General features: G+C 40.0%; 4 protein-coding genes and 3 long non-coding RNA genes across 7 annotated transcripts; 5 read left to right on the plus strand and 2 right to left on the minus strand.

Moving 5' to 3' along the window:
- Positions 1–12,584: 12,584 nt before the first annotated feature.
- On the plus strand, positions 12,585–16,703 carry LOC125777584 (uncharacterized). The gene has a single exon (XM_049452675.1). It carries the CDS (start codon positions 12,585–12,587, stop codon positions 16,701–16,703), a length of 4,119 nt encoding a protein of 1,372 aa, XP_049308632.1.
- Positions 16,704–16,838: 135 nt separating this feature from the next.
- LOC125777590 (uncharacterized) lies at positions 16,839–17,651 on the plus strand. The gene has a single exon (XM_049452681.1). The coding sequence runs from the start codon at positions 16,839–16,841 to the stop codon at positions 17,649–17,651; it is 813 nt and encodes a 270-aa protein (XP_049308638.1).
- A 4,230-nt stretch (positions 17,652–21,881) lies between these two features.
- LOC125777596 (uncharacterized) lies at positions 21,882–23,690 on the plus strand. The gene is made up of 3 exons (XM_049452684.1): positions 21,882–23,088; positions 23,172–23,299; positions 23,359–23,690. The coding sequence occupies exons 1-3, from the start codon at positions 23,030–23,032 to the stop codon at positions 23,688–23,690; spliced, it is 519 nt and encodes a 172-aa protein (XP_049308641.1). The 5' UTR covers positions 21,882–23,029.
- A 4,601-nt stretch (positions 23,691–28,291) lies between these two features.
- Positions 28,292–32,066, minus strand: LOC125775748 (uncharacterized). The gene is made up of 2 exons (XR_007421356.1): positions 30,585–32,066; positions 28,292–30,527 (listed from the first exon to the last, which is right to left on the minus strand). It is a non-coding gene; the product is annotated as an uncharacterized LOC125775748 (long non-coding RNA).
- Positions 32,067–32,287: 221 nt separating this feature from the next.
- LOC125775702 (uncharacterized) lies at positions 32,288–33,342 on the plus strand. The gene is made up of 3 exons (XR_007421308.1): positions 32,288–32,428; positions 32,499–32,649; positions 32,739–33,342. It is a non-coding gene; the product is annotated as an uncharacterized LOC125775702 (long non-coding RNA).
- A 16,196-nt stretch (positions 33,343–49,538) lies between these two features.
- On the plus strand, positions 49,539–52,192 carry LOC125775675 (uncharacterized). Its single transcript, XR_007421276.1, has 2 exons — positions 49,539–51,219; positions 51,279–52,192. It is a non-coding gene; the product is annotated as an uncharacterized LOC125775675 (long non-coding RNA).
- An 8,559-nt stretch (positions 52,193–60,751) lies between these two features.
- On the minus strand, positions 60,752–63,382 carry LOC125775524 (uncharacterized). The gene is made up of 2 exons (XM_049446181.1): positions 61,343–63,382; positions 60,752–61,282 (listed from the first exon to the last, which is right to left on the minus strand). Exons 1-2 carry the CDS (start codon positions 61,695–61,697, stop codon positions 60,972–60,974), a joined length of 666 nt encoding a protein of 221 aa, XP_049302138.1. The 5' UTR covers positions 61,698–63,382; the 3' UTR covers positions 60,752–60,971.
- Positions 63,383–72,089: the final 8,707 nt, after the last annotated feature.

A 72,089-nucleotide genomic window follows, 5' to 3' on the forward strand; every position in this document is an offset into this window, starting at 1 on the left:
TATCCCTCCCTCTCCACATCATCGTCAGAAATCCAGTCGTTCCGCAGCAATGACACACTCAAGCCCCTTCTTAACCTGAATGCAACAGCACGCTGTATGACAATCAGGTCAAGAGGGGGTGCACCTAACAAAACCTGCATCGCATCCGTTGAGACGGTGCGACATACAGGCAAGCAAGCAAGCATCATAAACCGCTGGATTGAGAGGAGTTTTTGAGACCCCAAGACAGTCGTGGCTGCCTCCCCCCATACAGGGGCTCCATATGTGGCACAGGCCACAAACAAGCCACGATATATGGTGCGGACAGCACGACGTCCGAGACCCCAATCGCTCCTCAAAATACGTCATATTTTGCCTACGGTTGCCAGCAGTCGCTCCTTCACATTCGCAAAGTGTGGAGTAAAACACATTCTTTCAATTATGGTCAACCCCAGATACTTGACTTGCGTCACATATCTGATGCTGACCCCGTTCACACGGACAATCGGTGGACGAACCGGTGACAATCTACCTTTTATCAGCATTTCCACCGTTTTGTCCATCGATATGTCAACCCCCACACCTAAACCCCAAGAATTAACGATCTCTAAGAGATCTCCTCCCGCCCGTTCTAATTCCGCCATCGAGCGACCTTCAACCATAAGAAGAAGGTCGTCCGCATACGCACAACATTTACAGAGTGGCTCGAGCTGCCCAAGCAGAGTGTCCATCATAAGGTTCCAAATGTATGGACCACAAATGGAACCCTGCGGGCAGCCTCGGACAACTCCAATCTCCACCCTCCCATTGTTGCCGACAAGAGAGGCCTTTCTGTCCGAAAAATAACTCCGCCAAAGAATAATTTCCGGACAGCCAAGCTCCTCCAGCCGTTGCACCACTCGATCCCAGCTTAGGTAGTCAAATGCCCCCTTGAAGTCAACAAATATGCCAAGGACATACTTGTTGACATTCTCCCTAACGACATTCTGTACAAAAAACCACGCATCCTCTATACTGCGTCCTTTCCTGAACCCAAACTGCCTATCCGACTACATACCCCGCGTTAGCTCCTGAAGCCGTTCCACCATGACTCTTTCCAGCACTTTTCCAAGTACTGGAAGGAGACTGAGGCCCCGATAAGATCGAGGATCGCTCCTGACCTTATCAGGGGACTTCAGGAGAGGAACAACCCTAGCACTTTTCCACTCGCGTGGAAAGTATCCCTCCCAGACGCATTTATTGTAAATGGCCTCCAGGTATTCCGGAATGAACTTCCATAAGCTTTTACACATCTCTCCGTTCAAACCATCAAAACCTGGGGACCGTTTAGGCCTAACCAGGTCAAAGGCGTACCCCAACTCCCCATCATCTAATGGAGGGACAGGCACCTCTTGTGGTTGAGGTACCTGCACCTCCGACCTAGGAAAGAACGCACCTAACAGAACCCCCGCACACTCTCTCCACGACGATTACAGAGTGTCACCGAAGCGAAGAGAGGTGCTATCCTCCCTCCTACGACCCCTGCAGACCTGACCCCAGGGGTCGTTCCTATTTTCCCTAACGAAGCTCCTCCACTCACCATCCTTAACTTTCACTAACATTTCCTTATATTCCCTATCCGCAGAACTAAATTCACGCCTAAGCTGGGACAGCCTATCCGAATTGGAACGTCGGACCGTCCTCTTCAAGGTTAACTCATGCGTCCACCATTTAATTTTACTAACCTTGGGACACTCATACCTACCAAAAACCCTATCATTTACCCCCCAAACAACCTCATAGAGACGAGCAATTTGCTCGTCGACCCCCAACTCCTCAAACTCTCTAAGCGGTATACTAAATACCGCTTCCCTAACCGAGAGTCTATATTGGTTCCAGTCAGTAACAGCGGTACGCCATCGCCGCAATAGACTCTCATAAGGTGAGGGAGGGGATCGAGGGGTAACCACAATTGAAGCAAATTATGGTCACTCAACCCCCACCCTCCCCTAACCTCCCATCTAACACTAAAAGCCCTATTTGTTGCCTCATTCATAAGCGTCACGTCAATGTCGCTATTAGCCACCACCCATTCGCTTAATGCCTCGCCTCGATTGTGGCTTTGGTATCCAGACGAATGCCGGGATACCTTACTAAACCACATCGAGGACGAGGCATTCGCATCCAACCCTAGGATAAATGGGCTACTACTCGCAAGTAGTAGTAGCTTATCCATGTAGCCCATGTAGGGCCCTAGGTGCTCGCTATATTTACAGTATAAACTAGCGACAATCATCCTACCGAACTCCCCTTCTATCGCTACACATATACCCAGTTGTGAAGAATCCACAACTACGCAATCATAGCGTGGATTATTCACAACTATTGCGGCGTTAGCTCTAAGGTCAGTGAAGACCCTAAAACCTCCAGGAAGACCCCGAACCACACCATTGGTGGCGTAGGGCTCCTGGAGTAGAGCAATACCGCACCCACCTTCTACCATACAACCCCCCAACTCACACAATACGGCATAGGAGCCCTGACAGTTAAGCTGGATGATCCCACCCATCAATGTATGGCGAGAGTGCGCTCAACAATGCCACAATATATAGAGCAGACAGCTGACATCATTAGATGCCCAGCTGGCCTACCCTTAAACTCACAGTTGCGACAATGGGGTGGGGGGCTTCATGACCGCACCTCCGACAGATATCTGATCTAGCCCTACACTCAGCCACCCTATGTCAAACCCCATACAACGGAAGCAGCCAGCGACGGGGCTTTCCGGTCGCACCCTGAAGGGATCTTCATCAACGTTCACATCTGATGAGTCAGGCCGGTAAGATGAATATTCAGTAGCTGTTGGAGCCAAATCCAAATCAACAACATCCGCCAGGACCGCTGGAATTGTCAGTTTCCTCGCGATATGCTGATCAGTCAAAAATTCGTGTACATGATCAGGTATCAAACCACATGAGCAACAATTTCTTTGTAAACTGCACTTGCATTTTCCAATATAGAATAAGTTGCTCATAGTCTTGATAAATGCGGTGTATTTTTTAGATGTAGACGTGCGTGCCAACGCAGGATTACTCTTGCCAACAGGTGCTACTTCGGATTGAGTAGGCAATTGAAAAGTAAAGTCCTCTCTCGACGAACAAAAACCAAACTCTATAAGTCGCTCATAATTCCCGTCCTGCTATATGGTGCAGAGGCTTGGACGATGACAACAACCGATGAGTCGACGTTGCGAGTTTTCGAGAGAAAAGTTCTGCGAAAGATTTATGGTCCTTTGCGCGTTGGCCACGGCGAATACCGCATCCGATGGAACGATGAGCTGTACGAGATATACGACGACATCGACATAGTTCAGCGAATTAAAAGACAGCGGCTACGCTGGCTAGGTCATGTTGTCCGGATGGATGAAAACACTCCAGCTCTGAAAGTATTCGACGCAGTACCCGCCGCGGGAAGCAGAGGAAGAGGAAGACCTCCACTCCGGTGGAAGGACCAAGTGGAGAAGGACCTGGCCTCGCTTGGAATATCCAATTGGCGCCACGTAGCGAAGAGAAGAAACGATTGGCGCGCTGTTGTTGACTCGGCTATAATCGCGTAAGCGGTGTCTACGCCAGTGAAGAAGAAGAAGACGTGCCTTTTGTTTCTTTTTAGCTTGTTTATTATGGGGTTCTTCGTCATTATGCCAATATTCAATTTGCTCCAAATTTCAATCAATTTATCCGCCACTTGTGGAGTAAAAGATGCGCACGAAAACATTTAATTTCTATTTTTAGACCGATTACTCAAAAAAAAAATATTTCAAAACATCGCGGCAAGTTGGCAAGTTTAGTTCGTGTAAATCACTTGGCAAACCAAAAGCACTAAAATTTGGATCTGGCATATGCACCAAATTTGATTCCGAGAGATTTGATAATGTAATATCATTATCACAAGAACTAATTAATATAGGAGATGACTCCATAATTAAAATAAGCTTAAGTTTTGCTTTAAAATGTTAGAATCGCGAAAATCAGAGGCACACACTTCTTCCTTGAGTAAAAACTTCTAACTGTAATATTGTATCAAAATAATTTAAAACGATGGTTTCGGAAACAATTGTTTTATTAGTAATTCATCAGCGTTGCTTTGCTTTCTCTGAGAAGTTGATAAAATCATAACAAACAAATAAAATTAAAAAAAAGAAAACAAGTGCAGATCAAACAAGCAATCGACAGTGTAACAGAAATTGGAATGATTTGATTTTTTTTTTAATAAATGAAGAGGAAAACAGTAACAACTACTGGAGTCGAAAACATAAAGCAGTGACCGTACAGAAAAATACCGTTATATGGGAGGTGGCCGTAGTTTTTGCCCAATTTTAATCATTTTCATAATCTCACCTAACTAGGTACAATCTAAAATGTGTACCAAATTTAGACGAAATCGATAAAGTAGTTCCAAGTAGTTGATTTACATATGCACTCAAAAGTGGGCGGTGATATGCCAAAATTTTCATATAGTCGGATTTCTGGCTGCAATACAACACCGAATACCAAACTCAAGATGTTTCCCTTCAACAGTTATTAAAATTTGAACAAAATCGGTGGGGTGGTTCCAGATATTTACATATATATGAACTCATAAGTGGGCAGTGCCACGGCCCCTATAAAAAATTTCTGTACTGTCGAATTTTCTGCTTAAATACAACATCACATACCAAATTTGAGCAAATTAGCTTCGATAGCAACAAAACAAGCAAACAATCGACAGTGGAATAAGAATTGGATTTTTTTTTTCAAAATACAATATACGAAATTTTCTCGCTAAAAACCGGAAGCTCGATTTTCATTTTAGACCCCTGGTTTCTTGGGCAAATTTTCTTAGAATTCATCGTAGTTTACGATTTTGATAACCGCTTTGTCAAGAAAAAAATTGACGCACTCTAATATACATATATACATATGTTCACACATATCAAATATACAATATATTTATTATATTATTGCTTAAATATTAAAAAAAAAACTACGTGAAACGACTTACGCGTATTTCAATAAAATAATCGTTAATTCGGAAATAAAAACTCTTATTTACGTAAAGGAGTTTTCGGGTTTTTACATTCATCTGAATTTATACTGAAAAATATATTTCACCTTTATTAATTTATTGTTACTCAATGAGCACAGACTCTAAAGATTCTAAATCTACTAAATTTTTAAAAATTCCGAAAATGATTTCTGAGGACAAAAGTCCAAGTACACCTGCAGAAGCTACACGCTCGAAAAAAGATGCTACAAAGCAAAAAAGGGGGAAAGATATTTCTTACGCTAATTTCATTTCTGGGAGTGACAGCTAATAAGATACCGCACTCGATTTTCATCTTCACCGATTCAAGAAAACTCTGAATCAAAATATTGACAATTTCTGGACACGTACAGATGTACCCGAAAATTTCAAATCCTCGGCTTAAGGTAAATATCAAAATTGCTTTGACCAATATGAAGAGACAAAAGCCATGATCTCTGATCAAATTAACAAAGTCAAATGCACCTACTTCACAACTGAGAGTAAAGCTGCCACAAACACAAGCCCAACAGACAAGTTCAGGCATTCACCTCAAGGTGCCAGCATGCGACACAGAAATTTTTCATGGAGGTTATGAACAAAGGCCGTCCTTCCGGAACATGTTTACGGCCATATACATAAACCATCCTAAATTATCACAAGCGTAAAAATTGTATCACCTCCTTTGCGTCATTATTGATATCATTGAGTGCGGACAAAATCCAAGTGTGCTCCGCAATTGCGACAATTTGCAGATAAACCAGTCTGTGGTAATTCGTGGGTGTGTGCGCCGTAGGAAGAATTGATGTTGTCAACACGTTTCATATCGATTTCCTTGGATTAAAGGTAGAAATTGGTAAAACTCATTCGAATCAAATTACATTTTCAAAAATGGCTGAACCTCTTCATGAGGTTATACCGAGAAACAGTCTCAGCTCATTTAGAGTAAATAAAATAAGAGAATTAGAAAAAACTAACTCACTTAAAGGGTGATTTTTTAAGAGCTTGATAACTTTTTTAAAAAAAAAAACGCATAAAATTTGCAAAATCTCATCGGTTCTTTATTTGAAACGTTAGATTGGTTCATGACATTTACTTTTTGAAGATAATTTCATTTAAATGTTGACCGCGGCTGCGTCTTAGGTGGTCCATTCGGAAAGTCCAATTTTGGGCAACTTTTTCGAGCATTTCGGCCGGAATAGCCCGAATTTCTTCGGAAATGTTGTCTTCCAAAGCTGGAATAGTTGCTGGCTTATTTCTGTAGACTTTAGACTTGACGTAGCCCCACAAAAAATAGTCTAAAGGCGTTAAATCGCATGATCTTGGTGGCCAACTTACGGGTCCATTTCTTGAGATGAATTGTTGTCCGAAGTTTTCCCTCAAAATGGCCATAGAATCGCGATCTGTGTGGCATGTAGCGCCATCTTGTTGAAACCACATGTCAACCAAGTTCAGTTCTTCCATTTTTGGCAACAAAAAGTTTGTTAGCATCGAACGATAGCGATCGCCATTCACCGTAACGTTGCGTCCAACAGCATCTTTGAAAAAATACGGTCCAATGATTCCACCAGCGTACAAACCACACCAAACAGTGCATTTTTCGGGATGCATGGGCAGTTCTTGAACGGCTTCTGGTTGCTCTTCACCCCAAATGCGGCAATTTTGCTTATTTACGTAGCCATTCAACCAGAAATGAGCCTCATCGCTGAACAAAATTTGTCGATAAACACATTTCGAACCGAACACTGATTTTGGTAATAAAATTCAATGATTTGCAAGCGTTGCTCGTTAGTAAGTCTATTCATGTTGAAATGTCAAAGCATACTGAGCATCTTTCTCTTTGACACCATGTCTGAAATCCCACGTGATCTGTCAAATACTAATGCATGAAAATCCTAACCTCAAAAAAATCACCCGTTATAAATGAGAGGCTAAGAAATTTGGAAGGAAATCAGTTACATAAAGATGACATAGAATTAAAAAGAGAAAACGAAGAACTAAAATCTAGTAAAGGCAAGCATATGAGTGTTGAAGCAAAACCTTCAGTATGAATGTAGATCAAATATACGAAACCAATGAAGATGAGCTAGCTAAAGAAACTGAGTGGATACTCAAAATGAAGCGCTGTTCAAAAAAACGCAAAGCTGATACTTCTCCAACAATTGTCAGCCCTTCGAAAAATAAAAATAAAGAGCAGGCGGCCAACAATGATATTAAAACCCGCCGCCCACCTCCTATTACGTAAAGGATTTTAATAAATTTGTTGTAATATTACAGATCTAATAAAAAACAACTTTTTAATAAAGCTTTTGAGCAACGGCGCCTACAAACTTAATATCTTTGATGCAAACAATTTTCGCACAATAACAAAATACTTATCTAATGAAAATATACCTTGGTTTAGCTACGAGAGTAAACATAATAGGCCAATAAAAGTAATGATAAAAAATACATTACTACTCATTACACTACTCATGCGATACACAATCCATTTTAAATGATCTAAAATCTCAAGGTTTTAAGGCCATAAATGCAATTAATAAGCTTAAATGGAAGACTAAAGAACCGATAGATATGTTTTTAGTAGTATTTGAAACCACCGAAGGCATTAAGAAAATTCACCAGATCAAAACCATTCTTAGTACCGTTGTCAAAGTTGAGCCTATTAAAACGCATTTTAAGAACCAATCATTTTTAAAATTTAAAAATTATGAATTATATCACACACCACGCCCGGCAAACTCAGCACGAGGAGGGAGCGCTATAATTATCAAAAGCAATATTGTATTCTGCGAGGAAGATCCAATTAAGATTCAATTCAAGCTACAACAATTTCAGTTAAATTGCACAATCACCCATTGTATCTTATTGCTCTGTATAGTCCACCTAAACATATTATAAAAATAGAAACGTATATGAATATTTGAAAAATATGACGGAAGGTACATCATTGGTAGCGACTTTAACGCAAAACACACTCATTGGGGATTTCGTTTAATTACAACAAAAGGTCGAGACCTTCTCAAAGCTATACAAGCAGTTGGATGCAATTTTGTTTCTACAGGAAGACCCACTTATTGGCCTACAGATAGACAGAAATTACCAGACCTTCACTTCTTTATAATCAATAAATTACCGAAACTCAATTTATTTATTAAAGATAGCTCAGACCTAAGCTCTGACCATTCACCAGTGCCATTCACCAGTGCTATATGAAAAGTCAATTATTTCGGCCGTCAAGCCAACTTTATGTAATAAACACACTAATAGGTATAAAGTTAAAAGTATAGTTAATGATAATTCGGGTGGTGGAGCACGGTGCTCGCTTGTTCCAAAGATGTGGTTGGCCGTGGGGAAACGGTTGGCGCTATTATTCCACAGAAATATTAAATAAAAAACAAAGGTTTCTTATAATATTTACTTATACGAGTATTTAATTACACTTACCACGTCTTTATTGCAGCGCTGTCGCAAAAAGAAGAGCTTGAGTTACCAGTATCAATGTTCACTCAGTATCAAGGTTCACGAATTACCAGTATCAACGTTCACTCAGTATCAAGGTTTACGCACGAATCAATCCAGAAAAATAGCCGCTTCGCGATTCTCCCTAAAAATGTGTAGCTGCTTCACGATTCTCTCTAAAAATATGTAGCTGCTTCGCGATTCTCTCTTCTCTTCTCTTCTCTTCTCTTAAACTCTCAGCGTCTGTACAAAATAGGGTAGAGAAGGTAACTCCTCCCCCCTAAGTACTGAGTGAGGTCCGGAATGGTGGCACATCTGACGATACGAACGAAGGTGTCTTCCTTAGAACGTGACCCTTCTCTAGTCTAGATTAAGTATGGTTGGTAGTTTATTCGATTAATATAACATGAATAAGTATAGTATGTGGTTATTAATTTGCCTTGTTAGATAAATAAATTTTGTATTGCGTTCATCGCTTTTTCTATAAATACAGTGTTTATAACTATTATATTACTTATTATTCTGAATTTTGAGCTTACACATTGTATATTGCAACATAAATACATTCGATAATAGAGTGTTTTATTATATTCTTATCAGTCTGAATTTTGAGCTTATACATTGTATATTGTAGCATAAATAATTTTTGTTTTTTTTTTTTTTTTGTTAACATTTAAATGGACTGAGCTTCTTGTTTCTTTATTCTTCCTTTAATTTTTGATTCGTGAATCTTCTGATTTTTTGTTGTGATAAAGGTTGGACCTTTATCTTGTAGTACTTGATGCTTATTTCTTCTATTTTCTTTTCTAAAATATTATGTCATTATTTTCTAGCCTTTTTCGGATCTTGCCTGTCGTTATTCAATTTATTGGTTCTAATTTTCATTTTTCTTTCAACTTTGTCTTTAATCTCGGGATATATTACTCTCTGAAAATCATTAAGTTTTTTGTATATAACGGGTGATTTTTTGAGGTTAGGATTTTCATGCATTAGTATTTGACAGATCACGAGAAGATGCTCAGTATGCTTTGACATTTCATCATGAATAGACTTACTAACGAGCAACGCTTGCAAATCATTGAATTTTATTACCAAAATCAGTGTTCGGTTCGAAATGTGTTTCGCGCGCGTGTTTTGTTCAGTGCGATGAGGCTCATTTCTGGTTGAATGGCTACGTAAATAAGCAAAAATTGCCGCATTTGGGGTGAAGAGCAACCAGAAGCCGTTCAAGAACTGCCCATGATGCATCCCGAAAAATGCACTGTTTTGGTGTGGTTTGTACGCTGGTGGAATCATTGGACCGTATTTTTTTCAAAGATGCTGTTGGACGCAACGTTACGGTGAATGGCGATCGCTATCGTTCGATGCTAACAAACTTTTGTTGCCAAAAATGGAAGAACTGAACTTGGTTGACATGTGGTTTCAACAAGATGGCGCTACATGCCACACAGCTCGCGATTCTATGGCCATTTTGAGGGAAAACTTCGGACAACAATTCATCTCAAGAAATGGACCCGTAAGTTGGCACCAGATCATGCGATTTAACGCCTTTAGACTATTTTTTGTGGGGCTACGTCAAGTCTAAAGTCTACAGAAATAAGCCAGCAACTATTCCAGCTTTGGAAGACAACATTTCCGAAGAAATTCGGGCTATTCCGGCCGAAATGCTCGAAAAAGTTGCCCAAAATTGGACTTTCCGAATGGACCACCTAAGACGCAGCCGCGGACAACATTTAAATGAAATTATCTTCAAAAAGTAAATGTCATGAACCAAACTAACGTTACAAATAACCAACCGATGAGATTTTGCAAATTTTATGCGTTTTTTTTTTTTAAAAAAGTTATCAAGCTTTAAAAAAATCACCCTTTAGTAATGTTTGTTGCTGAAGCTCGTCTGTTTGTTAAATAAATGTGGTCTACCGAAATATTTAGTGGTAGAATGGATAGCATTTAGGCTCAGCTGGATGTTCAACTTCAGTATCTAGTCGACGAATGCAGACAGCACTCAACGCAATTACTAAGTGGGCATTAAGTGGCGTATCAAATTAAACGACACCAAATCAATTCATGTCGACTTTTTAAAGCCGACATATTGTCCAATTTATATGAATAACATTCCCATACCACACCATAACAGTGCTAAGTACCTAGGTATTACCTTAGATGCTAAGCTACGCTGGAAAGAGCTCAAAAAAAAGGAGCGAGCTTGATATGAAATTTGGCAAACTTTACCACCTAGTTGGCAGGAAATCCAAGCTATCAATACAAAACAAACAGTTATTATGTAATCAAGTCTTAAAGCCAGTTTGGGCCTACGGAGCCCAACTATGAGGTTGCTCAAGTCAAAGCTGTATTGCCAGCATTCAGCGCTTTCAAAGTAAGGTACTAAGGACTTTAGCTAATGCTCCTTAGTACATTAGATCTGCTGACCTGCACCGTGATCTAGGCGTGAATTCAGTGGTAAACGAAATCTCGAAATTAGCAAAGTCTCACGAACTGAAGCTTAGACAGCACGTTAATGAGGAAGCCTCCACACTCATCGAAACTGCTGGGCGAGAACTCTGGTTGAAACGCAAGAAGCCTTCCGACCTAGTAAGACAACAGTAGCAGTAAATGTATTTCTTAACATTTAGCTTTTAAGTAGCTCTCTTAATTAATTAGACAAGAATTGTTGTTAGTATTTTTTATACTAGGTACAATGTAAAATAATAAAAAAAAAACTCCAATACAAAACAAAAGGTCAAGCAGGCGTCATAGTAAAGCAGTTCGCTCTTAATGACAATCATTTCAATTTGGCTTGGGAAGCTCTAAAAAAACGATGCGTTAATGAAAGAATATTGGTCGACAAACAAGTGACCAAAAAACAAGTGAAGAATTCATAAGACTTCAATCGACTGTTTCAAATTGTTTGTCGGTTCTATCGACACAGAATATTCCCACAGACAATTGGGACCCCATACTGGTAAACAAATGCTCCGCGGCATTACCAGAGACTTCGTTGCTTTTGTGGGAGCAATCGCACTCATCACGAAGAAAATGTCCAACGTGGCAGCATGTGAAAGATTTCTTAACTACCCAATATGGAATTGCGGAAAGGGTAGATAAAAAAAACGGTCAGAACTAAAAATGTTCAACACGACCTAAATCGAAGTTTCATTAGACCCCAAGCTAGTAACAACAATAGTTTAAAGAGAAGTGTTCGGAGCAGCTCCTTTCACAATAGAACTACCAATAATGAGTAGATTTAATCATAAGTTATTATTTATACTTAAGTTAACTAAATTAATACGCACACATATATTCCACCAACTGTGGTGAGAAAACATTGTAAATATTAAATATTTTATATTAATTGTTATCTGGTCACTCTAATATTGCATATCCACCACAGCATTACTCGTTATTCTAATTCCTCATTTCCCTTTATCCTTTAATATGCTTATACATACATACATGTTAGAACAATTAAGCTTAGCTTTGCCTAAGCCTAGCATCTTAGTTATAGTTCGCTTTTACATTCGATACCTGCACACGCATTATTTTCTTGTTCGGTTCTTATATTCGCTACCTGCAGACAGGCAGGCATTTCACCTAATAAACCACCAGCCACGTAACTTTCTACTCGTTGTATTATATATATTTATATTAATAAATATTTTGTAAATATATATCGTCGTTGTTTTATATCGCGATTCGAAGCTATCAAAAAAGCTTGGTAGCTCAACATTTTGGTGACCCCGACGTGATCGCTGTGTGTGTTTATTGGTGATATAGTTAAACTTAACATTAACTATCAAACTATTACGCCACCGTGCTAGTGTAACATTAGTGTGGACATATTTTGCAGTGAACAATTGATAAATCAAACTCGTGGTTTAAAACCTATTTGATTTGTGGCAAAATAGTGGCGTGATTTCTAGAAAGCGCTAGTACGGTAAATTTGGGTATTTAATCGAAAACATTTCTAACGTAACTTAAAACCGTAAGCACCGTTTATCGGGTGCCGCTAATTTCTTCAACGGTTCGGTACGGTTATACCGCTATACGTTACCGCGCTGATCACCTAACCTCGTCAAACTTTTAATTGGTTAAGTTTTTTGGATATGTCGTTAAACCAATCAATCGGTGGTACTCCAGCTGGAGACATTCCTGCAAATGAGAGTCCCATAAGTCAGCATTCACCAATGGGCAGAGTGACATTTTTGAAGTTGAAGACACAGGCCATGTATAAGCGCCTTGAATGCATAAGTGCTGATATGGACTCGGAGCGGTTGCAAAGCATGGACGAATATGCTTTAGCGGCAATAATTGATTCAGTTAACGAACTGAAATCGAATTTCTTGGCTGCACACGCAAGCTTGGAGGAGCATGACTTTGAATCTATTGGAAGTGATTTACTTACACAATTTGATACGAATTTGGTTCAGTTGAAAGCTACCCTACAACGTGAAATTGGAAAGCGTAGCGCTTCTCAACATTGTTCCACATTCAAAATGAACAGCAATGAATTCCAGCCTATTATAGTGAATACTAATCGTTCTCGTTTGCCTCAATTAACGTTGCCGAAATTCAGTGGATGTTATATAGAGTGGACTAATTTCTATTCGATGTTCACATCAGTCATCGCTAAGGACAGCGACCTAAGCGATGTGGACAAATTGCAACATTTGCGTTCCTGCTTGAGTGGTGCTGCTCTTGACACCATACGATCGTTGGAAATAAATGAGGCTAATTATAAAATCGCATTAGATCTTCTCATTAAACGATTTGATAATAAACGTCTTATTTTTCAGGCACATATCAGGGAGATTTTCGGGATGGACAAAGCAGATGGTACTGTCAGCAAGCTGCGAGCGTTGTCGGACAAGGTCAATTCGCATATATGTGCGTTGCAGTCACTTGGCTCCAAAGAGCAAATAGCGGACTGCATAGTGGTACAGTTTTTAACTCAAAAGTTGGACAAAGTAACTCAAGCAAAATGGGAAGAAAGTTGGTCAATAAACGAGTTACCATCGTGGGAATCATTAGCTGCATTTTTAGAACATCGATGTTGTACCCTCGAGAACGTAGAGCATGCATTACAAACACAAGCTGAAACATTTGGTAAAACTGGAAAAACACATCAAAGAAAATCCTTTGTTGCTTCAAATAGCTTACTGGGTGTTTGCGCATTTTGTGGAAATGCTGAACATTTGATTTATAGTTGCCAACGGTTTTTAAATCTTTCGCCTAATATTCGTCAGAAAGAAGTTAAGAAACTTTTACTATGTCTAAACTGTTTAAAGAAAGGCCATCAGATGCGAGACTGCAAATCTAGTAATTGTCGAAAATGTCATTCAAAGCATCACACGCTTTTACATTTTAATCGTTTACCATCAGCTAATAGTAACGATTTACCATTAATATCGAACTCTGTCCAAGCTAATGCCATGACTGCAACGCTGCCAACGCAGCCTGACATCTCTGCTTCCCGATCTCCACCTGATGTTGTGCTTTTAGCTACTGCTATCGTTTTAGTAAAGAATCGTGCCGGAACTTTCGTACCTTGTCGCTCACTTTTGGACTCTGGCTCACAAATTCACTTCGTCACAAGTCGCTTCGCAAACCAACTTCAACTGCCTAAATCTAAATCCTTCGCTTCAGTTTCTGGAATTGGAGATGCCAATTTTCCAACAGACGGATGCTCAGTTAATCTCGTACTAAAGTCGCGGACTTCAGATTACTCAACAAACATTACTGCTCTTGTCGCTCAAACGATTACTGATAATCAACCGGGAACTTCAGTCATGACCGATGGTTGGAATGTTCCTTCGAATATCCAACTAGCCGATCCTGCCTTCAACATACCACAACGCATCGATATGCTCATCGGAGCAGGACTTTTCTTCGAACTCATTTGTGTGGGGCAGATAAAGTTGGCACCTGGATTGCCCATTCTTCAAAAAACTCGACTGGGATGGGTTTTATCTGGTGGTTGGCAGCAAACTCCTCAACTATCTACATTTATTGTAAGCCAGAGATCTTCTAGTGGAATTGATAACGATATGCAGGTAGACAAATTAGTTCGCCATTTTTGGGAAATCGAACATATTCATGAACCAATTACCAAAACTTCTAAAGAAGACCTCGAGTGTGAAAAACATTTCAAAAATAATTATTCACGCTTACCTTCGGGCGAGTATTCGGTTCGCTTACCCATTAAGTGCAGCTTGGACTCACTTGGAGATTCATATTTAGCTGCTAAACGCAGATTCGAGAATATAGAACGCAAACTTAGTAGAAATTCTAATTTGAAGGCGAAATATAGCTCATTCATGAAGAAATATGAGCACCTTGGTCATATGTCATTAGTTTCTGAAGGAATGATTTCCAAGTGCAAGTACTTTCTACCTCATCATTGCGTTATTAAGGACGATAGTACGTCGACGAAGTTGCGAGTTGTTTTTGACGGTTCTGCGGCTACAACTTCAGGGTTATCACTAAATGACATACTCATGACTGGTCCTACTATTCAACCCAAACTTTTCAACATTCTCGTTCGTTTTCGTACCTTTCCAATTGCACTTACTGGGGACATTTGCAAGATGTATCGATGCGTTCGCGTAACACCTCCAGATAATATGCTTCAGTGCATACTATGGCGAGATTCCCCAGAAGAAAAATTACGTATATACAAGTTAGACACGGTCACATACGGCACCAAGCCTGCTGCGTTCTTGGCTATACGGACTATGCATCAGCTAGCATTAGATGAATCCTCATCTTATCCACTTGGTTCAGAAATCGTTCTTCGCGATTTCTATGTAGATGATCTTATCTCTGGAGGAAGTTCAGTAGAGGAAGTACAACAAATCAGGCAACAAACTACAAACCTACTTTCTAAAGGTCGTTTTCAGTTAAGAAAGTGGTGCTCTAACAACTCAGATGTTCTCAGCGAAATTCCTGTTGCTGATAGAGAAAGTTTTCTTAGTTTCGATGAATCCAGCGATATTATCAAAACTCTTGGACTTGTTTGGAATCCATCGAAGAATGTCTTTTTGTTTAAATATAAACCTCAGCAAACATCGGAAAAATGTTCCAAGCGTTCCGTATTGTCTACCATAGCACGTTTCTACGACCCATTAGGTCTGATTGGTCCTACACTTACTAGAGCTAAAATACTGTTGCAAGGGATGTGGAGAGACAAACTCGATTGGGATGAAAGTTTATCACTTTCCATGTGCACAGCATGGTTAGCATTTTGTAACGATTTTATTGATCTTCAACACACTTCATTTCCGCGCTATGTTCTTCAGCCTGGCGCTACTGTTCAAATACATGCATTTTGTGATGCCAGCCTGGAAGCATACGGCGCTTGTGTTTACGTTCGCTCAATTAAGGATAATGACATTAAAGTCCACTTGTTGTGTTCCAAGGCTCGTGTCGCTCCTCTTAAAACGCTGACAGTGCCCAAATTAGAGCTTTGCGCAGCCGCCTTACTGGCGCAATTACTATCTGAATTAAGAAAAATGAATATATTTGATTGTTCTTATTACTGCTGGTCGGATTCATCAGTGGTTCTCTCATGGCTACGAGAAGAACCCTCAAAGTTCAACGTATTTGTTGCCAATCGAATTTGTGCTATACAGCAACTAACTGAAGGCATGCAGTGGCGTTACGTTCCCACCTCCATGAATCCTGCTGACATCCTATCAAAGGGCGCTACACCAAAGGAGCTTCTAAGGTCAAGACTTTGGACGTATGGTCCACAATTTTTGGAAAACGTCGAATCCTCGTGGCCACAACCATGCGCATCTCACATATCTCTACCAGAAACTCGTCAAAAGGTTTTGCACATCTCATCTGATAGACCCGACATAACTTTTTCGTTCAAATATATCAACTCGTTCGGAACAATGCAGCGTATCTTTGGCTATATATACAAATTTATAAAATCGAAAAGATCACAGCTCACAACTACAGATATCCATCGTGGGACTCAATTGCTCATACGCCTAGTCCAAAGAGCGCAATTGTGGTCAGAAATCGTCGCCTTGAAGAAGAACAACTTTGTACACATATCAAGTAAAATCGCTTCGTTATCGCCATTTTTGGATGATTTTGGAATTATTCGAGTTGGAGGTCACATAAAGAACTCATCACTAGACTTTGAGGCACGTCATCCAATGATTCTACCGAAAGATCATCCATTAACGTCGTCAATAATCACTCACTTTCATTGAAAGTATCACCACACAGGTCCTCAGTCTATACTTGCATCCATTCGTATGAAAATTTGGCTTATAGATGGAAGAAAAACTATTGCGAGGGTTCTACGAAAATGTATCAGATCGAAGCTACGCCTCTTTGAGCACATCATGGCTGACTTGCCTAAGGAGCACATCCTCGTATCGCAGCCCTTTATCGTTACGGGCATAGACTACTGTGGACCATTTTATTTCAAACCCGAAACGCGTAAAAAAGCACCTCAAAAATGTTATGTTAGCGTATTCATTTGCTTCGCCACAAAAGCCATGTGGATGGAACTGGTGAAAGATCTTTCAACAGGCTCGTTTCTTGATGCACTTAAGCGCTTTATAGCAACTCGTGGCATACCAAGTTGCATTTGGTCAGACAATGCTACAAATTTTGTTGGCGCCAAGAACGAGCTGAAGGATTTACGCGAGCTATTTCTTAGTGAAAATCATCGCAACCAAGTTCACGCTTACTGCCTTAATAATGGGATAGATTGGCGTTTTATACCCCCTCGATCACCACATTTTGGCGGTCTGTGGGAGGCAGCAGTAAAAATGGCAAAAAAGCACTTCTATCGCTCCGTTGGTTCATCGCTTCTTGGTTTTGAAGAATTACGCACCTTAGTATGTCAAATCTCAGCAGTAATTAATTCAAGACCTCTTGTACCACTTTCAGAAAATCCAGAAGATCTTGATGTACTGACGCCCGGACATTTTCTTATTGGTGGTCCTCTTATCGCTATTCCTGAGCCGAACCTCACGCATCTAAACTGCAATCGTTTAGATCGCTGGCAGCAGGTTACCTACATACAACAAATATTTTGGAAGCGATGGAGTGAAGAATATCTCACTATTCTACAACAACGAGCGAAGTGGCGTAAACCATACCCAAACATTGAAGTCAATGACATCGTATGCATCAAAGACGAAAATTAAGCACCTCTTAAATGGCCCTTGGCTCGTGTTACAGAAGTTGTCACTGGAACAGACGGGGTCGCAAGAGTAGCCGTTCTTCGTACGTCTACCGGCATGATGCGTCGTGCTATCAACAAACTGTGCGTTTTACCTGTCAATGATTCTTTTGAAAGTTAGACCTTTCAACGGGTGGAGGATGTTCGGAGCAGCTCCTTTCACAATAGAACTACCAATAATGAGTAGATTTAATCATAAGTTATTACTTATACTTAAGTTAACTAAATTAATACGCACACATATATTCCACCAACTGTGGTGAGAAAACATTGTAAATATTAAATATTTTATATTAATTGTTATCTGGTCACTCTAATATTGCATATCCACCACAGCATTACTCGTTATTCTAATTCCTCATTTCCCTTTATCCTTTAATATGCTTATACATACATACATGTTAGAACAATTAAGCTTAGCTTTGCCTAAGCCTAGCATCTTAGTTATAGTTCGCTTTTACATTCGATACCTGCAGACAGGCAGGCGTTTCACCTAATAAACCACCAGCCACGTAACTTTCTACTCGTTGTATTATATATATTTATATTAATAAATATTTTGTAAATATATATCGTCGTTGTTTTATATCGCGATTCGAAGCTATCAAAAAAGCTTGGTAGCTCAACAAGAAGCTTTTTTAAAATTCAATCGTTCACATCCGAACAATATAAACAAACGTCATGCGAACTGTGTAAAGGAGGGCATAAACTAAAATCTTGCGAAAAGTTTAAAAAACTTAATATCAATGAAAGGAAAAACTTTGTCAGATCAAAAAGACTCTGTCCAAACTGCTTGTCCCGCTCACAATAGTTACGAAAGCAAATTCAATTGCGTATATTGCCACAAAAGGCATTTTTCAATGTTGCACTTCAATAACTTACCTAACACACCCCAAAGTAGCGCTTTCTCAAAAAGAGCCACGGGTTTAGTTGCAACCGCAACTCCCGAAACACAAAATCCCGAATTTTGCCAAGAGACACCATGCTGCTCTAAGGCACTAAAAACTCAAACGCTGCACAGCGAGATTCAAAGTTGGGTACTACTACCCACAGCAGTCGTCTCCATAGAACATCGAACTGTTTAATCTCAGGGCCCTAATAGACCAAAGATCACAACGATCTCATAGCGTCTAGGGCACAACATAGACTAAAACTGCCAACAAAACAAGCCAATTATGAAATTATGGAAATGGAAGGAAGAGTAGCACAAAACTCAAATCAAATCTGTCTCATTACCCTAATTTCCCCCAAGCGGATATCCACATTCAAGCAGATGCAATAGTTTTACCGCAACTCACGAGCATGCTTCCAAGCTATCATATAAATAGCAAGCTTTGGCAAAAGGTTACACACCTAAAGCTAGCGGATCCCAACTGCAACACCCCCGGTCAAATAAACATTCTATTAGCCAGAGACCTTATATCACAAATTACACTAGAAGGTGTTGAAAAATTTTCAAAAACACTTCTAGCGCAAAATACTAATTTCGGTTGGATCCTATGTGGACTAGTTGCGGAACCAGTCACAACAATGACAACTCAAGTTGAGGAAATCTCAAACGAGTACCTCAATTCACAATTGAGAACATTTTGGGAGTTAGAAGAACTCCCCCATTTCAATTACATCACCAGAAGATCAGTATTGTGAAGACTTTTACAAAGCCACAACTACTAGATCAGATAATGGTCGGTATGTCGTACGACTACCACTAAAACAACAATTTCCAAACACACTCGCCTTAGGTCACTCTCGCACTTCTGCTGTACAGCAGTTTCTAAGTATGGAAAAAAAACCTACTTAGAAAAGGTGAGCTCAAAGATGATTATGATGGTGTCTTAGAAGAATACCTCCATTTAGATCACATGGAGGAAGTAAGCCCATACGAATATTACTCATTCTACTTGCCTCATCATGCAGTACTAAAGCCTGACAAAAAACAACAAAAGTTAGAGTTGTCTTTAATGCCTCAAGATCCACTAGCTCGGAGATTCCCTAAATGACATTCTATTTACGGGACCCACACTACAACCAGATTTAATGCTCCTCATATTAAATTGGCGTATATACAAATACGTATTCAATGTTGATGTCGAAAAAATGTATCGACAAATAATTGTTCATAAAGATGATCAAGATTTTCAACGGATTATTTTCCGAAAAGCTGTCAATAGCCCACTACGCGACTACCTTTCACGTAAACTGTGCCCCATATCTAGCCATCCGTACACTCCACGAAGTGGCAGAAGACACGAAGTCAGAATTTCCTCTGGAAACAAAACCCTGAAAAACACAAACGTATGTAGACGATATCCTGTCTGGGAGCCACAGCCTCTCACAAGCATACGAGCTCTTATTACAAGTTATAAAGTCCCTCAACACCGCAGGGTTTCCCCTAAAAAAATCACAGCTAATCACCCAAATATCTTAAAAAATATACCAAACGAAAATTTGTTGGATACTAATTTCCTTATATACGAAAAGGAAAGTACAACAAAAACACAAGCGAAAATCCTGATCCAAGAATTATGGCTATACGGAACCGACTGGGACGAACAAGTGAAGCCTCTTCGCTTAGAAAAGTGGTCCCAGTTTGATAATAACCTAAAAGACATTTCGCAGATACAAATTCCACGGTGGGTAAACTATTCCCCCGAATATAAAGTGGGACTACACGGCTTCTGCGACGCCTCTGAAAACGCATATTGTGCCACGATCTATGTGCGCGCACAAAGCGACACCGCAAATACAAGCCACCTACTAGTTGCAAAAGCAAAAGTTGCGCCTCTAAAAACGATGTCTTCAACGACTTGAACTCTGTGGCGCTCTGCTACTAGCAAAACTAGTTTCCATGGTGCAGCCCCACTTAAACATGGCGAAATACAAATTATATCATGGTCCGATTCCGAAATAATTCTAGCCTGGTTAGAAAAGCCAACACACGCGTGGAAAACCTATATTTCTAATCGAACGTCGCAAATACTTGACCTAGTAGAATCAGCCACTTGGCGACACGTAGCCAGTGCTGACAATTCTTCTGATCTAGGTACTAGAGGGTCCAAACCCCTGCAACTCCCCAGCACCACCCTATGGTGGAATGGCCCCCTATGGTTAACAGAATCTCCCGATTCTTGGCCACAATCGCCAATGCGCAACAAAATTGCCCCCGAAATTCGAAAAATCGGCACCAATATTGGATGATAATGACATCCTTGAACGATTTTCATCGTTTCTCCGAGCCCTCAGAGTAGTCGCCTATATGCTCAAGTTCTTAGAGCGGCTTAAACTTAAAGTTAAAGGAGCAACTTACCCCCAATGCGATACATTGACGCATCAAGACTTACAAAAAGCAAAGGTCACTCTTATCGCATCAACCCAAACGCGCTACTTCAGCCGCGACATGTCTTTACTAAGAAAATCGAAGCCGTTTGACAAAAAGAGCTCACTCTTAGTTCTAAACCCATTTCTAGATACGAAAAGTCTGATTCGTGCCAATGGTCGGCTTGTTAACTCAAGCCTAACATACAACGAACGCCACCCCATAATCATGCCTGAGAAGTCTCCATTTGCCACATTATTCCTGAATTACATCCACATATTAATGCTACACGCCGAACATTGCCTCATGCAACATATGGTATGCCAAGAGTATTACATCCCTCGTCTGAAGCCCCAAATCTAGAAATGCATTTTCATATACAAGATCTGCACTATGCATAATCAAAAAAATGCGAACGCAGATTATGGCAGCACTTCCACCTGAACGCTGCAATTTTGCTCTGCCTTTCACCACACCACCTCGATTTTTCTGGGCCTTTTCAAATAAAGACGTCCATGCTAAGGTCCCCCACTCTCATGAATGGCTATGTGGCTGTCTTTGTATGTTTCACGACAAAGGCAGTGCATCTTGAGCTATGCTCTAATCTTCGTCGCTTCGTCGCTCGACGTGGCTTCCCATCCAAACTCATGAGCGATAATGGTAAAACATTCATTGGAGCTCAACGACCCACAGAAAAACAGTTTGTGGACTTCTTTAAACTAGCATCACCTGACTTCGTACAAAAGTACGCACCCCAAGGTATCAATTGATAATTTATACCCCCAAGCACTTTTCATATGGGTGGTTTATGGGAGTCAGCTGTAAAGAGCTTCAAATCTCATTTCAAGAAGATAGCTGGCAGCTACAAATTTAATAATGAAGAATTCACGGCATTATTAACTAAAATCGAAGCCGTTCTCAACTCGCGGCCCCTCACGGTTCTCTCGCAAGATCCCTCCGATTTCACAGCCCCAGCTCCAGAGCATTTTCTAAAAGGAGCACCCATTCTGGCCACCTGAGTCAGGCCTGGAGTTGCTATCGTTACTAAATAGATGGGAAAGAATTAAAATTCAATCTGGAAAGTTAACCAGACCGCTCGTTAAACTATACTTTTTACCGACCGCTGATACCATCGAAACGTTAACGATAAAACCCTCAAATAAACCCGATATAATAAATATTTTAAAATAACAAACAAAACAACCTAATGGTCGATCAACTTGACGATATATAAATTGTACATCAAATTCAATAAAATACATTTTGTAAAATTTCTTGCGGAATTCTGTGTTGCCTTGTTTTTATATAATTTTCCGAACGGTGAGTGCGAGGAAATTACTCAACACTATGTTTATTCGTTCAGCTGCTGATTTTAGTCGGAAATCGTCATGTTGAATTTTCCCAACGTCGTCATCTGTGATTACTTGGATTAATCGATTTGTTGAAGCGTCACGTAGTTTATAGTTGTAAACTTAGCGGTTAGGGCTTTGGAAGTTTATACTATGTTCACATATAAGCAGGTTAGCCAGGTTAGCTAGGTTAACTAGGTTATCTTGTAACCTACCCATAAAATGCGAGGTTAGCCATATAATTTGTATGAAAAGATAACCTCGGTCTGCTCTATAACCTACGCGGTTATTTTATAACCTACTAAAATATGCATTGTTGCATTGGAAAGCAGTCGAAATATACTCGAAATTGCGACACTTCAGTATCTATTGTGAATATTTTTGCTTAAATTTGACAGCAACTGACAAAAAATTCGCAGGAATTTAAAAGATGGAGCAAATAAATCGGTAAGCATAAATTTTAATTTATATATTTTTATTTTATATGCGTACAAATATACTTATATAAAATAATTTTATTAAATTGTAATTACGAAAAGGAAAAACCGTGTTAAATGGACAATAGATGCAGAGAAATTGCTGCTATTGCACTGGGCAGATAGCATAGACGAATTACGAAGCGCGAAAAAAAATTTTCATATCTTTGCGCGTTTGGAAAAGGAATTTTCAAAAAGGCAGATGAACTACAGTGCAGCTGAAATAAAGGAAAAAGTCCATAATTTTACCAATCGATACAAGTAAGTACATTTAAAATTATAAAAGTATATTTTGCTGCATACTCACAGCATTATAATACATACATATGTATTTTATTTTATAGATTAGAAAAGAATGCGGTGGGTATGACTGGTGGTTCGCCTTCCTCTTGGATCCACTACAAGGAGGTGGAAGAAATACTCAGTGGTAATAAGGCAGTAAATTTCAAAGAACTCATGCAAGAGAGTATAGGTAATATAAAAATGAAATTTTTGTTTGCTCTTTTATTTATTATTTTATTTTAATTCAAGATGTGGAACCAGATGACAACAATGGTTGGTCTGCTATCTACCCTTCGACGAGCAGCCAATCCCAATCCATTTCAAGCGATGAGCTTGCAGGACTTTCGACGACTCCGGAGTCTGCAAAAAGAAGGAAATTAACCCATGAGCGTTTAGTAGAGAATTTGGAAAAAACTTCAGATATGTTTGAGAAAGAAATGGAGTCCATGAGAGGGGTGCAAGAAAGAATAGTGGAACTAACCGAAAAAGCAGTTCTTTCGGAAGAGAAAAGGAATGATATTTTAAAAGAAATGAGTGAAAATACGAAAAGTTTTTATAAAGACCTGAAACTTACAAAATGAATTCGCAATCGCTCTTCTAATTGTTTCAGGTTCTGCTTCAAAATCTGCTGCAGCATCTGTGTGCTCGGGCTGTTCCAGGCGTACACTACTTTCGTAAGTGGTTTGTTCTTCTATCCATTTGTGGTTGATGACATCATTATGACAATTTAAAAAGTTATGCAATGTACAGGCTGCTTTTATTATAAGAGGAACATTTTTGATGTGGTTGTCGACTCCTTTCCCTATTCTCCTAAAACGAGCCTTTAGGTGTCCAAATGCATTTTCCACCACTCTTCGGCATTTGGACAATTGGTAATTAAACATTTTTTCATGCTCTGGAGGATGTACTTGGAATGGATAGGGCTTCATTAGATTGTTGGCAAATCGGAAAGCCGAATCACCCATAACGCCTACAGGAACATTCACGCCATTAATTGTTTTGCTTTTTGCAGTGAAGATTGGGTCCTTCAATGCAGTATTTAGTTTGCTACATTGAAAAATTTTTGAGTCATTGCATCGACCTGGGCAGCCAACATTAATGTAGAGGAAGCGATATCTGGATAAAAAAGAAATTAATGAAAATATCAAGTGAAAATTCATTATACCTCTAACCTAAATCCACAAGGGCAAATAAAACTGTAGAGTACCACCCCTTATAATTGTAATAGTCCGTGTAATCCTTCCCAGGTGGCCGAACTTTAATGTGGCAACCGTCTATGGCACCAAGCCATTGCGGAAAGCCAAGCTTCTCAAACCCATGAACACACTCATCCACTTTTTCACTGTTCGTTAATTGTTCTGTCAAATAAATGGGACGCAATGATTGCCACACTTCTTGGCAAAAAGCAAGAAATATTTCGCTGACGATTGCCTTCGAAACACCGAATAGTCGTGCAACAGTTTCATACTCCGCCGAAGATTTTAATATGTAGACGGCAACAGCTACCCTTTTCTGCAATGGGATGCACTTCCTATAGCATGAATCCTGTTTAGTAATACCTTTGACATATTCACACAATATTTCAAAGGTTGCCCTGCTCATGCGAAAGGTTTCCTTAAAAACGCGGTCGTTCATTGATGGAACATCTTTTCCCAGAAGTTCCCATGTCGCTTCTAAAGTATATGTATTTAAATGTGTTTATAATTTATTGTGCTTTTTTTACTTACTTATGCCCAAATACTTCTTGGGTTTATTTCCTTACAAAGAGGTATTGTTGTCAACATTAATATTTTATAATAAATTGATATTACTCGAGCTCTTCGTATCCGTAATTCCTGCTCACTTTATTGGATAGCAATTTTATATTCTCGGCTACAGGAATTTAATGCAGCTAGATATTTATTGCTTTCTTCTTGGTTTGTAGCAAACAAAAGTAAACATTTTTTCAATTTTGAATACATCACTCATTTATTAACTTATTTTTTACAAGAAGAAAATATGTAAACAAAAAAAAAAACACATATGGATACAGCTGTCAATTTCTCTCATTTAACTGGGTTATCTTTGCTATATGTGAACGCAACAAGGTTAGCTTCGAGGTTAATTTTTGTTAACCATAACCTGCTTATATGTGAACGTGCTATTATGCTCCATTGAAGTTGCGGTAAAGCTTTGTCCCATTCTTTATCGGCTGTGGTGCTGCATTTGAGCGATGCTAAAATTGTTTTATTAACACTTGCGGCTTGACCGTTGGCGCGGGGTGTGCGCACTGCTACTTTGACATGCCTGATGTCATACCTGTCAATTTGCTTCGGGCATCCGTAGATTGTCATAAAATCTCGTAGTGTACTTACAACGGAAGTTGTTTTCGTATTACGTAATTCTTTTGGTCCAATGTCTTGTTAATGCAACATTCTGGACACGATGTAATATAGAACTTCACATACGGTCGCAAACCAAAAGTCCGTAGATAATCGTTCGCATGTCTTGTTCAGACCAAAATGTTCTTCCTCGTCGTGACATGCTCTTACTAGGCGCCATTTTACGACTCTCGGAACCACTATTCTCTTGTTGTCCTCTAATTTGCGATATACTCGCTGACCTTGCCATATATAGTCAATTTTTTGCGTTTAGAACTTCGATGATTTCGTTTAATGCGCTGACTTGTCTTTGTATCGCCGATACCCAATCGTTGTCAATTTGTACTACTGGATAAATTGATTTGGCATTCGTTGTAGCTTCTACCGGTGGGAGCGTTTGACATCTGCTTAACCCATCAGCTAACGTTTTATTTGCACCTGTGCGGAGAAACAATGTTATTGTCGCTTTAGTGATTTCCAATCAAATACATTCGGCAACGTTGCAATGTTTGAACTATAGCCAGAACTTTTAATTCGTGGCTGGCGTATTTGCCTTCTGCGTCATTGCACTGCCTCTTAAAACAAACAGGCCTCGGACCCTCGTTGTTCTGCATTAGCACTTCGGATAACCCTGAGGAACCGTGTGCACCTTGTGTGCTTTTGTTGCGTCATATATCGTTACTATTGGCTTGGTTGTTATTAGACTTTTAAGCCTTTCAAATGCGTCGTTTTGTTTCTCATTCCAAACAAACTCTGCGTCCTGCTTTAGTAGCAACGTCAGTGGTCGTGCCAAGATACGGTAGTCTTTAACAAACTTCCGGAAATAACCAGTTATGCCCAGAAATTGTCGTACAGCTTTTGTTGTTGTTGGCATCGGAAACTCTTTAATTACTTTGGTTATGAGTTTCCCTGGTCGTATGCCATTACCGTCTCTATCATGCCCCAGAAAACGCACTTGCTGCGCTAAGAATGTGCATTTGGATGGTCTAAGCGTCAGGCTTGATGCAGTTACGGCTCCAAGAAATTGTTTAAGTACCTCGATGCCTTTGTCGACTGTGCTTGTGGCTACAGTGATTTCATCGACATAGTTCACTACTTTGTCCCCATGCTTCAGTGTGTTGATTAGATTGACGATAATTTTCTGGAAAACCATGGGAGCGTCTACCAGACCAAAAGGCATCACGTTAGACTTAAACAATCCCTCAGGTGTTAAAAATTCAGTGAATTTCTTTGATTCTTCCTTCATTGCTACTGGATAATAGCCGGATGTCATGTCCAATGTTTAAAATAACTTATTTCCCGATAGCCGCTAAAGTTGCTCTTCGGCAATCGGCATTACGCATAGTAGTTCTCCTTAACCGTGACCTCTTTGAGCGCTCGTTAGTCGATACACATAAGACTTTCCCTGTTGGACTTCTTTAATGGGAGGACTGACGCTAGTGTGTGGTGAATCGCTGGGCCAGATTATGTCATAGTCTAGCAGTTCCTTTAAAACTTTTGACAATGTTGGTTGCTGTGAGAACGACACGAAGGGCTGCCGTTTTCCGTATCAACGAGCATGCACTGCCCGTATCGATGAACGCTTTGAGTTTATTTCCATTAAGATTCAGAGCAGCCTCGTCGTGTTCTTCGCAACTAATGCTTTTTTACTGAACGTTTTAGCTTCGTGGCCCATTTTTGAACATATCGTGCATCTTAATTTTGGTAGCAGATTATCGTTTAAGGAACACGTAGCTTATGCAAGCGAAAAAGCTACGAAAGTATGCAGAGCTCTAACCCGGCTAATGCTCAATACCCGTGGACCAAAACAGAATAGGAGACGACTACTAGCCGGAGTATTAAAGTCAGTTGCTCTATATGGCGCCCAAATATGGGAGAAAGCTCTTGAAGTCAAATCATATCGTCGCGGCCTATTTTCTACGTACACCATATGCGCATTAAGAGTATGCTCCGCGTTTCGTACAGTATCCGAAGACGCTGCCCTAGTGATCGCGGGCTTACACCCGCTAGACCTCTTAGCCAAGGAGCTCACATACCGTGCAAATGAGAGAATAACGCCCAGAATCCAAAAGGAGAAAGCCAGAGCAGATACGGTGAAGCGGTGGCAAAAACGATGGGAAGACAGCCGAAATGGCCGCTGGACTTTCCGCCTAATCCCTAAAATAGAACTATGGCTTAATAGACCGCACGGAGAAGTAGATTTTTACCTCACCCAAGTTCTCACTGGACACGGCTGTTTTAAATCATATTTGAAGCGATTCAAACATGAGGACAACGACGTATGCGATTATTGCGGAGGCGAGATCATCGAGAATGTGGAGCACACAATGTTCCAATGTGCGAAATACGACGAAGAAAGGCAATTTTTGAAAAACGCATTCGGGAAAGACCCAACCCCAGAAAATCTAGTGTCTCAAATGGTAGAATCACTAGATAAGTGGAAAGCCGTGTCCGAAGTGGCAGCAAAAATCATGAAACGCCAAAGAGCTGGAGAACAACAACGTAGAAGATTACTACAAATTCCAACGAACAACTAAGACGCGACACACAAACCATGACTGGAGCAGACAAGGAGGTTTTGGGTGACAACCACTGTACTAGGGGGGTATAAGACAAACCGAGGTGGGGCCAAGTAAATGCAGCTTGCTACGGAATGCATTAGGACCATCACGTTCGTATGAGTAATACTCAACCTTCCTCCCGACGTAATACTTGACGGTGGTACCGGGGGGTTCGGTACAGGACAGTAGGAGGTTTAGTTCGGATTAAAGTTCAACACACAGGCTTTCGATGCTTCCTCCTCGTAAAAAAAAAAAAAAAAAAATTTTGGTAGCAGACACCTGGCTGCAATGTGTCCCAACTCGTTGCAGTTGAAGAACTCTATTTGTGTGTGCCTCCCGTTGAATTTAGTTTCGGCCTTCGTTGCATGTTGGTTTGGTGGTATTGATGTTACCGATATTCTACTAATTGCTGATAGATTCTTTAATGCCACCAATAGTTCAGTCGACGTTGTTAAATTCATCGTTTCTAATGGCTTCGTTATTGCAAAATTGTAGAGACCGCTGATGATATGCATATTGATGGATACGTCATCTACCCTACCTTGCCTATGGTTAACATGGAGTAAAAGTACTTTATGCAATCTTCGGCGTTTTTACGTTTACGATTCATAAGTAACTTATGCGTCGCCGCTGCGTTGTGCTCTAAATGCATTTTCGAATTGTAACCATATTTGAAAAAGTGGTTGTGCATTTAGTCAATGTTTGGCAATGCCTTTCATTTTGTGTTGAACTTCGACTAAGACTATGTTCTCCTTCTAGCCGTAGCATTGTTACAATTCTTCAGTACGCGATATGAACTGTGTTGCTGGCGTTGAACCTTTTACTGGGTTCCATCATAGTTCCGATGACATTCTGAATCGATATTTCTCGCTGTATTTGTCCTTTTAGATCTTGGGCTGATTCCCACGTCGATACACTTGATTTTAGTGTTTCAGCGTAGTTGATATTACATAAGCAGCGAAGTTTGCGTTGCTCGTTTTACGTTTGAGCTTTATAACTTTCTGCTGAATAACCATTGCCTGCAAGAAATTTCTGTACTTTTAGCGTTGCGCAGTTGAACTTGTCCGTTGTACTTCTGAGAACCAATGTTTTGCTTGTTAATTTGCGTGACTTATCAGCCGCGCAACGGCAAAAGTACAGGAATTTCTTGTACAACGGATGCTGGTAACCAGACATTGAAAAATCGTTATTTTTACCATTGACATTTATTTGTATGAATTCAAATTTGTAGGATACATTAGTTTTAGATATAGAAGAAATAAAGCAAATAATAATGGAGGAAAGAATTAATATTGGAATATCGGATCTGGTATTTTAAATTTTTAAATTGCACAAGAAAACAATCTAATAATAATATATATTAAACTAGCTGACCCCGCAGCCGTTGTCCTGAAACGGAAAAGAAAGTTAAATTTATCATTTCATTTTTTTTTTTCAATGTAACGCAGCTTTATAAACAACGTTTTTTGGTTTATGTTCCGGTGTACAGAAAAGATGGTTTTCCAACTCGTGTGCTCGCTACGGCCGTGTGAAAAACATAGCATTTCCTTATATATGCCGGAGTTCGTTTGAACTGAAATGGAAAATCGTTAGAACTCAAAAGAATTCGTAGAATCAAGCATTCTCCCCCTTGTATTCGGCGCATGAAGATTGCAAAACATAATAAAGACGGATCCTACTTTGAGACGCAAATGATGCGGTGGCATACCAAGCCTGTCCAAAGAATTTAGAAATACCACTGGATAATTCACGGCGTCGTCTTCATTCTCAAGACGATCGATCGATTTCTATGAGCGCAAGTCTCCCGGAATTTGACTTTGAATCTTCCAGTTTAAGTCAACAACATCGATATTTTTGGCAGCTAACATTGCGCGTGCATTTAAGGAATCGTAGTTACGATAATTTATCCAATGTCCGAACATTTGTGATGAGTTCATCTTTCGTGAATTGATATCGAGCCACCGGAAGTATCAACCGAAATTGTACCATTTCCAATTTTTAGCGAAGACGATGTAAAATGTCTTTGGCAATGTCGATGTTTATATCGAAAAGTATGCGAACTTCATTTTAATTGCAACGTGTTCCAGCAAATGTAATTGCTGGCTTACTTCTCCAAAACTTGCACACATCGAACCATTCACAGTAAGCAATGACTCAAATATAGTTGAATCGCGTACATTAGTCAATAGCAACCGAAGGTAGAAACAATCGTCGTTTTTCGGGTGGATTGTGTAAATTCGTCCTAATGCATTAGTTGATAAGACACCTGGATGTCAATCTACTGGTTGGCCTTGCTTTCTGCGTAACTATTTCTTCGACGAGGCATTCCATGTATAATATCAAGGCACGTCCGAATAGAGCAATGTTCCCACAAACTTATCACTGACGAAATTTGAGAAAAAACTCGAAAATGTTAATTTTGTTGCTGGCGATGTTTCCACTGGCTATACTGTATTCTCTGGGTTGAAATATACCTTTTGCCCATTCTCCAAATTAACTGCGAAACGCACAACAGTCTTAAAACGTTCATGAATTGCAAAAGTAAATATCCTACAAAGCGCTTTATTGCAGTTCACGTATCGACCGTATCGTTAAAGACCAATATTCGCCATGTTGCTTCCTTTGGTGACGTACTTACAAACGTATTTTATCGATTTCACCAAACTGCAATACTAAAAATTGATATGAGTTTTGAATATGAATTAGACAAAAGTGGTACGATCCATGTGTTGTCAACTTCGATATTCACTCTTCTAAGTTGAATGCTGAATGTTCTGTTATCTGGTGAGCGACGCCGATAGAGTTGATATCCATCATTTCCAGTTTGTGTTTCCGAAAGAAAAGCACGGGGATACTGTTTCGTGCATTTATTGTCAGACATACAAACCGAAAAGGGATTGTAGTGTCCGCAAGGTCCATGAACCATATTGGTTTCCACCACTTCATATAATACTGGATCTTTCTCTACATCAGGAATTTCCGGAGAAATGATTTCATCAATTTGATCTGGTATAACCACCATCCACCATCCAAAGAAGAATGTGTGCGTGTCGAAAACCTCTATTTTGCCACTCAACAGAGTACATCTAGCATCCAATAGCACCATATATACGTTGCTTCAAGATAAAGTCAATCAAACGTTACCGCATCCTGGGAGTACTTCTTGCCTTGCCTTGCCTTGGGCTGCCATACGTTGATGGTAAAACGAACGCCGACCGATATTAGGGCGACCTCTTCGTGACTTCGTAACAAATTTCAATCTGCAGTTGACCTCTTTGTGTGAAACACACGTAACGTTTTCTCTGAATAATTTTCAATAATTTTTCTTTTCAATAGCCGGAATAAAAAAGCAAGCGACCGAAATTAAACTATTCAAATAATTTACAAACAAAATATTGAAAAACAAAACAAACAAAAATTGAAAAAAAAAAATTGTATGGAAAAAAGTTACTATTTGTAATTATCCAATTTTATCGAGTTTTCATTGTTTTTAATATGTATTCTGCTATTCGGGGTGGAGACAAATCCAACAAATCAATAACCATGAAAAGTGGTTCAGCAGATCTCGAGTTATAAGTGTTCGAACAAACCCGTCTTTGTTTTATATATATAGATAATGTATTAAATCAAATTGAATTACAATAACTAACGAAAGCCGATAAAAGCTTAAGAAAATGCCAATATTTATCTTACTAAACTCAAGGCACATATGTCATTCAAGAATGATACAGAAAGAGATTACGCAATGCGCATGTTTGCTTTCAGTCAGTTGTTCTTGCTGACGTCACGGATGACTTATTATTCGCCCGCGCTATTGAAAGTGAATTCGAATTGTGTTTTCAAGTGTTGTATTAATTGTTAAATTCTATATTTTTAAAATGCGTTGTGCAGTGTTCGGTTGTAATAATAATAATGGTAAAAATAGTGCTACGAAGTGGAGATTTTTTCATTTCCCTAAGGATAAAGCCGCATTAAAACAATGGATTCATTTTTGTCGTCAGACGGACAAAACCAACGTTAAAAATGCGTGCGTTTCCGAAGTGCACTCCGCGCCAGAAGCTTTCGAAAGAAATTTGCAGTTTGAAATGGGTAATTATAGCATTTTGATAACAATAATTTTACTTTTATAACCCAACACTCTTGCCGGCTTAAATTCGCGGAATCCAACGAAGTTGCTACCCAGCGCTTTTCCCATGTAACCACTGCTCCTTCAGAGGCTAATGAACGGCAGAAAAGGATGGAGTCTCGTTCCAAAAAAGAGATGTTGACAACAATCTTGAAGAATACCGACCCTGTTGAAGTAATTCAAGAAAACGAGGTTGAAGAGGCACCTCAAACTGCAGAAGAAGAGGTCATCGATGAGAAAGACGAAAAAATACTGCATTTGGAAACAGAAATGTTAGTCCTAGTTGATATTGATGAAGTATCTTTTACTTACATAAGTATGTGTATTTCCTATTCTTTTTAGACAAAGGCTGAATAGTGTTGTTAGCACTTTGAATAAGTGCAAAAACGAGCAGTTAGCAGAAATTAAACGCCTCAAGATTTCCATTAAAACTGCGGAATTCCATAGAAATAATTTGGAGCAAAAACTTAGCTGCATTTTCACTAACGACCAGGTAAGTGTCGAAATTCTAAAAAGTATGTTGCAAAATATATTAAAGTTCATTACACATATCATTCTTCTTCTTCTTCTTTACTGGCGTAGACACCGCTTACGCGATTATAGCCGAGTCAACAACAGCGCGCCAGTCGTTTCTTCTCTTCGCTACGTGGCGCCAATTGGATATTCCAAGCGAGGCCAGGTCCTTCTCCACTTGGTCCTTCCACCGGAGTGAAGGTCTTCCTCTTCCTCTGCTTCCCGCGGCGGGTACTGCGTCGAATACTTTCAGAGCTGGAGTGTTTTCATCCATCCGGACAACATGACCTAGCCAGCGTAGCCGCTGTCTTTTAATTCGCTGAACTATGTCAATGTCGTCGTATATCTCGTACAGCTCATCGTTCCATCGAATGCGATATTCGCCGTGGCCAACGCGCAAAGGACCATAAATCTTTCGCAGAACTTTTCTCTCGAAAACTCGCAACGTCGACTCATCGGTTGTTGTCATCGTCCAAGCCTCTGCACCATATAGCAGGACGGGAATTATGAGCGACTTATAGAGTTTGGTTTTTGTTCGTCGAGAGAGGACTTTACTTTTCAATTGCCTACTCAGTCCGAAGTAGCACCTGTTGGCAAGAGTAATCCTGCGTTGGATTTCTAGGCTGACATTGTTGGTGGTGTTTACGCTGGTTCCTAAATAGACGAAATTATCTACAACTTCAAAGTTATGACCGTCAACAGTGACGTGGGAGCCAAGTCGCGAGTGCGACGACTGTTTGTTTGATGACAGGAGATATTTCGTCTTGCCCTCGTTCACTGCCAGACCCATTTGCGTTGCTTCCTTGTTCAGTCTGGAGAAAGCAGAACTAACGGCGCGGGTGTTGAGACCGATGATATCAATATCATCGGCATACGCCAGCAGCTGTACACTCTTATAAAAGATTGTACCTGCTCGGTTCAGTTCTGCAGCTCTAATAATTTTCTCCAGCAGCAGATTGAAAAAGTCGCACGATAGGGAGTCGCCTTGTCTGAAACCTCGTTTGGTATCGAACGGCTCGGAGAGGTCCTTCCCGATCCTGACGGAGCTTTTCGTGTTGCTCAACGTCAGTTTACACACCCGTATTAGTTTTGCGGGGATACCAAATTCAGACATCGCGGCATAAAGGCAGCTCATTTTCGTGCTGTCGAAAGCAGCTTTGAAATCGACGAATAGGTGGTGAGTGTCGATTCTCCTTTCACGGGTCTTTTCCAAGATTTGGCGCATGGTGAATATCTGGTCGGTTGTTGATTTACCAGGTCTGAAGCCACACTGATAAGGTCCAATCAGTTTGTTGACGGTGGGCTTTAATCTTTCACACAATACGCTCGATAGAACCTTGTATGCGATGTTGAGGAGGCTTATCCCACGGTAGTTGGCGCAGATTGTAGGGTCTCCTTTTTTATGGATTGGGCATAGCACACTTAAATTCCAATCGTTGGGCATGCTTTCATCCGACCATATTTTGCAAAGAAGCTGATGCATGCTCCTTATCAGTTCTTCGCCGCCGTGTTTGAATAGCTCGGCCGGCAATCCGTCGGCCCCTGCCGCTTTGTTGTTTTTCAGGCGGGCAATTGCTATTCGAACTTCTTCCTGGTCGGGCAATGGAACGTCTGCTCCATCGTCATCGATTGGGGAATCGGGTTCGTCTTCTCCTGGTGTTGTGCTTTCACTGCCATTCAGCAGGCTGGAGAAGTGTTCCCTCCATAATCTAAGTATGCTCTGGGCATCGGTGGCTAGATCACCTTTGGGGGTTCTACAGGAGTATGCTCCGGTCTTGAAACCTTCTGTAAGCCGCCGCATTTTTTCGTAGAATTTTCGAGCATTACCCCTGTCGGCCAGCTTATCAAGCTGCTCGTACTCACGCATTTCGGCCTCTTTTTTCTTCTGTCTGCAAATGCGTCTCGCTTCCCTCTTCAACTCTCGGTATCTGTCCCATCCCGCACGTGTTGTGGTCGATCGTAACGTTGCGAGGTAGGCAGCCTGTTTTCTCTCCGCTGCGACACGGCACTCCTCGTCGTACCAGCTGTTCTTTTGCACTTTCCGAAAACCAATGGTTTCGGTTGCAGCTGTACGTAAGGAGTTTGAAATGCCATCCCACAGTTCCCTTATACCAAGTTGTTGACGAGTGCTCTCAGAGAGCAGGAGTGCAAGCCGAGTAGAAAATCGTTCGGCTGTCTGTTGTGATTGCAGCTTCTCGACGTCGAACCTTCCTTGTGTTTGTTGGCGTGCGTTTTTTGCTGCACAGAGGCGGGTGCGAATTTTGGCTGCAACAATATAGTGGTCCGAGTCAATGTTAGGTCCTCGGAGCGCACGCACATCTAAAACACTGGAGACGTGTCTTCCGTCTATCACAACATGATCGATCTGGTTGGTGGTTTTTCGATCCGGAGACAGCCAGGTAGCTTGATGAATCTTCTTATGCTGGAATCTAGTACTACAGATAACCATATTTCGGGCCCCGGCGAAGTCGATCAGCCTCAACCCATTTGGGGATGTTTCCTCGTGGAGGCTGAATTTACCGACCGTAGTGCCAAAGATACCTTCCTTGCCCACCCTGGCGTTGAAGTCGCCAAGCACGATTTTGACATCGTGGCGGGGGCATCTCTCATAAGTGCGCTCCAAGCACTCATAAAAAGCATCTTTGGTCACATCGTCCTTCTCTTCCGTCGGGGCGTGGGCGCAAATCAGCGATATGTTGAAGAACCTCGCTTTGATGCGGATTGTGGCTAGACGTTCATTCTCCGGAGTGAATGTTAGTACTCGGCGACGGAGTCTCTCACCATATCATTACAGATTGAAAAATTAAGGGATGGAAACAAACGGCGGAATTGGAAAGAAGAAGACATAGCTAAGTCGATCACGCTATATTCAACGAGCCCAAAAGCGTACAAACTTTAGAGGAGAAACAACTATCCTCTACCAGGTGTGCGCACTCTGCAATGGTGGTAAAAAAAAAATTGACGTAGCTCCAGGTGTCACAGAGCCGGTGATGAAACTGTTGAAGGCAGCAACTGAGCAAACACAAGCGACTACTTGAAGTCAATTTTTTCTAATGTACTTTGTTCTTTTAGGTTTGATAAGTAAATGGAAACAGCCTGTATTCTTCGATTATAACTGCAAAATGACGAAGGAAGTATTGTTTAGCATTTTGTTAAACGTTAAAAAGAGCGGTTACAATATTGTTGCCATTGTTAGCGATTTGGGTGGATCAGGCTTATATAGTGATCTTGAAATAAATGCGGAGAAACCTTGGTACATTCACTAAAAAATTATTTAAATTATGATATACTTTAAATTGTGTTCTTTTTTTCTATTGCAGGTTTTCACACAACGGAGACAGGATTGTGGTTTTTGCTGATGTCCCCCACTTAATCAAACTACAAAGAAATCATTTTTTGGATAAGGGCTTTACTATCAATGGAAAAATTGTTATAAAAGACATAATTGTGAAGCTGCTCTCGCTAACATCCAACATCTGTGACAGGAGCAGAAAGGCAAATGGTTAAACTAGCCACAAAATTGTTCTCACACACAATTGCTCAAGCAATAACTCGAGCGGCTAGTTTAGGTCTACTAGATACCGAAAATTGGGAGGAATGCCATCGACTTTCCAAAATTGTAAGTAATATTTAAAATATTAATTAAAATGTTCATATATTATAAATATTCATTTTATAGACAAATGACTGGTTTGACGTAATAAATGTCAGGGTGCCCAAAGATGGAGTGAGGGAACGCTTGCACGCATACGGTTTGGCTTTGAACAAACAAAATAATATACTGGAACAGATGACGGAGCTGGTTTCATCGATGAGAGTCATTGGTAAAAATGGTTTGCTTCCATTTCAAAAAGGTAATACTCAAGCTACATATATATTTAGATAAGTTGATTTTCTACAGTTTTTGATTTTACTTATGATTTACAGGTATACTACAAAGCAATAATGCTTTGAAATTGCTGCTGGATGACTTAAGATAGCAGCACAAAATTGATTACGTTTTGACCTATCGATTGAACCAGGACGTTTTGGAAAATTTTTTTGGCGTAATCAGGTCAAAAGGCGGTCTTCACGATCATCCTGACAGGCAGGAGTTCAAATATAGGCTGCCTTCCTATATACTTGTTCACAACGAAGGAGCGATCACAGAAGAAGGCAATGTTGAAGTCGACAACACACCAGATTTGGAAGGAAATTACTTATCTCTAACCGGTAATTATCAAAATGTTAAACGTACATAGTATTATAAACCTAAAACTACGGAAAACATTGTTATATAAAAATGTATTGATGTTAACAAATGCAAATACTTATGTACTGACATACAAACTAAGTTTTTGCACTCTAACCACTTTTTTTATCCTAATTATACTAATAATAATAACTAACAATTTATTCCATTTATTGATACGCATGTACATATGTATGTTTATAATATTTTTGCAGGTAATATTTTTCAACGTGTGTCAGTTGATCTGAATTCTACTGACCCAATTGAAAAAAATGATGCCGTGGAGATTCTCAACAACGACGGACTTGAGAATTTGGCAGGGTACATCTGCCACAAACTCGGTAAAGACAACCCCGAAATTTGTGCCAATTCCGATAATTGTTCGTCCCATACTTGGGTGGATCACCTTTCTCAAGGAGGACTCTCAAAACCAACAGATATGTTGATGGAGCATATGAGAGCCTTGCAAGCAATATTTGACGACGTCAATGATAATGATTTGCATATATGTACATACGTACATTTTACGTCCAGAAGCACATAGATTTAAGTGATTTTGTAAATTGTAGCTCGAAAATAAAAGAATTATTTTTCAGAGCTAAGTAGAATGTATTTTAGGATTCGTTCCTTAAATAAAAACATATTTGAACATATGTTTAGTAAAAAAAGAAAATTAAATAAAACAGTAAATTGATACTTGGTTACAAAATATTCAATCTTTTTATTTACATAAATGTATATGGTTGAAACAAACACAGCAAAGATTGTCTCTTTTTAAATAATACAATGAAAATTCAATTAAATGAATATGTAGGTAAATGTTCACTATAAAATATTCACTTATATTGATATTTTTTATTAATATTCACTTTATATTGATGTTAAATTTTGATGATATTCATGATTTTGTATGCCTACAATACAAAATTGCTTCTTATTGCAAAGAAAAACAAACAACTGAAAATCAGCTAATTGTAAGTTGGTCAACCGTGACGTAGATGCGCAGAACGAACAAAATTTGAACTCGTCATTGCATCTTGCGTGGGTTGCCAACTGTGCATATGCATGCAGCTGTCAAAAGTTGATGCACACAACGCCATCTACTGGCAATACAGCATTTAAAATCATGTTCGTTTTTATTTCCTTTTTATTTTCTTCATAATTTTTTTTTTTCGGAAAATTTTCCAGAATTTTCTTAAGTATTCTCCTTGTTTGGGCGGACACCTGTCCGAATTGGTGGTAATCACCGAAATCGGTCCAGGCGTTCTGCAGTTATAAGCGTAGTAACTAACGTCACTTTCTTTTATATATGTACATATATAGAAGATATCCAAAAGAACAAAAAACATATAAACTATTTAAAGCAATATCAGTGGCACAAAATAAATTGCTAATTGAAGGAGAAATAATAAAAGCGAAAACACATTTTATTCAGTCCAGTTTTGTAAAATAGAGTTGAATAATGCATTTTGTATGATAAAAAGGAATATTACATGATAACATAAGTTATAAGTTAAATCATAACTACGCTAACTGTATAAAAAATATAAGCTAATAAATCAGTAAATATTGTAAAAGTATCCGGTAAACATAATTTGGAGACCTTCAAGTTGTCATAACTCATCGTAATATCATAAAATCATAAACTTGTATACTAGTTTATAAAATTTGATATTGGATTGCATACAAAAATAAAATACAAATACAACTCTGAACGCTATGTATTCGGTTTGTTATAACTAATCAGCTGATTTCTGTTTACTTCAATTTGCTTTTGTGGCCCTGGCCGAGCGAATACCCGGGGTGACTGAAGTACTTTCGCATAGTACTCCTTTCTGCGTTGGCGGCTTTCGGCCGCGCTCTAAAAAAATAACCCTGGCCGAGCGAATACCCGGGGTGACTGAAGTACTTTCGCATAGTACTCTTTCTGCCTTGGCGGCCTTCGGCCGCGCTCTAAAAAAATAACCCTGGCCGAGCGAATACCCGGGGTGACTGAAGTACTTTCGCGTAGTACCCCTTTCTGCGTTGAAAATAAAAAAATATATTGACTTTTTGTTATAAAGTGGTTATAATTTATGGTTATCATGCACTCAAAATTTAAGTTTTCGTTATAAAATGGTAAGTTTTGGTTATTATGTCTGTCAGCGATTTCCATTTATTTTTGATGATACATTGGTTTGTATTTTAGGCGACGATATATATATTATTATATTTAAAATATGAGTTTTGGGTATGAAGTGGTTATATTTTTCGGTTATCATGCACTCATATTGAAACAAAATTTGAGTTTTCGCACTGTACTGTATACTTTACACTTTATTACGTAATATTATTATATTGTTACGAATTTACTCTTGCTAGTTTACTTTGTTAGGTTCGTATCTCTGGATTGACAAATAAAATCAACACTGTTTAATTTAATTCAACAACTCTTTATTTCACAACTCGTCTACACTATAACAGTTTACTCTTAGCACTGATTGATTACGTTGGCGCTGCCACGGCTTATATAGCCACGCACTTCTCGCTGATGCCGACGTGTCCTTCTAGAATATCGCGTCTGGAAATTACCAGAACATACGGCTATACGGCGCCAGACGCAAGCAGACAGTCGCGGCGCCAGACTCAGCAATTGTTTACCTAGACAAGCAGACAGTGCGGCGCCAGATGTCTATTGTTTCGACGAGCAGACAGCCGTGGCGCCAGATGTCTACAACAAGACAAATGCTATTCCATATGCCTACAGCTATTGTTCATAATCAGGGATGCATATAGTAATACAAACATAACTTAATACTACTTTTGTAACACTGCCCTCCACTAAAGCCTAATCGTCCCGATTAGGCACAAATCCTCTTGAACCAAATGGGGCGAGCCTCTCCAAATGTACTACTTTCATTTTACATCGTGCTTTTCCATTTCTTTGTATGCGGTATACCACGTCATTAAGTCGTTTCATCACCATATAGGGTCCTTCCCAGGCTGTCTGCAGTTTCGGGGACAAGCCTTTCTTTCGAAGTGGATTGTACAACAGGACCAGATCACCTTCTTCAAAACCTTTTGAATTTGCCGCTTGATCGAACCGGTCCTTCATCTTATTGCTCATCAGATGCGTATGCTGTCTTACCATTAGATGCAATTCATTCATTTCTTCCTTTAAGGCAGAACAATAATCTCCATCATTTCTTACAGCTGTAGGATTCGTTCCAAACTTAAGATCAGCAGGGAGTCGCAGATCAGATCCGAAAATAATCTTTGCCGGCGTGTAACCAGTTGTCTCGTGCTTCGCTGAACGATACGCCAGCAGGAACATCTGGATGCGCTTGTCCCAATTCCGTTGGTCTTTATCAACGATTTTCCGCAGATGTTCTTCGAGCGTTCGGTTGAATCTCTCTACCATCCCATCTGATTGTGGGTGTAACGCTGTTGTCCGTGTCTTGTGGATGCCCAATAATGTACAGACTTCTTGGAAAATGGAAGATTCGAAATTTCTGCCTTGATCTGAGTGTAATTCGACGGGCACTCCGAACCTTGTTATCCAATTTTCTACAAACGCTTCGGCTACTGTCTTCGCTTCTTGGTTTGGTAAGGCATATACTTCTGGCCATTTACTGAAATAGTCCATGACAACCAGTAGATATTTGTTTCCGGCCGTACTGGTTGGAAACGGACCTGCAACATCCATTGCGACTCGTTCAAATGGTGATCCCACGTTGTACTGTTGTAGCCTACCGCGACTTTTGGCTTTAGGACCTTTAGCTGCCATGCACTCTACGCAATTACTTATCCATTCTGCTATGGAATCTCGACAACCGATCCAGTAGAACCGTTGTTTAATCTTCTCTATAGTTTTTGTTATTCCAAGGTGCCCTCCACTAGGTCCATTGTGATATTCTTTCAATACTTTTGGGATCATGGACTTCGGTACTATGATCAGCAGACGAGAATGTTTGCCATCTTCGCTTTCCCAGGTACGATGAAGGTATCCATTAACGAGGTTTATGCTGTTCCATTGGGCCCAATATGCTTTTGCAGTTGGACTCTCGCTACTTATTTGTTCTTTTGGTGGTCGTACCCCATTTTCTTTGGCCATTACCAGCTTTGCAAGATCAGGGTCCTCCAGCTGATTGATTCTGATGCGGTGAGGAGTCCAATCATCTTCAGGTTCTATATTCAGTAATCGCACGTCGATTATACCTTCTTTTCCTTCTGATTTGGAGCAATGTTTACATTCCAGTGGACAAGGGCGACGTGATAATGCATCCGCATTTTTGTGGTGAATCCCCTTTCGATGTTCTGTTGGTTGTTTCCATTTTGATGGGTTTACTTTTATCTGCAAATTTCGGGCAAAGTGACCCGCTTTTCTACAGTTGAAACATCTGCCTGTTGTATTTACTCGCTGTGCAGCAATTGTCTTCAGAGTCTTCAATATTTCTTCCATCAGCGCCGGTTGTTCCATTTCGACTCTTTGTACTTTGTGTGCTGGTTTACTTAGTAGGGAAGCTGTTTCCTGTGTGAGGGCGTGCGAAACCGTTTCAGCAAACGTTCTTTTTGGCAATGCATATGCGGCGCGTTTGGTGTCCACATCACGAATTCCATTTATGAAACATTGAATTTTTACCCTCTCAATGTAATCCACAGGTGCATCTGCATTTGCCAAATGAGCCAGTCGTTCTATTTCAGTTGCGAACTCTTGCAATGACTCGTTCATCTTCTGACCCCTATTTTGCAGTTCGATCTGGTATATTTGTTTCCGGTGCTCACTACCATATCGTCTTTCTATCGCACTCATCAATGCCTCATAGTTGTCCCGTTCACAGTCTGGAATAGTCTGAAGGATTTCTGCCGCAGGTCCTTTCAATGATACAAACAAGGACGCCACTTTGTCCGCTGCATTCCAGTTATTGGCCGTTGCTGTCTTTTCAAACTGAAGTTTGAAAATTTGAAATGGAATACTTCCATCGAATGTGGGTGCCTTCAATCTTTGATTATTTGTTGATGGTGCAGGGCCATGCAGTTGCAGTTCTCGCACACGATTACTTAATTGAAGAACTTCTGCTTTTAAATTTTCTTCGTCATTTTTTAAAGTGCTTAATTCGTCTTCAAATTTTGAAAATTTCTCTTGCACTTGTTTTTGTAGTTGTGTAGTATTTTCCGTAATCTGTTGTACCAAACGATGTTGTTGTGTAAGGCGAGACTCTAACTGTGATGTATTTTCAGCTATTTGCTGTGCCAGACGATTTTCGGTTTGCACTGCATTGTCTGCTATTTGTGATGTATTTTGAGCTATTTGCTGTGCCAGACGATTTTCTTTTTGCACTGCATTCTCTGCCATTTGCTTAATAGCCACTAACAGCATGTTCATGTCCACACTTGATGATGTTCGTTGTTCTTCACTTTTTCTTCTACCTTTGTAGAAGTTTCTGGCCCATCAAATTCGAATTCGTCGACATTAATTCCATCCGCCTTTTGCCCGCTTATCGGCAAATTACGCCCCTCCAGTTCCTTTTTTAATTGCTGAATTCTCAATTCTCCGAATTTAACCATTTTGAATTTGGATTATTTGACAATCCCACTTCTGACACCAATTGTTACGAATTTACTCTTGCTAGTTTACTTTGTTAGGTTCGTATCTCTGGATTGACAAATAAAATCAACACTGTTTAATTTAATTCAACAACTCTTTATTTCACAACTCGTCTACACTATAACAGTTTACTCTTAGCACTGATTGATTACGTTGGCGCTGCCACGGCTTATATAGCCACGCACTTCTCGCTGATGCCGACGTGTCCTTCTAGAATATCGCGTCTGGAAATTACCAGAACATACGGCTATACGGCGCCAGACGCAAGCAGACAGTCGCGGCGCCAGACTCAGCAATTGTTTACCTAGACAAGCAGACAGTGCGGCGCCAGATGTCTATTGTTTCGACGAGCAGACAGCCGTGGCGCCAGATGTCTACAACAAGACAAATGCTATTCCATATGCCTACAGCTATTGTTCATAATCAGGGATGCATATAGTAATACAAACATAACTTAATACTACTTTTGTAACAATATAATATTACTTATACATGTGTATATATAATATTATTACATAATATTGCTAATACATGTATATAATATTACTTATTTACTTAATAAATTTAAAAAAGAAAATATCCATATGCATGAATAAAGGAATTTTTGCAAAAAAGAAGAATTTCAGCGAATTGCCTTATCATCACATGGCAGCGCTCCATTTCGTCTTAATTTTTGGTAAACAAATGAAGTTCAAACGAGTGTAGAATGTAATTTTTAAAATAAAGATTTTTTAGTTAAAAAACATGCTGAAAGTGTAAAATGTGGATTCATTTAAAATATTATAGTGTAATTTAATTAATTTGAAGAAAAAAATGTGAATAAAGTGTGTTTAATGTGGTGAAATAGCTTCTTGAAATGGTACAATTTGGCGAATTTTCGAACTTTAAGGCCGAACATCTCCTAAACTAAGCGTTTGCGGACCCTATAACCCTATATGTTTTTTAATCAGGAGGACTTCCTCTTTCCAACGGTTTCTTCAAATCGTGGCGACAAAGAAATCTTAATTGTGCCATTCAAATACAATTTAGAAGTAATCTATTATAATTAAAATTATAAACAGTGAAGTCAGCTTTTGTATGGATAATCCATCCCCGGAAGATTCCAACCCAAATATAGTTGTAGGTCTAAAGGAAGCTTTGCTTCTCTACCATTTGTGTTAAATACACTATCGTTTTTTGTACAATCTTAGATGAGGCAAAATTCTTCTGGACGAAAACGAACATTTTTGTTTAAACGGCTGTCATCAATGTTATCAAGTACGTTATGACGCAATTGGTATGACATTGGTTTCCGAGCTGATTAATAATTGATTTACCATAACAAATTTATAACGAGGTGTTCACAAACATTGTATTTTTTCAAGACTAATATCTTTATGAGACATAATATTACATTGGGTATCGAATCTGTTTACAGTCTGTTAAAGGTAATAAATAAATTTGTTGAAGAATATATTACCTATGTGTTATAGAAAACAAGATTATTTGTTACCCAAATTTCTGTTATTATTGTTTTGGAAAGGAGTTGTCTACATTTAAACATGTCAGCGTATTTGTTAGCTGTAACAAGTATATTTGCTACTTCGATTTTCCTTGAGTAACAGCAAATACTCTTTGATTTTTACAAATTGATTATAAGTTTGGGCAATTGATAGATTTCTTTTACAAGTTATCGCGAAGAAACGACACACCCTAATTCCCGTCGTAATAAGAGCCTACCACTCTGCACATGTCGCTAAGTCAGCACATTTTGCGTGAGAACATTGGCCAGACATCTAAGTAAACAAACACCATGCACGAGGCGCAAGGTCAGCAAAACGTCAGCAGAGGAGCTACAACGCGATGCGGGTTGGTGGCTTGAGCTAAGTTAGGAATAATTTAATGGGCACTTTATACTTGACAACTAAGCCGTGATGACGGCAAATAAAATAACTTCAAATTGAATAATACATTTGAATAATTGGCGCCCAACGTGGGGCTCGCGAGTGAAAAGTTTAATAGAAAAATATAAAGTTCTTAACTCGACTCGTGTAACTACGACAGTTGGCTCACTTAAAATCGACAACAATCAACTACTTGGACTCAGCGTGGACTTAAAGAAGAGACAACCTTTGGCCCGATCAATTAACCGGAAGAACCTGAACCTAATTTTAATCTATTCAAATCCAATGGAAGGGTAAGTGAGATGCTCGTTTCCTGGAATAAATATAGCAATAATTGTGAATAAAATAAAGGAAAGTGACAGAACAAAAATTAATGAGTGAAGGTCTGGAAGACCTTTTTAGAAATTTAAAGTTAGGAAGTCAGAAAGCAAATATGAACACGGAACAAATAACCGAGTTAATTAAGGCGGAAGTTAGAAGTGCTTTGGCAGCACAAAGGTTGGAGTTCGATAGGAAGTTAGGAGCAATCCAAAACCAGGTGACAGGCAGCAGGCCAAAGGTAGAAAAATATCTAAAGGTATCTGTAAATCCACTAGTGACATGTGACATAACGCTTGATGCTATCAAATCACTTCCAGAATTTCATGGTCACATAGGCACATATGTGTCATGGCGCGAGGCGGCGCATAACGCTTATGAACTGTTCAAAAGGTACGATGGCAGTGAACGACACTACCAAGCAGTTACCATTTTGAGGAACAAAATAAGAGGGGCTGCCGATGCGGTCCTCTCATCGTTTAGTACTGTGCTGAACTTTAATGCCATTATAGCACGTTTAGACTTTACGTACGCGGACAAACGTCCCGTATATCTTATAGAGCAGGAATTATCTACCTTAAGACAGGGTTCTAGGTCCTGTCTGGAATTCTACGATGAGGTAGAAAAGAAGCTAACGTTACTAGCTAATAAGACTATAATGTCTTACGAGAGTAGCGTGGCAGAAATTATAAACGAGAAATATAGGGCAGATGCCCTAAGAGTTTTCATTTCCGGCTTAAGGAAGCCCTTATGCGACATTCTTTTCGCCTCACGGCCGTCTGACCTTCCGTCTGCTCTTGCTTTAGCACAGGAGGTAGACTCAAACCATGAGCGGTATGCGTTCGCGGCCAATTTTGCTGCCAGGAACGTCGAGGGCAACCACATTAAAAAAAATAATAATATAATTTCAAGCCAGAACAACCATAGGACAAACACTTATGATCCACCCTCAGCTCATAAGAGCCCACACTACTATAGTAATAGGCAGTACAAACCCGGACATGCACCTCATTTTACGGAAAATCAAAGGGTAAATAACGGACGTGACAACGACAGACTAGTCAGAGCGGAACCAATGGACGTTGATCCATCCTTATCGAAATTTAAACACCAATCGTTTGACAGAGACCGAGGTGCCTATCAAGGAAACAGTAATAGAATGCAACAGGGCTATCAACAAAAACGTCCAGCAAATTCTGGACGTTACACAGGACCAAAGATCCAACGTGTTAATCATCTGGAGGAGGAAGTTGAGCTACAGAGTGAATCATTGTACGGTGCAGAAGCCGAACAAGCGGCGGATGACGTAAGTTTAGATCAACTTAATTTTTTAGGGGAAGGTCCCTCCTACCCTGGATTTCAAAGTTCCTAGGAGGGAAAGAAGTGAAACTCCTTATCGATACTGGTGCGTCGAGGAGTTATATGAAACCAACACCGGCTTTAAGGACACAACATTTCAGGGACACATTCTCTGTAAAATCTATTCACGGGGTTACTTCTATCATGGAAAAATGCTACATGAAAATATTTGGCGTAGTGGCAGAATTTTTCATCTTACCGGACTTAACATCATTTGATGGCGTGATTGGGCTCGACATACTAAACAGGGTCCATGCGAACATTGACCTTAAATCGAATACAATAAATCATGATTTTGGTGAGGAGGAAATCTTCTTCATTTCCAGTCATGACGTAAGCCATCTTAGGCTTCAAACAAATCTAGTACCAACAGACGTTAGGGAAGATTTTTCTAGAATGATCAAAAGGATGAATAGGGTTTTTGCTGACCCCAATGAGGCACTACCGTACAATACAAAGGTGATAGCAACAATTCGCACGGAGGACGAAACACCAGTTTACTCAAGATTATACCCGTACCCACTGAGTGTAGCGGATTTCGTGGACAAAGAAATCAAGGATTTGTTAGCAAATGGAGTTATCCGGCCATCAAGATCACCCTTTAACAACCCTATATGGGTGGTAAAGAAAAAGGGGGTAGACGAAAACGGACAGGCGAAGCAGAGATTAGTTATAGATTTTCAGAAACTCAATGAAAAAACTATCGGTGATAAATACCCAATTCCCGACATAACAGGAATTCTTTCCAATTTGGGTGGTAGTAAATACTTCACCACTTTGGACTTAAAATCTGGTTTCCATCAGATTAAGCTATTGGAGCGTGATAGGGAAAAAACAGCTTTCTCTGTCAAGAATGGCAAGTATGAATTTTGCCGGTTACCTTTTGGATTAAAAAACGCGCCGAGCATCTTTCAACGCGCCATAGACGACGTATTAAGAGAGCATATTGGGAAAAGCTGTTTTGTCTATGTAGACGATGTTATTATTTTTTCGGAAAACAAACAGCAGCATCTGAAAGATATAGAATCAATTTTAAATGAATTATTTAGGGCCAACATGAGAGTGTCAGTTGAAAAATCCAAATTTTTTAGGACTGAGGTCGAATACCTGGGGTTCTTAGTTTCACAAGGAGGAATAAAAACGTGTCCAGACAAAGTCGACACAATACGAAGTTTCCCTGAGCCCACCACTCTAAGGGGACTCAGATCATTCCTAGGTCTAGCGGGTTATTATAGATGTTTTATAAGGGATTTCGCTAGAATATCAAAACCATTGTCGAGCATCATGAGAGGCGAATACGGTCGAGTTACTGCGTCCCAATCAAAAAAAATCAGAATTGATTTGACGGACGAACAGAAAAAGACCTTCGAAACAATTAAAGAAATTTTAGCGTCAGAGGATGTAACCCTGACGTATCCAGATTTTAACAAACAATTCGACCTAACTACTGACGCGTCGGCTCATGCTATAGGCGCCGTCCTCTCTCAGGAGGGCAAACCGATTACCATGATTTCTCGCACTCTGTCCGGGAGCGAGGAGCATTACGCTACCAATGAAAGGGAATTGTTAGCTATTGTATGGGCATTGAAAGCTCTTAGAAACTACCTGTACGGCGTAACAAAACTTAATGTTTATACTGACCACCAGCCGCTGACCTTTGCGGTTTCGGATAGGAATCCTAATTCGAAAATTAAAAGATGGAAAGCCTTCATAGACGAATGCAACGCAAAGCTAATCTACAAACCAGGAAAGGAAAATGTGGTGGCAGACGCTCTATCTAGGCAACATATAAATGCTTTAGATAACACGAGCATCGAGACAATTCATAGCGAGGAATCATCAACCCATACAATTGAAAGATCGGAAAAACCGGTAAATTGCTTCCGCAACCAGATTATTGTGGAGGTAGGTACAGAACCTCAAAGAAAAACTTTTATAATTTTTGGAAAAAAGACAAGGCATATCATTTCTTACCGAGAAAAAAAGGATTTATTAGAACTTTTACAGGAGGCCGTAAACACAACAGCAGTAAACGCAATACACTGCGATCTGCATGCACTTGCACAGTTTCAGCACGAACTGGTCGAAATGTTTCCAACAGTTAAATTCAGACATACGGAGAAATTCGTTAACGACATTTCGAATCCGAATGAGCAGCAGGAAATTATCGCTGCAGAACATAACAGAGCGCATCGAGCAGCGCAGGAGAACACAAAACAAATTCTAGAGGATTACTTCTTTCCAAAAATGGAGAAAAAAGTTAAACAATTTGTGGGAAATTGTCGAACTTGCTCGCGGGCGAAGTATGATCGGCACCCAAAGAAGCAGCTTATTGCTCAAACGCCCATACCAACATATTGTGGAGAAATTCTTCACATTGACATATTTTCTACCGGGTCCAAGTTCTTCTTGACGTGCATCGACAAGTTTTCAAAATTTGCGATAGTACAGTCGTTGAAATCAAGAACGATAGTAGATGTCAAACCACAGCTCCTTCAGTTACTCAACATGTTTTTCGGTACTCGAATAGTTTATTGCGACAATGAGAAGTCGCTGAATTCACACAGCATCAAAGCTACATTAAAGAATCACTTCAATATCGACATTGCGAATGCTCCACCACTACATAGTACATCAAATGGTCAGGTGGAGCGATTTCATAGCACACTAATGGAAATAGCACGATGCCTTAAACTTGACAAAAATCTTGATGATGTTGAGGAAATTGTCCTTTTAGCTACGATTGAGTATAACAGGTCCATTCACACAGTAACGGGGATGAAGCCCCTTACCGTATTTCGTTCAATTAAAGATGACAACCAAATACCATGCCGCTTAAGAAACGCACAGGAAAGAGAACTAACAACTCATAATAAGAACAGGCAGGATAGGGAGTTCCCTGTTGGAGAAAAAGTACTTGTTAAAAATAACAGGAGACTAGGCAATAAGCTTACGCCTCTTTATACTGAGGAAGAGGTGGAAAAAGACATGGGTACAACAGTTTTAATAAAAGGGAGAAGGGTCCATAAGGACAACCTTCGTTAAACTTAATCTAGAACCTAGGCGTTTCTAATGATAAACAATTAACAAAAAATTTCATATATGTTTTTAGGATTTTCATAATTTTGGCCATATCAATATCGGTAACGACAGGAAGGTTAATCGACTATACCAATGCAAGGTACATTCCGGTGGTCGGTGAGGACCTTGTAATTTGGGAAAATTCAGGACACATCAAGCATGTTACCAACTTGACACTTTACGAATTACTGAGAGACGAGACAATTAATGCCACAGACCACTTTCCTCAGTCACATATGAGGAAGTTACTAGACGCGGACATAAACCAGATAAGTCGACTGATACAAATGATAAACGCTCACCACAGACAGGCGAGAAGCCTGAATGCCCTAGGGACAGTCCTGAAATACATTGCTGGAACTCCTGACCATGACGACTTCAATAGATTAATGAGCACAGAAGAACAGCTAATTAACTCGCAGGACAGACAGTTTACCATAAACACTCAAGTACAGAAAGAAATCAATAACCTTACCATTACAGTAAATAAAATCCTGAAATTAACAAAAGAAAGAGAAATAAACACCGGTCACCTTTATGACATACTACTGGCTAGAAACAGAGCAATTATTACAGAATTAAATAACATTATAACAGCTGTCACTTTCGCCAAAATTGGGGTCTTAAGTCCCATTCTCTTAGACAGTAACGAAATAAATTTCATAACAGGAGACGAGCACTTCACTGACCTTACCGTGGCCGATGTTATGGCAGTAGCTAGAATTAAGATATTACAGTATAATAACATAATTTACTTTTTAATAAGATATCCGATTCCTATGTTTAGATGTAAGAAAATTACTATTTTACCGGTAGCTCATGGCCACCAAATCCTGCACCTAGAAGAATCCATCTTAGCCAAGTGTTATAACCATACCGTAGCCGTAAAGAACTGCAGCGACACAACACCAACGTTTTGCTTACCATCTCCGACTACATCATGCGCTCTGCAACTACTGACTCGCAACACCGCTAATTGCAGTACAACATTTAACAACCTCACACCAATTTCACCGATAAGTGACGGCCTTGTTGTCATCAATGACCAATTGGCTGTCATCGAGGAAAATAATGAGGTCCCTATTACGGTCAACGGAACATACCTCGTGGTCTTCAAAAACAACGTAAAGATTAATGGTACGACTTTTTATAACGAAAATTCTACATTGCCTCTAAAACCTGAAACTCCATGGGCTTCTACAATCAACTTGACGCAGCACACAGAAATATTAAGCGCTTCTTACCTTCACCATGTGAATCTAGAGAATGTTCAAAGGATCAATCACCTGCAGCGATCAATCCATTATGGCCACGTTACAGGTTTCTCAGCCATTGGTGTCTTATTAATCATGGCATTCACTGTTTACGTCCTTCTCAGGATAAGGAGGACCAAGAGAGAGATTATCATAGCCAGGTCCGTTGAAACTGCAATTAAAACCGCTTCTTTGAGGACCGAGGACGTTCCCCATTTAGAAGGGGAGGAGTTATCGCGAAGAAACGACACACCCTAATTCCCGTCGTAATAAGAGCCTACCACTCTGCACATGTCGCTAAGTCAGCACATTTTGCGTGAGAACATTGGCCAGACATCTAAGTAAACAAACACCATGCACGAGGCGCAAGGTCAGCAAAACGTCAGCAGAGGAGCTACAACGCGATGCGGGTTGGTGGCTTGAGCTAAGTTAGGAATAATTTAATGGGCACTTTATACTTGACAACTAAGCCGTGATGACGGCAAATAAAATAACTTCAAATTGAATAATACATTTGAATAATTTACACATACTATTGTTTCAGGTAATTATGGCTACGGTGACCATCCGTACTGATTTTCGCAGTACTGTACTGATTTTGAAGCACCTGTTGTGCGTTTTTTTTTTGTGAAAATGGCAAAAATGTTCTGTTTTTTTTCCGAACGTACTGTTTTTTGTTCTGAAATTTAGCACCAAGCAGCTTAAGAAGTTTCTACTACTGGACAGCCCTTTAATGATTAAGGTATTATCAATATTAAATTGTCATCCCTGATGTGAACAGCTGATTGCGGGTTTGAATTATTATGCTTTCTGTAATGTTCAATTGACAAACAACTAGGTAAGTTTAATTGCCAATAGTGTTAAAAACGTAAATTGGGAAGAATTCTTTTGTTTTAGCTTTACAAAATGCCTCCTTCCGCAGAAAATGCGTTTTTAATAAACAACTACAAGAAGAATACACCTTCATAAAGGAAATTAACAGCGGTACAGTGAAATGTACAAAATGTTCTGCAGTTTTCTCTATTGCCAATGCAGGTAAACACGATGTGCTCCGCCATTTACAATCTCAGAAACATCGAAAAGCCGATATTGGAGCTTCTAGCAGCAAAACTGTGATGAGCTTTGTAAGGACACGTACAATAGACGATCAGCGAAGAAAAAGCAGCGTAAATGAAGGCACCTGGGCATATCACACTGTGCAGCATAATTTTTCATTTCGTTCCAATGACTGCACATCGAAAATCATTAAAAGATGTTTTGACGAAAATTATTCATCAGCTCGCACCAAGTGTCAATCTATTGTTTATAATGTGTTAGCATGCATTGCAACTAGTGAAAGCTGATTTTAATGCTATCAATTTTACTGCCGTTTTTTCCGACTGCTCAAATCATGGAAGTATGAAAGTGTGTCCTGTTCTTGTTCGATATTTTCTGTCTGAGAAAGGTGTGCAATTAAAAATATTGGAAGTAAATGATCTCCGTGGTGAATCGTCAGATATACAAACAAATTATATTTCTGATCTCATGAAAAAGTTTGCATTAAGTGAGAAGTTACTTGCTCTTTGTGCAGATAACACTAATTGTAACTTTGGAGGAGCTGCAAGACAGGGGAAAAATAATCTTTTCCATAAATTGGCAGAATCCACTGGCAGCACCCTTATTGGCGTAAACTGTGCTGCTCATACTGTTATTAATTGCATACAAAGTTCAATAGAGTGTCTTCCGGTGGATATTGAAGTCATTGTCGTTAAAATATATTCTTACTTTTGTATTATATATACACGGTTAGAGTAGAGCATTTAAAAGAAATTTGTGAAAATGTTGATGTTGAATATAAAAAAATGCTAGGCTGTAGGTCATTAAAAAAAATAGTTTTTAGAACAGCCTCACTGACTAAGCCTCTTAAAAACTTTTTTTGAAAACTCAACCTCAGAAATGTAGCCTTTCTTTACTCATTGTCAAGCATCTCTTTTTCATAATTACATTATGCAGATTAAATCGCAGAATATTTGCATGATAGAATTTGCTTTACTAATGAAGGAACTTAAATAAAAAATCACGGAACGCAGAGATGCAATTTTTGTACCTCTCCTGATGAAGAACTCCATGTCAGAGTTTGAAAAAGAAGGAACTGAAAACTTAAGAGAAATTAAAGATCACGTTAAAAACTTTTATAATAATTGTGTTGATTATATAAACCGGTGGGATCATGCATTTAAAGAGGTTGAGGTAATGGAATGAATTCTTCTGCGCACAGTGTCATCTTGGGATGAGGTTAAAAAAAATTAGTGTATATTATGGAAAAGGGAAGCAACCGTAATATTAATGACAGTTAATTGTTTGATGAATTCACCTGCGTTAAAAGTTATGTAACTTCAGATAAACTTATTCAATGGGAGGAAAATAAAAAGCCAGTTGACCAAAAATGGATTGAAATTTTTCAACATTTAAAAAAACAATATGTACCTTATCAAAATATATGTAAAATAGTCGAATTTAATTTATATTTACAGGGCTCAAATGCTCCAACAGAAAGGGTATTTTCCATTTTAAATAATATATGGACAAACGAAAAATCGCAATTGAAAATTGAGACTGTGAAGTCAATTTTAGTTACTAAGTGCAATTATGAAAAAAACTGCATAGAGTTTAAAAATTTATTACAAAATGAAGAAAATTTGATTACAAAAATTCATTCCTCTGAAAAGTACAATTAATTTGCATTCAATGCATATTTATATTTTTATGTAATACTTAATTTAAAAATAAGTTTTTTAATACATATAAGTACATATATATACATATGTATATCCATATATAAGTCAAAGGAGACTGATTTATGTTTTTTATGTTAATTTTTGTTACTTGAATTAAATAAATTTATTCTCAAAAAATGTTCTGTTTTTTCGATTTGAAATTATGGTCACCGTATATATACATACATACATCGTTTTGACTCCATTGATGAAGAAGGCTCTGATGGCCATCACAACGAGGATTTTTCCAAGTGCTGTAATGACTGGAAAATTCGTTGGCATAAGTGTATTGCAGCGGGATGGGATTACTTTAAAGGAGATCAAATTTGTCCATTTCATCATAGCACTTGGAAAAATCCTCGCCCATTACAGCCTTCTTCGATTCAAAACCTTCTTTCTCAATTGAGTCAAAACGGTTGAGGCCTATGATATCAATATCATCAGCATACGCTAGCAGCTGTACACTCTTATAAAAAATTGTACCTGCTCGATTAAGTTCTGCAGCTCGAATTATTTTCTCCAGCAGCAGGTTGAAGAAGTCACACGATAGGAAGTCGCCTTGTCTGAAACATCGTTTGGTATCGAACGGCTCGGAGAGATCCTTCCTGATCTTGGCAGAACTTTTAGTGTTGCTCATCGTCAGTTTACACAGCCGCATTAATTTTGCGAGGATACCAAATTCAGACATCGCGGCATAAAGGTAGCTCTTTTTCGTGCTGTCGAAAGCAGCTTTGAAATCGACGAAGAGGTGGTGTGTGTCGACTCTCTATTCACGGCTCTTTTCCAAGATTTGGCGCATGGTGAAAATCCAATCAGTTTGTTGACGGTGGGCTTTAATCTTTCACACAATACGCTCGATAGAACCTTATACACCGTATTGAGGAGGCTTATCCCACGACAGTAATAGCAGATTCTGGGTTCCCCCTTTTTGTGGATTACGCAGAGCACATTTAAACTCCAATCGTTAGGCATGTTTTCGTCCGACCATAATTTACAAAGAAGCTGATGCACGCTCCTTATCAGTTCTTCGCCGCCGTGTTTGAATAGCTCGGCCGGCAATCCATCGGCTCCCGCTGCTTTGTCGTTCTTCAGATGGTTAATTGTTATTCGAACTTCTTCATGGTCGGGCAATGGAACGTCTGCTCCATCGTCATCGATTGGGGAATAGGGTTCGCCGTCTCCTGGCGTTATATATTCACTGCCATTCAGCAGGCTGGAGAAGTGTTCTCTCCATAATTTAAGTATACTCTGTGCATCGGTTACCAGATCACCTTTGGGGTTCTACAAGAGTATCCTCCAGTCTAACAAAAGCCGCCGCATTTTTTCGTGAAATTTTCGAGCATTACCTCTGTCGGCAAGCTTATCAAGCTTCATACTCACGCATTTCGGCATCTTTCTTTTTCTGTCTGCAAATGCCTCTCGCTTCCCTCTTCAACTCTCTGTATCTATCCCATCCCTCACGTGTTGTGGTCGATTGCAACGTTGCGAGGTATGCTGTTCTTTTGCATTTTCCGAAACCAATGGTGTCGGTTGATGCTATACGTAAGGAGTTCCCTTATACCGAGTTGTTGACAAGTGCTCTCAGAGAGCAGGAGTGCAAGCCGAGTAGAGAATCGTTCAGCTGTCTGTTGTGATTGCAGCTTCTCGACGTCGAACCTTCCTTGTGTTTGTTGGCGTGCGTTTTTTGCTGAACAGAGGCTGGTGCGAATCTTGGCTGCAACAAGATAGTGGTCCGAGGCGATGTTAGAACACAACATGATCGATCAGGTTGATGGTTTTTCGATCCGTAGACAACCAGGTGACTTGGAGAATTTTCTTATGGTGGAATCTAGTACTACAGTTAACCATATTTCGGCCCCGGCGATGTCGATCAGCCTCAACCCATTTGTGGATGCTTCATTGTGGATGCTTCATCGTGAATTTTGCGACCATAGTGCAAAAGATACCTTCTTTGTCCACCCTGGCGTTGAAGTCGCCAATCACGATTTTTATATCGTGCCGGGAGCAGCTCTCATAGGTGCGCGCAAAGCGCTCATAGAAGACATCTTTGGTTACATCGGCCTTCTATTCTGTAAGGGCGTGGGCTTAAATTAGCAATGTGTTGAAAAACTTCGCTTTGATGCGAATTGTGGCTAGACGTTCATCCAGCGGGGTGAATGACAGTACTGGGCGATGGAGTTTCTCTCCCACCACGAATCCCACTGTAGCAAATGCCACAAGGACCTACTCGTCTCAGTTCTCGTCCCGTCCATTGCATTTCTTGGACGGCGGTGATGTCATCCTTCACTCTAACGAGGACATCAACCAGCTGGGCAGCGGCACCTTCCCAATTAAGGGACCGGACATTCCAGGTGCACGCCCTCAAATCATAGTCCTCAATTCGGAAAACCATGGTCGTCATCAAAAGGGGGTAACTCATCCGAAGCTCGTTGTTTCTTTTTATTGGCGGGTTTACAATGTTTCGCCTTTTCACTTGACCAGGATACTTGGTCAAAGACCGGAAGTCGTGAGCTGCTTGAGCCATATGTAAGAGAATCGTTTCCGGCCACTCCCAAGTGAATGGCGATCAGAGAATTTTCATCACTTGCGTAAACTTCTATACATGACTCCATCCTCCGCTTCAGATCGTTACCAGAGATAAAGAGATCCCCAACTCTCCTGTCACTGGAAATGTGAGAGCCGCTCACCTACCGAACTTTGACAGTTGACTGGATTGGGTAGGTGTTGACGTTTTGCAATTGGAATGACTGGAACGGCCAGATTGAAATTATACCAAAAATATATGTGAACGGAGGAATTTGTTGCCGCCGTTCAAGATCGCTAATAAAAATTTAAAACAATAAAAATCAAAGAAAATGCGAAATTTAAATATATTTCATGAAACGTTTTGTAATTTGATGCATAATAAATTAATTTTCTATTACAATTGATTAAAAACATTTATTAATTGAGAACTAACAGGCTTAATTCACCTTATTAAGTAGTGAAAGATCGAAAGTCAGTTGTTTCAATAGGGGTATTCTCTTGCTCTTGCAAGATTGCAAAAATACTACACCGAAATATACAAGAGCACGAGAGCACCCATTGCAGAATCTAGTGATATATGAGCTACTGATTCAGTCAATTTATTGTAAATGACTATTGTGCATGACTATTGAGAATTGGCGCACCTTCTGCATACATTTTTAACAAAAAAAACTGTAACAAAACTTTATAATTTAAATAGAAATTATAAAATCTAATTAAAATTTACCTTTCTCAACAATTTATCGACGTAATATGTCTTTATGTAAAATGGCAACTACAACAGGGTTGCAATTTTATTTTTGCGTGAGATTGCACGCAAATATACATAGGTTTTGGTCTGACATATTTTACAGCCCTTGCAAATATTTTTCTGCGTGTGTTTGTTGTTGTGCCGTTGTAAATCTGCAATTCTTGCACCGTGCACCGGGTTTTGCAAGAGCAAGAGAATACCCCTAATATACCATAAAATCATAAAAAATGAATTAAGTAGTTTCGCCATATATTAAAAGTCCAATATATAATAATTTGCAATCGTAATAAATGTTGGGTATTTTAATTTAAAATGCCCAAAAATTCTTATTTTGTTCGATCTGGCCATAATGGAAAATGTTATAAAAAACGCTTATTTTGTGGCGCTGTCACACTGGAATAAGTTGGGCATCCCATTATCCCTGTCGTTATTCTTTGTAAAATAGTAGTCACTTCTTAGAGTTACTTTTTCCGCTCTCGACTTCAAATTTATTTTTAAGAATCCTACGCTTCTTTATTCCAAAGGCGCACAACTTGCTGTCATCGGAAAAAATAAAATTTCTGTCGAAACGGGAGCTTTTTTATGCGACGAGCGATGTGAATATGTTCTTGTGTTCAACTTTGCCATAAAACCCTGTTTTTATACTCTCGTAACGAGTTGCTACAGAGTATTATAGTTTTGTTCACCTAACGGTTGTACGTATCACCTACTTAAGGGGTTATAAAGGGTGATTTTTAAGAGCTTGATAACTTTTTTAAAAAAAAAAACGCATAAAATTTGCAAAATCTCATCGGTTCTTTATTTGAAACGTTAGATTGGTTCATGACATTTACTTTTTGAAGATAATTTCATTTAAATGTTGACCGCGGCTGCGTCTTAGGTGGTCCATTCGGAAAGTCCAATTTTGGGCAACTTTTTCGAGCATTTCGGCCGGAATAGCCCGAATTTCTTCGGAAATGTTGTCTTCCAAAGCTGGAATAGTTGCTGGCTTATTTCTGTAGACTTTAGACTTGACGTAGCCCCACAAAAAATAGTCTAAAGGCGTTAAATCGCATGATCTTGGTGGCCAACTTACGGGTCCATTTCTTGAGATGAATTGTTGTCCGAAGTTTTCCCTCAAAATGGCCATAGAATCGCGAGCTGTGTGGCATGTAGCGCCATCTTGTTGAAACCACATGTCAACCAAGTTCAGTTCTTCCATTTTTGGCAACAAAAAGTTTGTTAGCATCGAACGATAGCGATCGCCATTCACCGTAACGTTGCGTCCAACAGCATCTTTGAAAAAATACGGTCCAATGATTCCACCAGCGTACAAACCACACCAAACAGTGCATTTTTCGGGATGCATGGGCAGTTCTTGAACGGCTTCTGGTTGCTCTTCACCCCAAATGCGGCAATTTTGCTTATTTACGTAGCCATTCAACCAGAAATGAGCCTCATCGCTGAACAACGCTGTCGATAAAAAAGCGGATTTTCACATTTCGAACCGAACACTTATTTTGGTAATAAAATTCAATGATTTGCAAGCGTTGCTCGTTAGTAAGTCTATTCATGATGAAATGTCAAAGCATACTGAGCATCTTTCTCTTTGACACCATGTCTGAAATCCCACGTGATCTGTCAAATACTAATGCATGAAAATCGTAACCTCAAAAAAATCACCCGTTATACAGTTAGGATTTTCAAAAAATCGATTTTTTTGTTTTTACGTTTTCTTAATATATACCTACCTACCTATACACATACAAAATTTTAAGTCGATCCGACGAATATTTTCGAAGTTATAGACACATTAGTGAAGGCGCGCCGACTACAAGTAAAGTGCTTTCAAAACTTTAAACTCGTTTTTCTCGAAACGGTGTTTTCAAAGTCGGTGAGCAAGATTTCTCAGAAACGGCTGAACCGATCGGTCTGAAATTTTTACATAATCTTCTTAACTATATTTTTTAGTACTTAATCGAAGGATTTCCCCATCCGATGAAAATTTCTTATTTTTAGAAACAATTAAAGACACGAATTTTGGTCGAAAATCGAACCTTTTGCTTTGAGTAGACGCCATTTTTTCAAAAAATTTTTTTTTGCTATTTCCTTCGATCAATCACTAGATTATTTCTTATATTAATGAAATTTATCTGGTTTTTTCTTTTTAGATGATCCAGTCCAGAGATATCGTGCTCACCGCAAGAGGCCTTTTTTTTGCGGACCTCTGCAAAATTGGCAATATCAACGTTCCCGATAATTATTTTTGGCAAAAAAAAACATGTGAATATAGTTTAAGGTTGTCATAATATACCTGCCAAGTTTCAAATCAATAAACCAAATAGTTTGCTTAGAAAAAATTCTTGAAAAATGCCTTTTTTTCGACCTCCTAACTGTATATAACCCCTTAAAGAAAAGTTGAAATCCGGCTGACTGTCGGACTGTCCGTCCGTCCGTCCGTGCAAGCTGTAACTTGAGTAAAAATTGAGATATCTTGTTGAAACTTGGTATGTAGGTTCCTTAAATCAATAACTAAATACGCCAGAAATATTAAATTTTACCACCGAGATAGCATAAGAAAGCTTTATGAAATCTGGTGTGAAAATTAGACGATGGGCGTGGCACCGTGCACTTTTTGGTGAAATCCCATATCTCCGGACCCGGCCAACCGGTTTTGAGGAAATTTAGTATGTGACATTCTTTTTACCATATACTCGTATTCCTATGTCAAGTTGTGAAAATGAGCAAAATCGGACAATAACCACGACTACTTCCCATATAGCAATTTTAAATTCCACTCTATTCTTTTACTTTTCAGTACACAAATTAAAAAGCAATTAATATAACGGGAGTATTTTGCCCGAGTAATATCTATAGTGTGTGCCACCCTATGATGAACAAGTAAGGAAGGGCTAAGTTCGGGTGTCACCGAACATTTTATACTCTCGCATGATAAAGTGATAATCGAGATTTCATTATCCGTCATTTACATATTTTTTTTATTTTGCTGTAAAATTAATTAGAATTAAATTCTGAGAGATTATCGGTAAAAATTAGGTTAGGTTAGGTTAGGCACTGAGTTCTTCGTGTTCGATATAAAGGACCTTGAAAAGTTATATATATGTATGTGTAAAGTTTTATTCCGCTATCATCATTTGTTCCTAATGTGTATATTATAAAGAGAAGGCATCAGATGGAATTCAAAATAGCGTTATATTGGAAGAAGGCGTGGTTGTGAACCGATTTCACCCATATTTCGTACATGTCATCGGGGTGTTAAGGAAATATTATATACCGAATTTCATTGAAATCGGTTGAGTAGTTCCTGAGATATGGTTTTGGGTCCATTAGTGGGCGACGCCACGCCCATTTTCAATTTTAAAAAAAAGCCTGGGTGCAGCTTCCTTCTGCCATTTCTTCCGTTAAATTTTGTGTTTCTGACGTTTTTTGTTAGTCGGTTAACGCACTTTTAGTGATTTTCAACATAACCTTTGTATGGGAGGTGGGCGTGGTTATTATCCGATTTCTTCCATTTTTGAACTGTATATGGAGATGCCTGAAGGAAACGATTCTGTAGAGTTTGGTTGACATAGCTATAGTAGTTTCCAAGATATGTACAAAAAACTTTTTAGGGGGCGGGGCCACGCCCACTTTTCCAAAAAAATTACGTCCATATATGCCCCTCCTTAATGTGATCCTTTGTGCCAAATTTCATTTTAATATCTTTATTTATGGCTTAGTTATGACACTTTATAGGTTTTCGGTTTCCGCCATTTTGTGGGCGTGGCAGTGGGCCGATTTTGCCCATCTTCGAACTTAACCTTCTTATGAAGCCAAGAAATACGTGTACCAAGTTTCATCATGATATCTCAATTTTTACTCAAGTTACAGCTTGCACGGACGGACGGACAGACAGACATCCGGATTTCAATTCTACTCGTCACCCTGATCACTTTGGTATATATAACCCTATATCTGACTCTTTTAGTTTTAGGACTTACAAACAACCGTTATGTGAACAAAACTATAATACTCTCTTTAGCAACTTTGTTGCGAGAGTATAAAAATTGTTGAAATACAACAAAAAACGTTCATGCCCCTAGATACCAAATATTTGGCCCCCGTTCCTATAGTTGACTTTTACAGTACTTCTCTTAGTTAGTACATAGGCTGCTATATATATGTATGTATTTCTGGACTAGGCAACACTAAGTGTTGACAGGTGTAATCTGACATTTCCATTGGAAAGTTTGACATTTTTTAGCATAACATCACTGAGAACGTTTAGTCATTATCATTCGTATGAACTCGTGTTCGGAAACTTATTCTGGCCAGTGCATATTATAATTAAATGGGTATACATACATTAGCCTGTTCGTTAAAAATTTTTATTCGAAATTTTTATCACGAAAGCTGAAAATAGTTGAGACTTGATAAGAAAATGAATCTACGAAAATTTCACGCCTCTCGGACCACGCCTTATAGTGCCGATAGAAAATTGTATTGTTAATTGCACGTCACTCATATCCCAATGGTACATTCGCTGAATTATGTATGATACATTACACAAAATTATAATTATTTACAACTTTTAAAAGTTTGTTTTGAACAATTCGGATACATTTCCCTATGTTCTTGTATGCATTGCAAAATATAACCCCAATCACTTTCATTTTTGGTTAGCAATCCATGGTAATCTTGCATTAGTTTTACGGCTCTTTCTGCAGTGTCGTTAACTACTTTTAGAGAGTTTATTATTTTTTTGCCATCCATATATGAAGCCTGCGTCTGCCATGTTTCTGGGTTGAAATCCAAGAAGCTGGTATCTATCTGCAGCCTTGAAAACAATTTGAGACTGTTGGAAGATATGAAATGCTCCATGGTCTCGTCTGTAAGACAATAATTTAAGAATAAAATAAAAATTTAAGAGTATTATTCTTATATTATACCTAACAATTGTCCCATGTCTTGTGAACTTAGAATAAGTTTTTTGCATCCATCGCATCTGCCGGGTTTTTTAAGAGCACTGACCATTTTGACTTTTGTCTCTACTGATAGTCTGTCATCAAAAAAGGCTAAAGCGGCTGCTTCCTCTGTCAAATACCATAAATGGTTAGACAATTTTCGCAGTGCAGCATCGCTGGTTGTAAAATCAATGCTTTCATAATATTTTAAACTTTTTATTACATTTACATCGTCAACGGGAGCAGCAGTAGCGTCGGAGCATTTGAACCTAATCTTAATATAAAATCGCACTATGAAAATGCAGACATCAGCTAGTGCTGCTTTTTGTTCTTCCTGCATAGGATATTGAGCTCGGAACAGGAATATTTTTAAACAGTAAATAGCGGAAGGATGGAGTCATGTGTAGAAGTTCACGCAAGTGAGGAAAGTTCTCTGATCGCCATTCACTTGGGAGTGGCCAGAAACGATTCTTTTACATATGACTCAAGCAGCTCACGACTTCCGGTCTTTGATCAAGTATCCTCTGGGTAGCCTAAGAACATCCGTTTGAAGGCGAGCTAAAGTGAGAAGGCGAAATATCCCCTACATAGGGTTGTGCGCTGGGTTTGGGACCCGCCACGTAAAAAAACAACCCCAGCGAATAGCAACAACCAGCCTCGGATGAGAGACCCCCTTTTGATGACGACCATGGAAAACGAAATAAGGACTACGAATTGAGGGCATGCACCTGGAATGTCCGGTCCCTTAATTGGGAAGGTGCCGCTGCCCAGCTGGTTGATGTCCTCGTGAAAATAAAGGCTGACATCACCGCCGTCCAAGAAATGCGATGGACGGGACAAGGACAAAGACGAGTAGGTCCTTGTGGCATTTACTACAGTGGCCATATAAAGGAGCGCAAGTTTGGTGTGGGATTCGTGGTGGGAGAGAGACTCCGTCGCCGAGTACTATCATTCACTCCGGTGAATGAACGTCTAGCCACAATCCGCATCAAAGCGAAGTTCTTCAACATATCGCTGATTTGCGCCCACGCCCCGACGGAAGAGAAGGACGATGTAACCAAAGATGACTTTTATGAGCGCTTGGAACTCGCTTATGAGAGTTGCCCCCGCCACGATGTCAAAATCGTGCTTGGCGACTTCAACGCCAGGGTGGGCAAAGAAGGTATCTTTGGCACTACGGTCGGTAAATTCAGCCTCCACGAGGAAACATCCCCAAATGGGTTGAGGCTGATCGACTTCGCCGGGGATCGAAATATGGTTATCTGTAGTACTAGATTCCAGCATAAGAAGATTCATCAAGCTACCTGGCTGTCTCCGGATCGAAAAACCACCAACCAGATCGATCATGTTGTGATAGACGGAAGACACGTCTGAAGTGTTTTAGATGTGCGTGCGCTCCGAGGTCCTAACATCGACTCGGACCACTATCTTGTTGCAGCCAAGATTCGCACCCGCCTCTGTGCAGCAAAAAACGCACGCCAACAAACACAAGGAAGGTTCGACGTCGAGAAGCTGCAATCACAACAGACAGCCGAACGATTTTCTACTCGGCTTGCACTCCTGCTCTCTGAGAGCACTTGTCAACAACTCGGTATAAGGGAACTGTGGGACGGAATTTCAAACTCCTTACGTACAGCTGCAACCGAAACCATTGGTTTTCGGAAAGTGCAAAAGAACAGCTGGTACCTCGAGGAGTGCCGTGTCGCAGCGGAGAGAAAACAGGCTGCCTACCTCGCAACGTTACGGTCGACCACAACACGTGCGGGATAGGATAGATACCGAGAGTTGAAGAGGGAAGCAAGACGCATTTCTAGACAGAAAAAGAAAGAGGCCGAAATTCGTGAGTACGAAGAGCTTGATAAGCTGGCAGGGGTAATGCTCGAAAATTCTACGAAAAGATGCTGCGGCTTACAGAAGGTTTCAAGACCCGAGCATACTCATGTAGAACCCCCCAAGGTGATCTAGTCACCGATGCCCAGAGCATACTTAGATTATGGAGGGAACACTTCTCCAGCCTGCTGAATGGCAGTGAATATATAACGCCAGGAGAAGACGAACCCGATTCCCCAATCGATGACGATGGAGAAGACGTTCCATTGCCCGACCAAGAAGAAGTTCGAATAGCAATTACCCACCTGAAGAACAACAAAGCGGCTGGGGCGGATGGATTGCCAGCCGAGCTATTCAAACACGGGGGCGAAGAACTGATAAGGAGCATACATCAGCTTCTTTGTAAAATATGGTCGGACGAAAGCATGCCCAACGATTGGAATTTAAGTGTGCTATGCCCAATCCATAAAAAAGGAGACCCCACAATCTGCGCCAACTACCGTGGGATAAGCCTCATTAATATCGCGTATAAGGTTCTATCGAGCGTATTGTGTGAAAGATTAAAGCCCATCGTTAACAAACTGATTAGACCTTATCAGTGTGGCTTTAGACCTGGTAAATCAACAACCGACCAGATATTCACCATGCGCCAAATCTTGGAAAGGACCCGTGAAAGGAGAATCGACACACATCACCTCTTCGTCGATTTCAAAGCTGCTTTCGACAGTACGAAAAGGAGCTGCCTTTATGCCGCGATGTCTGAATTTGGTATCCCCGCAAAACTAATACGGCTGTGTAAACTGACGTTGAGCGGGACCAAAAGCTCCGTCAGGATCGGGAAGGACCTCTCCGAGCCGTTCGATACCAAACGAGGTTTCAGATAAAGCAACTCCCTATCATGCGATTTCTTCAATCTGCTGCTGGAGAAAATAGTTCGAGCTGCAGAACTGAATCGAGCAGGTACAATCTTTTATAAGAGTGTACAGCTGCTGGCGTATGCCGATGATATTGATATCATCGGTCTCAACACCCGCGCCGTTAGTTCTGCTTTCTCCAGACTGAATAAGGAAGCACCACCAACTGGGTCTGGCAGTGAACGAGGGCAAGACGAAATATCTCCTGTCATCAAACAAACAGTCGTCGCACTCGCGACTTGGCACTCACGTCACTGTTGACAGTCATAACTTTGAAGTTGTAGATAATTTCGTCTATCTTGGAACCAGCGTAAACACCACCAACAGTGTCAGCTTAGAAATCCAACGCAGGATAACTCTTGCCAACAGGTGCTACTTCGGACTGAGTAGGCAATTGAGAAGTAAAGTCCTCTCTCGACGAACAAAAACCAAACTCTATAAGTCACTCATAAGACCCGTCCTGCTAAATGGTGCAGAGGCTTGGACGATGACAACATCTGATGAGGCGACGTTGCGAGTTTTCGAGAGAAAAGTTTTGCGAAAGATTTATGGTCCTTTGCGGGTTGGCCACGACGAATATCGCATTCGATGGAACGATGAGCTGTACGAGATATACGACGACATTGACATAGTTCAGCGAATTAAAAGACAGCGGCTACGCTGGCTAGGTCATGTTGTCCGAATGGACGAAAACACTCCAGCTCTGAAAGTATTCGACGCTGTACCCGCCGGGGGAAGCAGAGGAAGAGGAAGACCTCCACTCCGTTGGAAGGACCAAGTGGAGAAGGACCTGGCTTCGCTTGGAATATCCAATTGGCGCCACGTAGCGAAGAGAAGAAACGACTGCCGCGCTGTTGTTGACTCGGCTATAATCGCGTAAGCGGTGTCTACGCCAGTAAAGAGGAAGAAATAGCGCGTGCCATCCATCTGGCTTGATGCATTGCTCCTGGAGGACGAAGTCGGATTCGTGTATCGCTTTTTATATCCAAGAAGATTAATGTCAATTCTAAAAGCTCTCGATAGTCTTCTCTAACTATTCATCCTCCATACCATACTTTGATATTTTTCTCTGTCAAGCTTTGACCAAGATTTCTTAAATTCTTTAAATAACGGAATATCGGGGCTTGATGTAAAGTGTGGAAGTTTAGCTTCAAACACTCCTCTCAGTACTATCTCAAATATATGGTGTCGACAAGGGAGATAAAGCAGCTCTCTATCAAGCATTTGCTCTAAGAGCACACAGGCACCACTCAATCGGTCAGTGTTTGAAGCTGTAGTGTCACAGCATAACTTTCTCCGATACATTCCACTCCTCCAACGCATTATATACTGCTATTGCTTGTTCTTTGCCCGTTGAATTTGGCAGTTTTGAAACGGCAAGAAGTTGGTCATGGTCCATTCCTGAAACAACTATTGGCAACCGCTCAGCACTCTTATCATGGACATCTTGATTATAAAACATATGTTATTTTTAGATACCTGCCTCTAATCTTTGTAAATAAAATAAAATTTGCACTTACTTAATGATGGCAGCATCTTACCATCCCAATGCACAACAAGGAATGGCGGAAGTGATGATTTAAACTTCTCTTTAACTCTGCTTAGATAACGTACGTCTGCGAGACGTACACTTGTTTTATTTTTCGTTCTCTCTCTCACAACCGTTAAAAGGGAATATTCTCGCATTCAGTTTTCTCAGTCGTTAACTGCAGAACAAATATCCAAAATAAAATATAATAATTAAATAAAAGATCTACGTAAAAAAATATCTGCAAAAGTGTTTCCATTGACATCCTTAAAGGACGAAAACTTGAATACGTCTCTCAGATGTACGTTATCTTTTCAGTACTTAAAAATAACGTTATTAAGCAGGGTTAATCAGCTCAGCTTGCACAGAGCGCAGGTGTTTTCTTTGATGATAAATTGACGTTTGAGTTATAACCAAAGCGTCAACATTGTGGCCAAGAGCTTCTGCAACCGCTTGTAATATATAAACTGCATTCCGTACACTTACTTGGCATCGATCTAGGACAGAAACTAATTTTGCCGTTATAAAATGTTTTTGGCCTCTCTTGACTACTCTCGATTTCTTCAGTGACGGTATAGCTTCGGCTTGATCACTATCCACTTCGTTTGAATCATCAGAAATACTGCTAAATGATATTTCTCCCGGTTGAATTTTTTGTTCAGCAATATTTCGCTCCCGACGTTCTGCTTCATCATGCCTTCTTTTTTGCCTTTTTTCCTCTGCTTGCTTCCTCTTTGTCCGAGAAGAAAAAGCCTATCTTCTTCAATCTTTACGAGTTTCATAACATCTGCATGCGCAACATCAAATAAATTGTCCAAATTTTTAACAAAAGCTTTTTCTTTTTCACGATAAGAATCAACGGACTTTTTATTATTTTTCTGCAGAAAACGCCACACGTCATACAATTTTTGCAATTTTTTAGTGCAATGGTGCTTTTCTTTAGTGGGCAAACGAGCCTTTTCCCAAAATATTAGTACTTCTCGAATTACAAGATTTGCACTTTCACACACAGATAACTTTACTACACGAATATTAAAAAAAGTACCTGTAGAACTTGCTTATTTCATGGTAGTTTCGAGCCCAGAATACTCAAGTTAATCGAACCAACCAAAAATATTTTATTTTTATTTCTTAAATCCATTTCACTTCAAATCACTCTTTCTTGCTTGTAAATATAAACAGAATGAGCTCACCGTAAAATGAGCAACGCCAAAAAGCATTGACGCCGAGACGGTGTAACGGTACTACATATCTTGCTCATCAAAGAATCATAGTGCAAACAATACCAAAACAATAACGTAAGTGTTAGCAAAAGGCGTCTAGACGAAACGGTAAGTTGTCATCAATTGAGAAATATAGTTTTTGGAAATTGATTTTAACAAAAAATATGTTTTCTTAATTCAATGCATTGATAATTTGATATAGTAAGAGACGAAATAAACTCGAATGAAGCAATATAAAATAATAATTTGTGAAATGTAAATAATTTTTTGTAATGTATCATACATAATTCAACGAAGATACCATTGGGGTATGACTGACGTGCAATTAATAATACAATTTTCTATCGGCACTATAAGGCGTGGTCCGAGAAGCGTGAAATTTTCGTAGATTCATTTTCTTATCAAGTCTCAACTATTTTCAGCTTTCGTGACAAAAATTTCGAATAAAAGAATTTTCCCATACAAAGTAAGAACAGCCTAACATACATATATGATCTTATGGGCAATAATAATGTACTTCTGTCCTCCAAACACTTCACGTAATAATTTTCAAACATATCGTTGACTATATTGTTCTGAGTCGGAAATGGGTGCACCACAGCCAATGGGTAGTTTTTTATGCAATGATAATCGATATTCTATTTGACATCAAAACAAAATAAAGCCAACCGCTTGAAAAAAGTTTTTTTTTTATTTTAAGTCAATGAAAACTTTAAATCTTCTGCAGATGTTGTACAACAGTTAATTTACCGTTGGTATAACGAAAAATTTGTGTTTGCAAAGAATGCGATCTTCAATGTACAAAATTACCGGCGTTCATTGTTGTATTGGTTATATAGATAAATAAAATATCAACAAAATTTGATGTTTCATTAAACCGAAAATTTGTTATTTCAAAAACTTGTTGTACTGGTAATATTTCAGGGTGGTCGAAATTTGGACGTTGGTTTAAAAATGTGATAATGTGATAGAGAGGAATTTACTTCTCAATTGCCAGTTTTCAGTTCGAAATAGAATCTGTTGCCAAGAGTTGCTCTACGTTCGATTACGAGTCCGACATTGTTACTGGTATTAATACTGGTTCCAAGATAGACGAAATGATCCACGACATTACCAACAGCCTCGAAAAGGAAATCCAAACGAATTAAGGACTATGATTTGAGGGCATGCACCTGGAATGTCCGGTTCCTTAATTGGGAAGGGGCCGCTGCCCAGCTGGTTCATGTCTTCGTGAGAGTGAAGGCTGACATCACCACCGACCAAGAAATGCGATTGATCGCGGATTTACGATCATGCCCCGATAGAAGAGAAGGACGATGTGACCTAAGATGCCTTCTATGAGCGCTTGGAGTGCACCTATGAGAGCTGCCCCCTCCACGATATCAAAATCGTGCTTGGCAACTTTAACGACAGGGTGGGCAAAGAAGGTATCTTTGGCACTACAGTCGGAGAATTCAGCCTCCACAATGAAGCATCTACAAATGGGTTTAGGCAGATCGACTTCGCCTGGACCCGAAATATGGTTATCTGTCGTACTAGATTCCAGCATAAGAAAATTCATCAAGTCACCTGACTGTCTCCGGATCAAGAAACCACCAATCAGATCGATCATGTTATGATAGATGAAAGACACGTCTCCAGTGTTTTATATGTGCTTCTTGTTGCAGCCAAGATTCGCACCCCCATCTGCACAGCAAAAAAAACGCTAACAAACACAAGGAAGGTTCGACGTCGAGAAGCTGCAATCACAACCGAACGATTTTCTAGTCGACTTGCATTCCTGCTCTCTGAGAGCACTAGTCGACAACTCGGTATAAGGAAACTGTGGGACGGCATTTCAAACTCCTTACGTACAGCCCAAGGAGTGCCGTATTGTAGTGAAAAGAAAACATACTGCCTGCCTCGCAACGTTACGATCGATCACAACACGTACGGGATGGGAGAGATACCGAGAGTTGAAGAGGGAAGCGAGACGAATTTGCAGACAGAAAATGAAAAAGGCCAAAATGCGTGAGTATGAAGAGCTTGATAAGCTGGCAGACACGGGTAATGCTCGAAAATTCTACGAAAAAATGCGACGGACAGATGGTTTCAAGAACGGAGCATACTCTTGTAGAGCCCCAAAAGGTGATCTAGTAACCGATGCCCAGATCATACCTAAATTATGAAGGGAACACTTCTCCAGCCTGCAGAATGACAGTGAACGTACAACCTAGAAGGCGAAGCCGATTCCCCAATCGATGACGATGAAGCAGATGTTCCTCTGCCCGACCATAAAGAAGCTCGAATAGCAATTAACCGTCTGAAGAACAACAAAGCAAAATTTAAGCTCACCGTCAACAAACTGATTGGACCTTATCAGTGTGGCTTTAGACCTGGTAAAGTAAATCAACAACCGACCAGATATTCAGCAGGCACCAAGTCTTGGAAAAGAGCCGTGAAAAGAGAATCGACACACACCACCTCTTTGTCGATTTCAAAGCTGCTTTCAACAGCACGAAAAGCAGCTACCTTTATGCCGCGATGTCTGAATTTGGTATCCCCGCAAAACTAATACGGCTGTGTGAACTGACGTTGAGCAACACCAAAAGCTCTGTCAGGATTGGGAAAGACCTCTACGAGACGTTCGATGCCAAACAAGGTTTCAGACAAGGCGACTCCCTATCGTGCGACTTCTTCAACAACAGCTGCTAGAGAAAATAATTCAAGCTACACAACTTAATTGAGCAGGCACAATTTTTCATAAGAGTGTACAACTGCTAGCGTATGCCGATGATATTGATAGATTTAAGATATTTAATGAAAAGTTAATCTACACCACTAATGTAGTAGGATAAATTAGGACCTCTTCGAACATTCATATCCGTGTACACCAGATATTATCCATGTCCTATTGGAATGAGTCAACAATGAAATCCAAACCTTCAGCAAAGACGGCAGAATAAGGCCTTCACGTTCCACACTCACCCGTGTGGGTTCTATCCAAAAAATAGACGCAACCGGTGAAAAAAATTATAGACTCGTAATAGTTTATAAAAAAATCAACAACGTTATCATACCCAACATGTACGTTATACCCGAAATTATTGAAATTATCGCACAATTAGGATTTAACAGATATTTCTCCGTATTTTTTCAATCCCATTCGGCATTGTATTCCAAGGAGCTTTAAATGATATTTCAAGGAAGTACATATACAGATAAAATCTGTTATGTCAATATTGACGACATAATAGTGTTCGAAAAAACGAAAAAAGCCACTTCCAAAATATTAAAAAAAAAAATTTCGCACTTGTAAAGAAGCAAATATGAAAGTGCAATTACTTAAAGGCGAATTTCGAGTTTCTAGGCTTCATTATTTCACCTCATGGTATAAAACTCGTTCTTAAGTAAGGATGAGTAATATATAGAGATCTATCTGCGTCTATCAAAAAGTGCATCCAACAAAAAACTTATTACTTTCGGCAGTGCAGTAGTAGAAGCCTTCGACAAAATAGAATCTTCATTTATTTCAAGAGAAGTAGTTGTAGCATTTCCTGACTTTGAATGAATGAATGAATGATGCATTCCTCGCACTGCGACTTTTGGTCTATTGTGCCCCCCCTTGCTCACATTGACTCGCCTAAACCCAGCCCATTAATGAAGTCCAGTAGACTTCCTGGCGATAGCGAGGCAATGCGATCCCTATCACTAACAACAGTTCAAAGGCCTTAGATCTGCGTCTACAGACTGCTGTGCAGTCAATCAGCAGATGTTCCTTGGTTTCAGGCTCCTCGTCGCAGAAACGGCAGTTGGCACAAGCTGATAGGCCCATGCTGTGCAGATGTCTGTTTAGCTTGCAGTGTACCATGCGACTAGCAGCCTGAGATTGTTCCTGGGGAGGTTTATTACAATTTTGAACCTTTTCAAGTTCTATCCTCCCATTAGCAGCTTGGCGTGTCTCATACCATGAGTTTGTAGCCAATACTCCTCCCTGCCTATTCTTTCCTCTTTACGGAGCAGCTCCTTTATGGTGTGGGGACCCACCCCCGTAAAGGGTTCGGGTCCTACCATCTTGATGGATGCTGCGGAGTGGGCAGGCTCGTTCGCCAGTTCGTTGCCGGCTATACCTTTGTGACCAGGCACCCAGATCAGGTGTACCTGGTTTCTTTCCGCAAGGCTATTCAGCCCATCCTTACACTCCTGCACTAGAAGCGATTTGATCTCGTAAGAGGAGATCGCCTTGAGCGCCGCTTGACTATCGCTGAGAATGGCTATTCGCTCATTGCGATAGTTGCGATGGAGGTTTATTTCTATACACCGGCTTATGGCATAAACTTCTGCCTGGAAAATGCTCGGGAGTTCAACCATGGGTATGGAGAGCCTAGTGCATGGGCCCACAATCCCTGCGCCGATTCCCTCCGACATTTTCGAGCCAGCGGTGTACCACCTCATAGTACTGTTCCTCAACAACAACTCAACAACTCGAGGTTAGAGTCGTTCCAATCGTCTTTGCTGCAGGGGGTAACCTTTTTGGTAGCACTATCCCTCTGGAGGAGGGCCAATGGTATTTTGCCACTTAACTGTTCCATCTTCTGGGATGAGACTACCTTGCCTTTTCCCCACCCCACTGCCGTTATTTGCAGAAGGGTGTGTTTGGCTACCTGACCGATGACCAAAAGAAGCGGTGTAAGTTCAAGAAGAACCTCCAGTGCTGCCGTTGGACAGGTGCGCATTGCGCCCGTCATGCAGACACAGGCCAGCTGCTGTAGCTTCAGTAGCTTAGTCTTAACCGATGTTTGCGACGCTACTGAGGCCAAGGCTACCGCCCTATATGTGATTATCGGTCTCACTATCACGGGGTACAACCATTTGACTATCCTTGGCTTACAACCCCAGGACCTTCCTGCCAGCCAATTGCACACCATTAAGGTTTTGGTCGCCTTAACCAAGGTCAGGTTTACGTACTGCTTCCACCTCAAAGTGGAGTCTAGCATCAATCCAGTTACAACAGGGGGAGCAGCAGAAACTGCAGAAACTGCTCCCCCTGTTGTAACAGCGCCGCAAAGAGGCCATCCACTCCCGGAGACTTTAATCTTTCAAACGAGGCCATCGCCCACCGGATCGAGTCCGCCGTAATGGGATGGTCTGTGTTGAATCACGGGTGAACAGTGGTCCTCCCGAACTGTTTCCGGGAAATGCGCCCCCAGAAGCTCCATGGCTTTGTTCTCCGCACTGGTGGTAAATGTCCCGTCGTC

Source organism: Bactrocera dorsalis, chromosome 1 (genome assembly GCF_023373825.1).
Source record: "Bactrocera dorsalis isolate Fly_Bdor chromosome 1, ASM2337382v1, whole genome shotgun sequence".
Classification (NCBI taxonomy): domain Eukaryota; kingdom Metazoa; phylum Arthropoda; class Insecta; order Diptera; family Tephritidae; genus Bactrocera; species Bactrocera dorsalis.

Bases quoted from the DNA above. Each gene is read 5' to 3' on its own strand.
- LOC125777584 (XM_049452675.1), top strand. From the start codon at position 12,585: ATGTCGTTAAACCAATCAATCGGTGGTACTCCAGCTGGAGACATTCCT.
- LOC125777596 (XM_049452684.1), top strand. From the start codon at position 23,030: ATGAACTACAGTGCAGCTGAAATAAAGGAAAAAGTCCATAATTTTACC. The intron at 23,089-23,171 runs GTAAGTACATTT...TTTATTTTATAG, and splicing joins AATTTTACCAATCGATACAA to ATTAGAAAAGAATGCGGTGG. The intron at 23,300-23,358 runs GTAATATAAAAA...TTTTAATTCAAG, and splicing joins ACTCATGCAAGAGAGTATAG to ATGTGGAACCAGATGACAAC.
- LOC125775524 (XM_049446181.1), bottom strand. From the start codon at position 61,697: ATGCAGGAAGAACAAAAAGCAGCACTAGCTGATGTCTGCATTTTCATA. The intron at 61,283-61,342 runs GTATAATATAAG...ATTGTCTTACAG, and splicing joins AGACATGGGACAATTGTTAG to ACGAGACCATGGAGCATTTC.
- LOC125777590 (XM_049452681.1), top strand. From the start codon at position 16,839: ATGGCTGACTTGCCTAAGGAGCACATCCTCGTATCGCAGCCCTTTATC.